Consider the following 54,026-nt stretch of genomic DNA (forward strand, 5'->3'; position numbering starts at 1 on the left):
AAGGCCTCGACAACTCATTCACTCTGGTCCCTGGATCAAGCTATAACTTGAACAGGAAGCAGAGGTTTGAAGCGGATAATTGCTTTAACGTTAGTCCTGCTCAAGGTTACATGCAGGAAAATGGGTGCACAGTTCTTCTACCAGAACACACTGAACATCAGTGTTAGCACATTGGTATCATCACGGCTGCTTAAAAGAATTTCCGTACTCCCAAGTTCATTTTCTTTGTTCAAAAGGTGGTCCTTGAGAGTACTTAAAAAGATTTATGCATCACTCACCTGTAGGGCTCGACCTTTGGTCTCAATGGGGAGAGTAAATGCAGAAACGGCACATACAACACAGACAGATGAGAAAAGACACAGGGCCCCCAGCAATGACGTACTCATGAGAACCTGCAAGCCACAGAAAGACTTAATTGTGCCCAATCACTTCTAAACCGATCCTTATGTCAAAGCAGAAATAAGGATTCACCAAACATAAATGAAGACCCTTTATAGTCATTCTCCAATGTGTGCTGTTGCAGGCATGCTGTGGGATTCCTCCAAGAGCTGAATCAATATTATGCACCAGCCAGCTGCACCCACCCCTTGGGCACCTCCAGAGCAAACCAGGGTCCCACCCCTCTCACATACCAACTCAGCTTGCTTAACCTCTAACCCTCTCATTCATTCAGTAATCCCTCTGCCAAACACCCATGCTTCCCTCTTCTTTTATTTGGGATGGGGGGGGGGCAAGCATCCATTTTGCCTCAATTCATTTTTCTTTTTTTTAAGAAGCTAACGTTTTTTGTTTTTTGAGAGAGAGAAAAAAACATCGATTTGTTGTTCCTCTTATTCATGCATCCATTGGTTGATTCTTGTATGTGCCCTGACCAGAGAGCAAACCTTCAACCTCAGTGTATCAGGATGACTCTAACCTGAGCGACCCAGCCAGGGCATTTTCCCTCTTCAATTCTGTCAGGATGAACCAGGAGAAAGTTTTTTTGGAGGAGTTAAAACCTCAGGGTCTCCGAAAAAAATAATGTGTCTTGTTCATTATGCTTCACTTCATGTGTGACAAAACTATTTGGTGACAATTCTTCCACAGTAAGGATGGATTTCTGCCCCTCTACACATCGTTTGGCCTGGATCCTCTCGCCCTGATAATGGCAAGTTCAGACACTCCATCTCACATGTCAGTTTCTGCAGTACCGGGGCCAAAGTTAGCCACAAGCCAAGCGCCTGATAGTTGTCAATTAATCTCACAAAAATGAGCTAAAGTATGGAAGAGCAAGGCTTCTCGAGTCAGAATATTGCAATTTGAAGAGGCCTAGAAACACTCCCGTCTAGTCCAAGCTCCTTACTTTACAGATGAGCTGAGAGTCAGAGCTGAGTGACCACTTGTCCGAAGTCGCTACAGATTCCCAGCACAGCATGGCGCTGTTACCACTTACGTTTCCCTAAAGATACACGGTGTACAGTTTGAGAGCCCATCCTTTGCATAAGGTCTGCTGCCTTCCGGAACAGTAAGTGATTCCATTTGGCGTGCAACAGAACCCATGACATCAGCCTCATTAACTATTCTGTAATTGATCTAGCCAAGTAATAGGTGCCATTTCTGATTTTACCTCCCAAATGAAAATACATACAATTTTCCCAAAACAGGAGTTTGTATAAATATATATGTGTATATATGTATATATTCACCTCTTGTATAAGGCTGGGAAACCAGGCTCAGAAAGGGTGTAGAAACCAAGAGACCAAGCAGCCTGAATCACAGCCAAATCATGCCATAGTTAGGCATGTGTCTAATTCTGCCATCACTGCCCCTTTTATTATTGAAATCAAAATTCTCACCACCAACAAATGAGTTTTAAGCTAACCCCACCTCACATCCTTTGCACCAGATTCAAAGTCCTAGCTGGTGTTGGGACCCTGATGGGTGAGTGTAGCCCATAAACTGCTCACCAGCCAGGACCAGGGAGAACAACTGCTTTGTCTTCTCGGCTTCCCTAGAGGGTACAGGGCAGAACTCCAGTAGCCCAGTGGGTGTTACTGGATATTCTTTCAATTTCTTTCTAAGTTAACCAAAATCAATTTCTGTTTGCAAGCAAAATTTCTACGTAATACCTGGTTATTAAAATCATCTGGGAAGTTCGTTAAAATTTAGGTTTCCAGGCCCTTCAGATTCCCTGTATCAAAAAGAAAGCTCCAATAATCTCACTTTAAAAATCAGCCCAGACTGGGGACAAAGAGGACATTGCCTAATAAAGATTTCAGTCCAGCAAGACAACAATACCAAAGGTTTATACACCAAACAGAAGAGCCTCAAAATGCCCATATACAGGGGGAGACCTCAGTACCCCTCTCTCGACAATTGGTAGAACTAGATACAAGATAAGCAGGGGTAAATTTTAAAAAACAAAACAAAACTATGGCACCATCAGCCACCAGAATTTAATGATAACACACCACCCAACAACAGCAGAATATACATTCTTGTCTAGTTTTGGAAGTTACCAAAATAGACCATATTCTGGGCCATAAAAGGAACCTCAAAATACTTTAAAGAATTAAAATTATAGAATGGGTTCTTTGACTAAAATGGTATCAAGCTATATAAATAACAAAGATAAAAGCAAAATCTCCAGAAGCATTTTAAACTGGGTCAAAGAAATCTTAAAAAAAAAAAAAAGAAACCTTTAATGTAATAAAAATACAACATTAAATTTATAGGACACAGCTAATAGGATCAAAAATAAAATACTTAGGAATAAACAAGAAATGTATAAGACATGAAAATTCTATTAAGGGACATGAAAAATTGAGTCAGTCTCTTTAGTTCTTAGATGGAAAAATGCAGTATTTTTTAATATCATAATTCTCACCAAAGTAATTATAATTTTAATGGTTTCTCTAAATCCCAGCAGGATTTTTAAAATCAATTTCAGAGAAAATTTTCTTGTATCTGAAGTTAATTTGAAAGAATTAAAGTAAGAAAAGTCAGGAAACCTCGGAAAATGTGTGGGGGTGGGAGAGTCCAAGGGAGGCTATTAGCCTAGGAGGCATTAAACAAAGTTCCAGTCATTAGCAGTGGGTTTGGTGCCAAACAGATCCAAGTATTTGTGAAAATCTGGTTCATTATAACAGGGGCACGGTAGATCAACTGCCAGACAAAAAGATGACTGATAGCCTGGGAACAACCAGTGAGACCTTGTTTCGTCACTTCTTAAAGCTGGATCCTTACCTCAGGCCTTACGCATAAATTAGAGGCAACACTGAAAGCCTTTGAACTTGTGGTGTTTTACAACTATGGATAAACAAGCGATGAGGGCCAGTATGCATGACACAAAACATGAATGAAAATAATTGGTAAATTGACTACAAAATTTTAAGTTTTGTATGCCAAAAAAATACAGTAAAATCAAAAAGCAGACCACAAACAATAATAAATATCTGTATTATAGTAATGAATGGCTAATGTCCTGTAAAAACATTGCAAATCACACAAATGGATAATAAAAGATGCCTGACCTTGCTGAAAGTGGACAAATTGCAAATTAGGATGATATAAGTTATTTGGCACCATATCAAAAAAGGTTTAAAAGAAAAGATTACTATCCTTGTTGGTGACAATGGAAGGAAACAGGGATGCTTGTTTAAGAATGTGTGAATATGTTATATCGGGGAGTGTATGAATTTTTCAAAAATAAAGACAATTTGACAAAATCCATCATCATTTAAAACGTAGACATTTTTTTGGCCTAAAAATTATTCAATGGAGTTTTTGTACAAAATTCTGCTTTTCCCTTAAACATTCCAGTCACTCTCACATCTCTGCCCTACTGTAGAGGCCCTACCTAACCACCTGTTATGGCAGACCGCCCTCATCACTGTCTCCTTTCCCTGTTTTACATGTTTGCATAGCATTGCTCATATCTGACATGTAAACTGTCCTAGGTCCATTCTCCACTAGACTAACTTCAGAGAATCTGGAACATAAAAGCTCAATGACTGTTGAATGGCTAATAACAGTTGTACATGTACAAAGGTGTAGTATGCGTGCTGTTCAGTGTCCCACTGTAAAACTGTAGAGAAATGACATAGAAGCAACTTACTCATAAACAAGATAATGACCATGACACATGCACATAATGGAGATCTATGCAGCTCCTTAAAAAATGAGGTTGACCTACATGTACTGACATAAAAAGATTAATGAGAAAAGGCAGTTGCAATATATATATGTGTGTGTATATATATACACACACACATAGATGTGTGGGTGGATAGCAGTGGGTGTGTGTTAGACACAGGCTTGTCTACATATATACTCACAGATGTCAATACACAATGGAAAGAGGAGTCTGGCTCCATTTGATGGAAGAGGCGTGGGTTTGGGAGATACATCACGAGTTTAATTTTAGACATGCTGAATTTAAGGTGATTTGGGGACATTCCAGTGGCAATGTTGAAGAGGCGATTGGATGTATACATCCTGGAGTTCAGAAGAAAGGCCTAGATTAGAGTTATAAATTTGGGAGTTGTGAGCATATAGATGGTAATTAAAATCCATAATAGGTGAAATAACCTAAGTGGAGAGTGAAGTATGAAAAGATGAGGATCTAATATTGAGCAAAATGAATCCTCAACAAAAGCAAAGTAGAAGACAGTACACCACAAAGATTGAGAAGGAAGAGCCAAAGATGCAGGAAGAAAACCATGGGCCAGGGCAGAGAGCAAGGGCATGGCCATCCGTCCTTACAGAGGGAGAGGTCACATGAGATGGGGGACTAAAGAGACATTTGGATATAGAGATGTGTGGGTCACCGGAGACCTTATCAGGAGTCGTTTTGGTAGAGTAGGGATAGGGCTGCAGCCAGGCTGGAGAGGGTGAAGGTGTGAGTGGAGGGAAGGAATTGAGAACAGTGAGAAGGAACCCTCTTAAGTAGTTCACCTTTTGTAAGCTATGAAACCTTAAAATGCTAGCTGGAAGGATTCCACATGGAGAAATAAAAATCACAGGATACAATTATAAACCTGAAAAACTCAAGAGACTCAAATGAAAAACCATCCAGAAAGAGCTAGCTCTTTAAAAGTCAATAGACAAAACTCAATAACCTCTCTAAATACAAATAACTTGTTACAATGTTAGACTAGAACTTATAATGAAAGAAAATCTATTTGCAATAACGATGAGAAGCCATAAAATGCCTAAGAATAGACAAGATGTGCAGGACCTATTTGAAGAAAATGATAAAATCCCAGCAAGGGGTGCAAAGGAACATTGAACAAATGGAAACACACACCTTTATCTTAGGAAGACAACACTAAAAAAAAAAAAAAAAAAAAGTCAAGTTTTCCTATATTAACTGATACATTTAACTAAACAATCAAAATCTTAATAGGATTTGGGCAGACAAGGGAGGCAGCATATAAATGATTCTAGACCATATCTGAGAAGAGCAATGAGGGGCTTTAACAGCTATTTTTGAAATTGTACCATAAATTTCATCTAACAAGTCATATGACAATGACAATACCAATACCAGACAGATTAATGGACTAAAATAGGCCAAATATAGACCAAGTAATTATGGGAATATGAGCAAACACATTTCTAATTGATAAGTACAAACTGGGTTAAAAATAAATATTGAAGGGACAACTAAACTGACTCTTCAATACTCCGATGGCCTTGAAGAGGACATGTCAGGGGATTCTGGGTCAGAATCTGAGATGCATTCACTTTGTGAAATAGGGTTAAGTTGTACACTTATGATTTTGATACTTTAATAATGTATGTTATGCTTCAATAAGTTTATACACCCTCTCCCCCAAAAGGTGGACACAGAAGGACTAGAAAGAGATATGGATTTTCATAATCCTAATCATAAAATCCAGAAATTATAAAGAAAAATATTGATAAATTTAAGTGTATAAGAACTTAGTTTCTGTACCAAAAAAGGAGAACATAAACAAAAATGAAAGGCAATTGGAAAGTTAGGGATAATATTTGCAACATGACAGAAAAATAGTTAAAGTCCTTTATGTACTGAGTTGGCCAAAAAGTCCATTTAGTTTTTTCCATAAAATAAGAGACACGTTTTTTACTTTCACCAATAACATTATTGATTTGGATATTTTGAGTATGTCGGCTGTCTCCCACTATTGGCTTCTAGTGGGGAGAGGCCAGGGTGCTGCTAAACATCTTCCAATGCATAAGACAGCCCCACAGCAAAAAAACTATTTGGCCAAAATGTCAATAATACAAGAAACTTCACAGACCACTTTTCACACGTTTGATCAATCACAGCACCTTCTCCATACACAGCATTTTTGTTTTTGTTTTTTTGCATTTCAATTGTTTTACCTTTCTTAAAATAATAAAGCATAATACATCAAATATGTTGTGTATCTTCTTCCAGCTTCAATATTAAAATGGCTGTACAAAAATTCACCAATTTTAATTTTTTTTTAAGATTTTATTTATTTTTAGAGAGGGAGAGAAACATCAATGTGTGGCTGCCTCTCGGGCACCCTCAACTGGGCACCTGGCCTGCAATCCAGGCATGTGCCCTGACTGTGAATCGAATTGGCCAACCCTTTGGTTCGCAGGCCAGAGCACAATCCACTGAGCCACACCAGCCAGGGCTTCTTTTTTTTTTTTTTTTTTTTTTTAATGCATGCTAATATGACAGCTGTCACAATATAATCTAAAATTGTTTCGAATGAAGTTAAAGACAATTAAGCACTACTAGAGCCATCGTACCAGGAAAAACAAAACAAACTTTTTGGCCAACCCAATATATGAAGGATTCTCAATGTTTTACAGACCAAATTGAAGAACAGGCAAGGACCTGAATGGGAAAGCTAAAAAACTATGAACTACCCAATTAAAATATGAAAAGAACAATTCACAATTCTATTTATTCCTAATCAAAGAAATACTAGTTATAATAATAAAGAGATACCACTTAAGGACAGTGAGATTGGCAAAGACTGACAAAATCAGTTGGCAAATATGTGAAATAGTGGGGCTCTCAGACATTGGTGCAACCTCCCCAAAGAGACTTCTAGCATAATGTATCAAATGGAAAACGAGCAGACCCTCTCTGACCTACCAATCCAATTTCTAGGAAATTTACCCAGAGGAAATAATTGCATAGCTAGATAAATATGTGAGCATAAAGATGCCCATTACTGTTGTTTATAATAAGAAAAATCTGAAATAGTCTAGACATTCAACAATATGAAATTGATAAAGGAACTGAAATGTAACTTTTGGAGAATATATACACCAAAACATTTTTCAGCATGAAAAGGCCTGGTTTTTTATATTTATTGACATGAAAAAAAAAATGCCTTTTGCACAGAAAACTATAGAAAGTATATGAAGGTTCTGGATCAAGATGGTGACATCGGAGGATCCTGAACTCCCCTCCTCCCATGGATACACTGAATCTACAGTGACACACTGCAACAATTTCCTCTGAAAGAAACCCAAAAACTAGCTGAACGACTCCTCCACATCAGGCAAAAAGAGGAAAAAAACCACATCCAAATGTGCAGGCAAGAGACAGACTCAAATACGGAGAACAAGCTGAGGGTCGCAGGTGACGGGTTAGGGGGCTGGGTGAAAATGGTGAAGAGATCGAAAAGCACAAATTGGTCATTAGAAAGCAGTCATGGGGATGTAAAGTACAGCATAGAGAATATGGTCAATAACATTGTAATAACTGTACGATGCAAGGTGAGTGCCAGACTTATTGGGGGGAATCACATTGTAAGTTATATAAATGTCTAACCACTGTGCTGTACACCTGAAAGTACAAAATAATGCTGAATGTCAACTGTAATTGAAAAAAGAAAAAAGCTGAGAAAGAAGAAAAATGCAAACAAAAATGTAAAGGAGAGGCTGAGATACAGTCTAGTCATAAACTCCACTCCTGGTGCAGCAACCCCCCACTGGGAAGGAACTCCCAATTCCAAGTTCCTTCCTGAGGAGCTAAGGGTTTGAACCTCACATCTGGCACTGCAGCTATTAAGACTTCCACCCGAAAGACAACCCTCAAAAGAACACCTAGCTTTGAAAGCCACCAGGGCTTGTGTCCACAAGACCCACAAGACTATATCAAACTGAGAAACTGCTCGTAAAGGACTCGTGGATTCACCTGCATACCCCTCCAGGACCCAGTAGAGAAGGAGTCCACTGCAATACATCCAGTCTTATCTGTAAGAGAGGCTTGTTTGCTTATCTTAAAGCGCCATCCTGGGTGGAGGGGGACACATCTAATTTAACACACATTGAGGAGCCCCCTGAAATACTCTCCGAAGAGAGAGGCCGGTGGGTGCCATCTTGACACACTCCCTCCGGTGCCCCAGTTTTGGGGGCTGCCACCCAGGGGACAGACCCCTCTTGACCACCTGGTTCTGGTGGCCAGCAGGTTTATGGTCACGGGTCCCATAGGACTGTTAACAATTCAAAACAGTTCTTAACTAGCTACCTGCCCTCCGTGACCAGGGTACAGTGCAGAGACAACAGACAGAAATGCACCTGCAGTCTTTCTGTGAAAGAGGTCTGTTAGCTTAGCTTCATACCTGTGGCCGGAGGGCCAGCCTTCTATTTCAACATACACATAGGGGTTGACTACAATTCTCTCCAAAGACAGTGAAGGCTGGCAGATCCCATCTTTGCCTTCTCTCTCTGGCCCACACCAAAAGTAGCAAAAACTGTACAACAATTTGTTAATGGATACACAAGATAAAAAGCTATAGATTGTGACATGGTAGAGAGTAAAAATGTGAGACTTCAGAATGAGTTTGAGCTTAAGTTGTTATTAACATAAAATAGGCTGTTGTATCTATGTCTTCTGTAAGCCTCAAGTAACCACAAAGCAAAAACCTACAGTACCTACGCAAAAGATAAAGGGATCCAAGCAGAGGACTACAGAAAATCATCAAACCACAAAGGCAGAGCAAGAGAAGAAGAAAGCAACAAAAGAACAAAGCCAGGAAACAAGAAAATGGCAATAAGTACATACCTGTTAATAATTACTTTAAATACTAAAGGACTAAATTCTCCAATCAAAAGACAGTGGCTGAATGCATAAAACAAGACCCATCTATATCTTGCCTACAAGAGACTCACTTCAGATGTAAGGACACACAGAGACTGAAAGTGAAGGAATAGAAAAAGATACCCCATGTAAATGGAAGTCCAAAGAAAGCTGGGTAGCTATACTTTTATCAGACAAATAGCCTTTAAGACAAAGGTAAATAAGAGACCAAGAAGGTCATTACAAATACATGATAAAGGGTTCAAACCAACAAGAGAATATAACCTTTGTAAATATTTATGTACCCACCATAAGAGCACCTAAATGTACAAAGCAAATATTAACAAAATTAAAAGGAGAAATAGACAAAAAATGCAATAATGTGGAACATTAGTACCCCACTTTCACCAATGAATAAGTCATCGAGACAAAAAATCAATAAGGAAACATTAGCCTTTAAAGACACATTAGATCACATGTAATTAATAGGTATAGAACATTCCATCCAAACACATTCTCTTCAAGCACACCCGGAAAATGTGCCAGGATAGATCATGTTAGGTCAGAAAAAAAATAAGTCTTAATAAATTTAAGAAGACTAGAGTCATATCAAGCATCTTTTCTGATCATAGTGGTATGAAACTAGAAGTCCATTCCAAGAAGAAAACTGGGAAAATTCACAAATTGTGTGGAGGAGATTAGACAATGTGCTACTGAGCAACCAATGGATCAAGGGGAAAATCAAAGGAAAAAAATTTTTTTAAATCTTGAGCCAAATGAAATTGAAATAAAACATACAGAAACTTATGGATGCAGCAAAAGCAGTTCAAGAGGGATGTTCATAATGATAAATATCTACATGAAGAAACAAGATCAAATAAACAACAAAACTTTACACCACAAAGAACTAGAAAAAGAATAAATGAAGCCCAAAGTTAGTAGAAGGAAGAAAATAAACAGCAGAGTGAAAGTAAATGAAATAGAGACTAATGTCCTCTCACCACTGTACACTCTTGGCTCCTCTGCTGAATCACAGCAAAGGATACCATCAGCAAAACGAAAAAGCAACCTACGAAATGGGAGGAACTATTTGTAAATCATATCTGATAAGGGTTTGATACCCAAAATATACATAAAGAACTTATACAATTCAACAGAAAACAAGTAATTCATTTAAAAGCGGGCAGATAATCTGAATAGGCATTTTCCAAAGAAGAGATACCATGAACAGGTCCATGAAAAGATGCTCAACATCAGGAAATGAAAATCAGAAACAATGAGATGTCACCTCACACCTGTTAGAATGGCTATTATCAAAAAGACAAGATAACAAACATTGGCAAGGATGTGAAGAAAGGGAACCCTTGTTCACTGTTGATGGAAATATAAATTGGTGCAGCTAATATGGAAAACAATAGATTCCTCAAAAAATTAAAAATAGAGCTACCATGTGATCCAGCAATTACACTTCTGAATTTTTATCCAAAGGAACCAAAAACATTAACTCGAAAAGATACCTGCACTCCTGTGTTCATTACAGCATTATTTACAATAGCCAAGACATGGAAAAAGCTTAAGTGTCCACCAAAGGATGAATGGATAAAGAAAATATGGTATCCATATATAATGAATATTCATAAAAGAGAATGAAATTCTGGCCCTTGAAAAAGCATGGATGGATCTTGAGGGCACTATGCTATGGGAAAGAAGCCAGACAGAGAAAGACAAATACTATATGATCACACTGATCTGTGGAATCTAAAAAAAATAAGAAACAGTCCTGACTGGTGTGGCTCAATGGATTGGACCTCAATCTGCAAACCAAAAAGATGCCGATTCGATTCCCAGTCAGGGCACATGCCTGGGTTGCAGGCCAGGTCCCCAGCTGGGGGCGTGTGAGAAGCAGCTGATCAATGTTTCTCTCTCATATTGATCTTTCTCTCCCTCTCTCTCTCCTCCCTCCCCCTCTCTAAAATAAATAAGTAAAATCTGTATAAAGAAAAAATCTCAACTCAGAGAACAGACTGGTGGTTACAAGAGGTGCAGGGGGTGAGTGTGTGCAAGGGACAAAATGGGTGAAGGGGGGCAAAGGATACAAATTTCCAGTTATAAAATAAATAAGTTTTGGGGACATAACATACAGCACAATTAATATAGTTAATAATACCATATTGCGTGTTTGAAAATCGCTAAGATAGCAAATCTTAGAAATTCGCATCCTAAGAAAAACACATAGCAATGAATGGTGATGGATGTTAACTTGACTTATTATGGTGACTATTTTGTAATACAGCCATATACTGAATCATTACATTGCATATTTCAAACTAATATAATGTTATATGTCAATTATATCTCAGTTTAAAAAGTTCATGAACTATGATCACACTGGGTAAATGTATATGCATATGTATATATACACATATTTAAATATATTGAAAGAGCTTCATTAAAATAGTTACATGTTATCTCTAGTAAAATAGTAAGTAGTGAAATTTTAATTTTAGTTTTAATTTTTTGTTGTCAGGATGGAAGAAAAAAATCACATGTGCTCAGAATTGCCTTTGGAAATCTCTTAAATCACTAAAAATACAATGAACACAAACATATTTATGAACCACACTTGAAACTGAAAAAGACTCTCTCCTTGACCAAACTCTAGCTCCTCGGAGCCTCTTCTCGCCTAGGCCTCAACCCTGCTCTATAAAGACTTGGACAAACACTGGCCTAGTTTCTAACAGCTCAAGGCCACACCCCTAGGATACCCAGCACCCCCTTAAAGTGCCTACCTGCAATAACTCAGGCTGCCACAAGAATTTACTGCTCATTCCAGTCAACACCTGAAAATAGGCCCGTGTCTGGGTTTCACATGGGCCCAGCTCCCTTTCCACTTTTTGCAACTTTTTACTTCCCTGACTGCCCAACCTTACTCGTCCTACTTCCTCGTTGTCCCTTTAAAGCACCCAGTCACTTATGTATAAATCAAAGTTAAATTCAGTTCACACCAGACTCTTTTCTCTAATTGAAATAGCTACTACTAATCAAAATTTGTCGTTACTGTTACCACTTTAACTAGTTTCCAGGTTTGTGTATCTTTAACACTGTATAGTTTCTCTTATGAAAATATAAAATGGGTATATTTTTCATTCCTGTTAACATGTGAAGCTCTATATATCACCTTATGCATTGACTGATTGGGTTTTCGTGCTTCAGAAGAGGATAGGTATTTGACAGAGCAAGAAAATCATTGCTCAGCTGGAGTTTTTAGAGACTCTTGATAGATAAAGTTTTGTCTTTCATCCTTATCTATGGTAAGTTTTTTTCTGTGCAGAAATTTAAAATTTTTATGTAATCTTTTCCTATATTGTAATACTATACGAGAAAGGGTTTTCTAGAATTCTGCGGTTTCCCTTTTCCTGTGAATAGTACATAGCAATGTGAAATAGAGTTCAATGATAAGTTGTTCCGTCTTTGTCCTGTCCCCCACCTCCCCGCCAATTCACTCCATACATAAGCAACCATAGGACTCTGTTAAAACGCAAAACTGACTGTGTCACTCGCCTGCTTAACACCCTAGAATTATTTCCCACTACTCCTAAGAAAAAATTCCACAGTCCTCAGTACGTTGTAAGGGACATTCTCCCCTGCACGTGTCTCCATGTGGCTCACCACAGCTACTTCCTCTTCCTAGAACACAACAAAACCTGCCCCACCTCCTCCAGGTCCTTGTCCCAGCTGCCATCCTACTTGAAATGCTATCCCTCCTTTACAAGCTGCCAGCTCCTCATCCTTCGTGTCTCAACTCCAGAGAAGCCTTTTCTAAAAGCCCTCTCACCCTTCTTGGTATGATGTTACCTCCAAAGCACTCATCACAATCTGAAATATCTTAATTATCTGCCCAACCTGAACGCAAGTCTCTTAAGAGCAGAGAGCTTGTGGTGGATGACAACATGCTTTCCCCAAAGAAAAGGCCCTGATAGCAGCATTTGCCAGCGTCCATGGTATAACTACTACCAACCTGCTAATTTCAAGCTACAATGTGACATCAACAAGCCTACAATATGATATCAACAAATAAATAGGACTAGAACAATGCCAGGCATAGAGTAAGCATGCAGTAAAATGCTGCTTGAATGTTGAATTGAGATAAAATAATTCTCGGTTCTATTCTATCAATTATAGGTTGTAGCTAGTTGAGTCCTTTGTGGTGGTCTAACTGCCAAACTGTGTTAAGAGGGTATCTAGAATCTGTAGACGATCACTCCAAAAATAACTTGTCCAATGAGTCACCAAAACAGGTTCTTCAATGAAGGAATTCTACTGCCTCCTAATGGAGAGTCTCTGTGTATCCAGCTTCTTTTTGAATCCTGAGAGGCTCTGTGATTTCAGGTAGGAGGAGCAGAGAGCGGCTCAAGAGAGAGCCAAGAGCTCCTGAAATCTGCAGGATGGGCCAGAGAAGAGCTAGTTCAGGCTGCATTTGGTAGAGTTTGAACTCTAAGGGGTGATGAGATTGTGGGGATGATACTGGAGAGCCGGGACAACTGTCATGCCTTTGGTGAGAACAGAAGTGAGGCAGGCAATGAGGATTTTTTTTTAAGTTTTGCTGGGAGTTCCGAATGGACTTCCCACTGTACCCCTTTAAGAGGCTTTTGTAAAGATTGGATATGTTTCCAAAGCTTTTATTGGATGCTGGACTGTGTTTCTCTTGATGTGGCACGAAGTTAAGCCTGGCCACAAGAAAACAATCTTACTTGTGTTACCCAGATCTTGTAGTCCCCACAGCTACGTGGCCGGGACTGCATGGGCCTACAGTGCAAACCTGGAGTGAAGTTCAAAACCACATACATGCAGGAAGGACCTTAATCACCTCTCATAGTACCAGCAGGCCCAACGTCGCTGAACCTAGACATGCCCAGCTAAGGCACCTGACTTCTTGCCATCCCCCAGAATAAGTGGGAAGGCAGTCGCCGATCTAAAGGTAAAGGCCCTGTACTGGTCTCATTTGTACTTGTTGAGGCTTTAATACATCTGTAGCAGAATCCCCCCTTTTCTGTTTTCTTGGATTATATACCCACAACTATTATTTCTATATCATTAAAGTTTCAAACACTTGAAACATTCATTTCAAAGAGATTTTTAAATTAAATTTATAAAAATAGGCATTAAGTGTGTGAACATTTTACTAATATGTAAATGTTTAATAGACTGTTTTAGGGAAGGCAAAAGAAGGAGAAAGAAGAGGAGGAGGAAATGATGGAGGAAGAGCAAAAGAAGGGGAAGAAGGGAAGGGGAAGGAAGAGGAGGAGGAGAAGGGAACTAAGTGAAATTACAATAGAAGCTAATCTCCCAGCTGGTATCTTCCCTGTTGACGGTTTGACGGTGGTGCCTCTCAGAGGGTGGGACAGTGACCAATCAGCTCAGATTCACTCAGGGTACTTGTCAAAAATACAGGTGATGGTCCCATATACAGTATCAATCTTTGGGTAGAGTCATGAATCTTCACATTATTAGTTCCCCTGGTAATTCTCACATCATATTATCAAGTTCCCCTGGTAATTCTGACATGCACTGAAGTTGGAGGACTATGTCCAAGAGAAGGCTGACCGGTTAGCCCAGGAGTAACACCAAACCCTATTGTCTAAAGCAGCTCACCCCACCCCAAACCCAGGCAGATATCCTAGGAACAAGCAAAACTTCCCAGATTCTAAACCTCCCATTCCCAACCTGCTAAGAAAAGCAAAGCATCTCAATTGCCTAGTGATTGATAGAACTTATTTATATTATACACACACACACACACACACACACACACACATAAACTTAAATTTTTATCACAAAAATACTTTTGACTAGCATTTGGCCTTGTTTGTTATGGATCATCGTTACTATTCCCTAACATTTACTGAGTGCTTGCGATGTGTCAAATGTTGGACTAAGTGCTTTTACATCTTTTAATCTTATTTAATTCTCAGAACAAACCTATATAGTGGGTGCTATTATTTGTCTTCATTTTCTAAATGAAGGATGCATAGAAAGATGAGTGGACTAACTGAAAAGAGTTCAGAATTCCTCAGTTCCAAGACACGAGCAGAACAGAGCTTTATGGCCCCAGGAGACCTGGGCCCAGTTGGGGGTCATTTCTGATCCAGAAACCCACCAAATGCAGTGTAGCCTCTGGATAAATACCCACAGATACCCAGAGAAAATGTTTCAACAGACTCGGTTCCTAACTGAACCTTGGAAAATGAACTATGCCCTGGTCAGCTCATCCAGAAACAGGAGTAGTAGCCTACTGCTGTCTTTCACCATTCCGTCCTTTTCTGAAAATGGTGGAAAAGTATAAAAGAACTTTGAAAAGCAAAATCACAAGACAAAAGCTTCCCACATTTTTCCTTAAGACAGATAGGCAAAACACTCCCAACACAGTAAAAAGTTAGTGGTAACAACCTCTGATAAGTTATAGGAAATACATGTTACAGTCTGCTCAGCCCATGTCAACACCCTTTGTCTGAAAACCACATCTCTGTTTTGGGTTCTGCACCCAATTACAATGTGCAGTGTATGGCAGGAGTTGGGGGTTTCCCCTGCACCACCAAGCACCTCAATTCTGACACCACCTGGAGGCAGATCAGACCCCAGAGCTGAGGTCTCAGTCCCACAAGACTGCCCCCACTTCAGCCACAGTCCCAGCTCTGCTTATTACCTGCACATCCGACCAACTGGCTGTAAATCAAGAGGTTCCCATGACCCCCTCTTTGGGTTCGACTCATGTGCTAGAGCAGCTCATGTGACTCAGGAAACCTGTTCACTGACTAGACTGTCTATTTATAATAAAGGGTATTAGAAGACATGACTCAAAAGCCAGATAAAGAAATACATAGGGCGAGATCTCAAACAAAGGGACTTCTGTCCTTGTGGCACTGGGCCCAGCACAGTGGTTCACAAAAGCAACCTGGTTCCCTAGCCTGGAAGCTCTCCAAACCTTCCCTTGATGTGACACTGTGGGGTTTCTATAGAAGCCTCATTACACAGGCCATTGGTGAGGGATTCAACCCACAGCCCCTCTCCCCTCCACAGAGGTCAGTCCCCACCCCTCTAATCACGTCATTGGTCCTTCTGGCAACCAGTCCCCATCCTTAGGTGCAGTCCACAGGTGACCTCGTTCACCTCACAAGACGTCTTTGGGGGTCTCACCACTTAGGAAACCGCACAGGTTTTAGGAGCTCTGTGCCAGGCGAAGACCAAATACATCTTTCTTATAAAAGCACAATATCACAAATCCCCAAATCCCCATCAGCCTCCTTTGTGCATAAGCCTGACTCTTGGCCATAACTGATTTAGCTCAAGGAAGAACAATTAACCAGACCTGGCCAATGAGTGTCACTTTCTAGGAAGGCAGAGAACGCAGCACTGTCTTCCGGATCTAAGGATAGACTCGTATGTTTAGGGTTTGTGGGGAGGCCACATACACAGGCAATCATGGCACACTCTGAATGCTCAGAGAGGCGCAGGAGTGACCACAGGTCCCAGACAGACCTGAGGAGGACAGGGCCTAGTTTCCCGTCAGCGCCCATGGCCTGGGTCAGGCTCTCCTGGGGCCAGCCTCACTCCTGCTTTTATTCATTTATTTATTTATTTTGGTCTGTCACAGGCAGCTCAGATGGATTCCCTTTCTTATACCCAAAAGAGAAGGACCAGAGGGGGACCGGCCATTTAGCCCTCTGAGTCACTGTGACCGTGCAGGTCGCCATATCTGCCTCTGTTTTCCTCCTGAAACAATATTCATCCATGGGTCCAGGGCAGCCCTGGATTTTATCCCAGCCTCTGTCTGATTTGCCAGAGCCTGGGACTTCCCCTGCCCAAGGCCACCTCCCTGCACAGTTGTGCTCTATTATTCAATTGCACCCCTGGACCAAGGTCAAGGTTAGAGCCCATTTTCATTCAACTACTCAACCACCTGTGTCATCCATTCCTCTGCATCCTCCCCCAACACCACCCAACAAAATCCAAAACCTGTTCGCAGTTGCAATACCTGCTATTGACTGATCGGAAGCCTGGACGCAGTAATTTAGCTTCTTTCTCTATCCAATTTCACCAAACTATGGAAAACGGCACCTCAAGAAAACTCACTAAGTAAACAGAGATCTGGGGTTACACCCTTAACCTGAAGGGACCCATCTCCCGCAGACCCCGCCTCCCTGCAGAGATGCCTGGGTGTACCTGGGATATGAATGGTGCCACCATTGCTCCAATGCGACACAGGGAGCCACTGGTCCCCATCCCCAAAGCACGGATGGTGGTGGGGTACACCTGGAGGGAGGGGCATAAAGCGTCAGTGAGTTCAGGCCTCTTGTCTGCCCTCCCCTCCCAAGGTCAGGCTCTGGCCCATAACAGATGGGTGGGCAAAGGTAGGGAAATTACCAGCCAGCATTACCTAAAAGGTAAACCATGAGTGAGGATACATAAGTGATAATGATTCAGGGAATCCTTAAATAAAGATGCAGTGAAAAGAACTGAGCAGAGTGCCGGCTACATGCTACCTGCATCCCCATGTTCTCACTGCAAACCTACCTTCTTCCGGCAACTTTCTTATGTTTATAGTAAAAACGCAGTAACCTGAACTTCATTAATTCATAATTCTAATAGGAACTGGTAAATGTGTAATATGCAAATGTTATTTAATAAATGAGATGATAGGCAAAATACATGAAACAGTGGTTTTTCAAAACTCTGGACAATTTTCTCTCAATGCTATACAATACCAAAAAAAAAAAAAAATGTTTTTCATTTCACTAAAACAAGGTAGGCAGTCCCTTTACAAAACCATATCTTGTTAAAAGCCACCACCACCTGCCCAATGCAAAAGCAAGATGCTCTCCTGCCTTGGCAGCCCTGCTGTGTTTCAGGGGAAGGTTGGGGCGCAGACGTGCGGGGGCTTGCTTGCTTTCTAGAAGTGAGGCTGCTGACTACCTGAAAACGTGGATTCAGACCCACGGTGATGTTCTCTCCTCTACATCATAACAATAAAGTCTTCTGTTTGTAGTTTGGCAATTTGGGGAAAAGGAATAACAGATGGCTTTTTAAATGAGTATCAGGAAAAAAAAAAAGACTTAGGAATGATCTTTAAATGAAAACATTCCAAAATATTAAATTGAATTATTTCCAAATATAGCTTTAGAAGCAAATCATATTACACCCTGATTTTTAGGTTCATAAATTCACAAGGTAATTTTAGGAGATGTTGTTAATGGAACTAAATGAAGTGTTATGTATATGTCAAATATGGCATAATTTTCTCTTTTTATGGGGGCGTGGTATTTCTCTGTGGCTTTAATGTTTTTGCCATGTCACGTGCGTAATCTGAACAGCCTTCTACATTTCCGGAAATGGAAACAACCTCAGTTTTATTGGTGCCAACAGCACTGCTTTCTCCAGCTCAGTTAATGACAAAACCAGTTATAATACTAAGTTTCCTATATAGACAAGGTTTATTTTGAGGAGTATTAGCTCTTTAAAAGTGAGGGTTTATGGGAAGATCCTCTAGCTCCCCTGGGTAGTCCCTTGCATAGAGTAGATATATCCATTCAGTAAATTAAAAAAGAATAAATTACTGTTATATTTTGATTTAAGCTACATGCACCAAATAACAGATGAAGGGTGTGTGATCTTTCAAAGAAATAAAGCTGAAAAGTACATTCTAACTTCAAAGAGGGAGCGAAATCAGGAGTTTTGCATTTTAACAGCAACAGGCAGTTACGGCCCCTATTCTGGGAGGAAGCATCGTGCCAGGACAGTGGGTTGTTTTTCGTATGCATGCTGTCTAGAGAGAAAGGGACAGGTCTTCTCTTCTCAGATGCTGGCTTTCACCAGACTCCATGGGGCAGGGGAAACTCCATATCAAATAAAGTTTCTGGGATCATTTTAATGGGATATTTTTAGAAAATCGTCACAAGTCAACAGACGCCAGTGTTGCATTATCTATGCATGGACACCCTCTCTAAGTAGCTTGTCTTGCACCCTGGATGGAACCAAACCCCTTCCCAAAACGAACCTCAGCGGTGTAAATGTAGATGGTGTTGAAGTTGGCTGCCACCAGAGCCCTCAGCATGAAGAGGAAGCCAATGAGGCCAGCACTAGGGAACAGAAAGCGAGAGAAGTTACCGAAGACAACATGGAGGGCCTTCCATGGCCACGGCTAAGGGCGTTACAGATGCTAACACACACCCACAGACTACCAGCTGCTTCTCAGCTGGCCTGAGTGTGGGGTCCTAAAGCAAGGACCTGACTTGAACCTTCAGTCCTACTCCCCGTCCTCTCCTCTCCCCAAAGTGTGCCATTCCAGTCTGGCCTCCACCCCCCAAAAAGTGGTGCAGACAGTTTGCAGAATCAGTGATTCATATTAATTATATTATAACTCAGGCCATTCTAGGGTTGCAAATTAAGAGTGAACTTAATTTTCACACCACAGGTTACGTCTTTTATATACATATACACATGCATAGAGTTCTATATGCATATAGTAATATATATACATATAATGTATCACTAAACTCTCTTGAAAATGGTCAGGATAATTTGATTAACATCTAGAGTCCCATTTCTCCAGGAAGCTTTGCATAAAGATTTTAAACATCTTAGTGGGCGAAGTGAGTATACCCATACTGATACCCACATCCTGTCATAGCTGAAGAGGGGCCAGGTCTGTGGGAAGAAGGAGGTACCAGGGTAGACGCCAGACAAGATCATTCTAGACAAACAAGCAGCCCATTCTCAACTCTCCTGGTGAAAGGACTTGACCCTGACCCCCAACGTACACTATGGAATAGAAGACCCCATCTTAACAACCACTGGACAAAACTCAATTATGTTGAAGCAACCAGAGAGAAGATACCTTGAAGTGCAAATATTGAGGAGAAGGAAGAATAAAGCGGTGCATCCCATGGTGATAGAAAGGCTCAGCCGTCTGCCCAGGAAATTAATGCCCAGGATATTTAGAGGATTCACTAGAAAGCAAACGACAAAGACAATTTCTGGAACCTTGAAAGCAAGCGGCATTTATCAACACTGGATTCCTCCTTGTCATTTCAGAAAGAAGCAATTCCACCCAACCCGCGTGCGTCTTCCAGCCTAGATCTGGCCATGTTGTCATCAACTTCATGACTCTTTTGACATACTTTTCCCACGTGGTCCAAGAATGACAAGCATTGGTGTATATAAAGGATATTTCATGCCCAGGACGCTTATCATGTACACTGCCTACTTGCTAGACCTCTATTTTGTTGCATACTGTTCCCAATCAAATTCAAGGTGCCATTGAATTCTAAGTACCATTATTAAGTCGACTAAAACAGAAACAGTACTGCAGATTAAAATCTAACAGATCCTTGTAAGACACATCCCAATTTCAGAGATAGTCAAATGTGGAGAAAAAAAAATGCATCTTAGATGGGTAGAATTTAGCATTTCAAAGCTCTGCTCCTCCAGACTTACCCCTCCCCACCTCAATCCACCCAGGAGGCTATCAGTAGGATTTGGGGGATTGTTCAGTCCCCCCAGGCAGGAACCAAGTCTCTGAAGGGTCACACTTCTCCCCTCTGAGGTTCTAAGTTGCCTGTCTCCCCCCCCCCCCCGTACCCCCCCCCCCCGCGCCGGCCAAAACAGAGAGGGGCCAATATGTAGAGATACTTACAAGCAATTTCACCAATGGTGCTGATGATCATGGTTCGATAGTCAGAGGGGGCAAACATGTGGCAGTGGCAGGGGCTAAGGCTCTCCTCTGAGACCCCTGCACTCGCCACCACTGCGGCCTCAGACTCGGACCTCGACCCACAGACCAGGTCGCGCTCCAGCAGCTCAGCGCTCGCCAGGATGACCCCGTAGTAGGCGAAAGAAATGCCCAGCCTGGAGGTGAGAAACGATGGCTGTGAGGAAAAGCTGGTGCCACCAAGAACTGCAGGGAGAAGTGGGAGTGTTTCTGGGGGAAGGCAGAGCGAGGGGAGGGGCGGGGGAAGAAAGCCAGGCTCACGGATCTGGGGCTGGGTGGGAGCGGGTTGCTGGAGGACACCCCGTGGGAAACAAAGTTGCAACAGCAGGAGTGGCCAGGTGGGCAGGGAGGACCCCACAGGCCCAGTGAAGGAGTCTGAAGTGTGGATTCATTTTCTGTCGCTGCAGACACAAGTTAGCGCAAACACTGGCTGAAAACCACGCACACGTAGTATCCCGCAGTTCTGGAGGTCAGAAGTCCAGTGGGTCTGGCTGACGTCTCTGCTCTGAATCTCAGAGGCAGAAAGGAAAGGGCAGGCAGGTGTCACGCGCCTTTCTGGGGGGAAGAACCTCATTTCCGAGCTCACCTGGAAGGTTGGCAGAATTCAGGCCCGGGTGGCCGTAGAGCTCATCTCCGTTCCCTGGCTAGCTGTTGACCAGTTGTTCCCAGCTTCTCTGGGCTTCCCTGGTTCCTTGTCCTTAAAGCCAGCAGCGTGGGGCCCAGTCCTTCTCATGCTTTGAATCTCTCTGGGCTTTTCTCTCTCTTTCTGCCTCTTTTTGTTTTCTCCTCTCCAGCACGGATTCCAGCTGGGGAAAGTTCTCTACTTTTAAGGACTCAAGTGATTCGATGGGGCTCACCTGCCGAATCCAGAATCCTCCTCCTGTTCTAAGGCCCATGATCTCACTTCCAGCTACACAGTCCCTTCCCATCAGCATCCAAATGAGTGTTCATTGAATTACCTGGAGCGGGGGCATCTTGGGGTCACTGTAGGACTGCCTATCATGAAGGGTCTTCAGCAGGCCATGAGGAGCCACGAAAGGTTTCTGTTTTTGCTTTATATTTTATTCCTGTTCTTTAGTAAATATATTGGTTGAAATATAAAAATAACATACAGAGAAGTTCCTATACCAAAGTCAAGAAAAAAATATCTTCCTTGCTGAAACAACCCCACCACCACCACCACCGCCGTGACCCTCTCAGTTTTGCAGGAATGGCTCTAAAACCCAGCTGTAAAAGCTATTCGGGGACAATCGGAGGTGATACATGTGTCCTGGGTATCAGGAATTATTAATGTGATGATTGTTTATCTCGTCAGTGCGATTATAGGATTGGAGTCATCTAAGAAAATGTCCTCAAGTAGTTAAGACTTTTTTTTTATCTTCACCCGAGGACATGCTTATTGATTCTACACTAGATTTTAGCCAAAAGGCTGAGCAGCAATTTGCTTATTGATTCTAGAGAGAGGGAGAAGGAGGGAGAGAAATATCCATGTGAGAGAGAGAAGCATCAATCAGTTGCCTCTCATCCGCGCCCCAGTTGGCGACAGAACCCACGAGGCAGGCATGTGCCCTGACCAGAAATTGAATCCTTCAGTTTGTGGGAAAATGTCTAGCCAACTGAGCCACACCAGCCGGGCAAGTAGTTGAGACACTTAATGAAGTATCTGGGGATGAAGCGTCACGAAGCCTGAGGCTTGCTTGAAAACACGGCAGCACAGGAAGAAGGCAGCTGAACAAGCAGGAGTGAGTATCGACGACTGTCACATCCGGGTGACGAGCGAAGCAGAGGTCACCCTGGAATCCTCTTCACTTATATGTGTTTTTGGAAATTTTCATAATAAAATATTTTAAAAGAAAACAATCAAAATATCTCCCCTTGTTATTACAGTAGCTTTAATTTGGTTAATTTCTGAATATTGAGGGTTTTAAAAATTAAAAAGTCTCAAGGGGAGACATGCCAATCTATCAATAATGATTACATTCTAAAGAAGGCAGATAGACAACCACTTTCCTGAATTCAAACACTGCAGGTTAGTTTTGCCTATTTTCTATCTTTATATAAATGGAATCACATAATATGTATTATGTGTGTCTGGCTTCCTTTGCTCATTATTGCCTTTGTAAGATCTAGCTATGTTGAGTGTTAACTACTAGTTTTCTCATCTTTGTTACTGTATACTATTCCACCTCTGAATATAACACAATTTATCCATTATACTATCAATGGACGTGTGGGTTGTTGCCAGTTTGGGGCTCTTGCAAATAATGCTATGACATTCATGTAAATGTCTTTTGGTAAATGTATGTATGCATTTCTGTTGGGTATAAACCCAGGAGGGGAATTGCTGAACCATAGAATATGCGTATTTTCAAGTGTAATAGATATATCTCCAAAAAGTTTTCCAAAGTAGTTGCACTAACTTGAACTCCAATGAGCAATGTATACAAGTTCCAGTTACTTTGCATCCTTCCCAACACTTGCTACGGCCAGTCTTTAATTTTAGCCATTTAGGTGGATTTCTAATGGTGAACAGCAGATGATGCTCAGATGAAAAATGAAGAACTGTTTGCAGACGATTAGGATTCTTTTCTTTCTCTCCATTTTTAAAAATTGTTATTTTATATATTTCTTGGGTTGGTGGTATTAGTAGAAAGAAAAGAGATTGCGGGGGTCTTTCTTGTGTTTTTCTCCCCAACAGCATCCAGAATGGATTTACTTTAGTAGGCTTTCTCCAAATGCTTGCTTTTTAAAATTTATATTGAAATAACTACATCCTTACCATATGACCCAGATCTGTAATGTGGTCCGTAAGTATTTAGCATCCAATAGGTCTGCAAACCTTCCTCTTTTTTCCTGGGGTCATGAAAACAGGGAGACAAAATAGGTTTAGTGGGTTAAGGACAAGTAAAGATGCCTCTAATATTTTAGATATTCAATATTAATTAAATATTTTAAAACAAGGACAACTTGGGATGCGGGGGCTGAGATAACCACTGGGCTCCCACGAGTACACCTCACCCAAGCCCATAATCATTTTTAACACTTCCATCCCAGCCCATCGGTGTCTGCACACTTGGGCAAGTACCCGAACTCAATGAGTTTGTGATTCTGACCCTTTCACTTGTCCTCACCGCACCCGCGCTGGCGAGGGGAGTGATGGGACATAGGGGGATACGTGGAAACAGTTGTGAAACTGATGGGAGATTCTTTTAATATTAACACCAAAATTTAAAAACCTAACATTTAAAGAGTGGAGGCTTTGTAAGAAAAAAAATGCCATAAATGTGAAGAGGATAGATGCCCAATTTATTTTTGTGTCTGTAGGATCATTAGCAAAATTTCTTATCCACAGTCAGTACCTCAGATAAAAATAAATAAGGGTGAGTTCTCTGTTATTGACAGTAATGGATGTTATGTAAAATTAGGAAAATTTAGCCCTGGCTGGTGTGGCTCAGTGGATTGAGCATTAGCCTGCGAACCAAAAAAAGGTGGTTGGTTCAACTCCCTTTCAGAGCACATGCCAGGTCCCAGGTTGAGAGCATATGAGAGGCAACCAATCAATGTTTCTCTCACATACTGATGTTTCTCTCCCTTTCTCCCTCCCTTCCCCTCTCTCTAAAATAAATAAATAAAATCTTTTTTTTTTTAAGATGTTTCTTGCCGTTCCCCAGAGAAATGTTTTCTTCAACGGGTTCACAAGGAATTCTATTAACCTGGGAGCCATTTAGCAACCAAAATATTACCATGTACTATTGAAAAGAAGTTTATGAAGCTATGAAAAATATCTCAGCAGACAGTTGCAAAAATAAATGAGCCACACAGCACAGAAAATTAAAAGAGATGAACCAGTAGAAAAGTAATAATTTTTAAAATTCCATTTACAAAAGAATTTTTTAAACAGAATATAAATAGGAATGAATTTTACAAGAGATATGCAAGATTTATCCGTCGTCGGCAGCCGTCCGTCTCGAGAGACGATGGTGTAGCTTCTTAAGAGTCTATCTGCACCGCCGAGAATGGCTGTGCAGTCCGACTCGGGAGTGACACGGCATCTGTCTCCTCCCGTGTTGAATCGACATCTTGCGATGACGCTGGAGTGTCCTCTCCAGTGAAGCTGAAGCTACAGAGCCTGGGCAGGGTGATATGGAGGGTCTGCTGTTGCCCATGCAGCAGACCCCCCCTCTCTTCGCAGCTGAAGGGTCCAAGGGAAAGACGGAGTCAATACAGCTTGGCTTCAGGTGCGCCGCAGGAGTTGCCGGTGTTGACTACAACGTCAAACCGCCTTAGGGACTCCGGCTCCGGATTTTCTGTCGGGGTTTACTCCCTTAGCCTTTCCCCTGAAGAGGTATGCCGCAAGGCAGCAAAGGTTTTTTGGAGTCAGAGTTTTCCTTCTCTGATGTGCCCTGACTGGAAGATCGAACCAGCGACACTTAGCTCGCAGGCCAACGCTCAATCCACTGAGCCAAACCAGCTATAAAATTCTGCTGGAATACAAAAGGCTTGAATAAATGGGGAAATATACTTGTATCTGAACAGGAATACTCAATATTATAATATTCACTGTTCTCTCTATATTAACCTATAATTTTGACAAAGTCCCAATTAAATTTTCATTTTAATTTGGGGGGAGGGAAGGGGATTGTGAGAATATCTTGACAAAGTGACTTCAAAGTGGTCCTAGGAAAAGAGGACTGAAAACATCGCTTGGAAAGTTCTGAAAAAGAACTTTGGCGGGGGGTACCTGCCCTACAAGACATGAAGAATGTGTTGCGAAATGCTGTAATTAAACCATGTCATATATTGGACGAACAATGAACCCGGGTCCTTTCTCCAGCAACAGGAAATCCCTTCTTTGTTATGTAAGTTCTCATATATATTTGAACCTACAACTGTATCATTAGAACAGAACAGAAAATTCAAAAATAGATTTCAATATATATAAAGGATGGTTTGTGCAATAAAAACATATGAATACAGCCCTGGCTGGTGTGGCTCAATGGATTGAGCTCTGGCCTGCAAAACAAAGGGTCAACAGTTCGATTCCCAGTCAGGGCACATGCCTGGGTTGCAGGCCAGGTCCCCAGTTGGGGGCACACTAGAGGCAACCACACATTGATATTTCTCTCTTTCTCCTTCCCTTGCCCTCTCTCTAAAAATAATAAATAAAATATTTTTTTAAAAACATTGAGTAGAACTGGTGAGCCACGTGGATGTGACAGAGGTAGATCGGTATCATGGTCCTTACATCCAATTACACCCAGTCAAAGCCAACACTTCAATGTAGCCCAACAGAAAGGAGAGGGATACAAGAATGTTGCTGTAAAATAATAAGTTAGAAACCAATAAAAAAGACAGTAGTAAAAACACTAACAAATCTAAATACTGGCCTAAATACTGGCTTAGATACTGACTTAAAAAATAATGTCTAATTCAGGGAAACTTATGAACAAAGTGAAACTAAAATACCGGACAACAATGATTTGGAAGACAAGACTGACTGGAGCAGATCAAAATCAGCATTTTTTTAAGGTCCTTATATTGATCAGAAGGCAGATAAAGATACCAAATAACATTAGATATCCTAGGTGTACTTATCCAATATCGAATAAAAGAAATAAAGGACATAAATTCCAAGCCAGTAGAAGGAAACATGGATTGGGGGGAGGGGGGAGGTTTGGCAAATTAAATCAATCCCACAGGAAAAAGGAAGAAGAAAGCAAACATGGTTAAGAGGAAATATAAAATAAAATGACAGAAGTCAGTCCAAATAAGTCAGTAATTATAACAGATGTAAATGGACTGAACTTATTAGTAACAGACACAATATCAGACTGAGTGCAAACAAAGAAGCATCATCTATATATTTACAAGAAAGACATTTAAAGCCCAGCAATACAGAAAGGTTGTCATAAAGGGCTGGAAAAAGACATACCAGAAAAATATTAACCAAAGCCACTTTGGATATGTTAATATGAGAGAAAACAGAATCTAAAGCCCAAAGCAATTTAGCAATAAAGGAATACTTTGAAAAATAAGATTCATCCACACATAAAAATAAGTCAATCACATACTAGGATGCAACAAAATAGCCCCAAAATACATGCAGTAGAGTGTCTCACCTGTTAAGCAGAAACAAAGCCATCATCTTATTGAAAAACTCTTAAGCAGGCAAAAGCTAGACCAAGTATCATATATTTATATGGCGCAATTAACAATATATAACAATATATATACTCAATGAGAACATACATTTTTTTCCTGTTAGGGACAAGAAAGACAGTTATTTTGTTTTATTTTTGTATCCCAAGAGCTAGCATAATGCCTGTCATATAATAGGCTTTCATAAATTTTTGTAGACTAAGTGAATAAAGGCAGATCAATCATATCTTCCCATCATCCCTAGAATGCTAAGTCTCAGCTCTACCCCAGACCATCCCCATTCCTAAGGCGGGTGCTCTCTCTCTGCTTTAGTAATGCACACACAGTAGATTAATACCTGTTAATAACTACTCTTCAAATGGTACCTCAGGATTTTTTTTCATTAACTTAACTCATTGTTTTTAAGCACACACAAAACATTAATAAAAAGTCGCTATGTAGAGAACCAAAGGAAAGTCTCAATAAATCCCAAATAACTAATAACACCCTCTGAACAAAAAATGCAATTAAGTTAGAAACAAAAAAAGATTGTTAACAGATAACTCATTGGTTAAAGAGAAACCTGTAACAGTTACAAAATAGAAATAAAAATAAAATTACATGGTAACAAAACTTGCTGAATGCAGCTAAATGGCTTATTAAAATTTAAAAAGACTGAAAATAAATAAGCTAAGTACCGAACGTGGAAAACTAGAAGACAGGAGAACATAAAAAGTCAAGGAAGAAAACAGAATAAAGAGAAGTTAACTAGACCACCAAGAAATCAATAAAGAGAATACAACTAAAAATAATCTTGTTCTTTGAAGTTTAATAATATAGACAAATCTCTACTAAGAGTGAGAAAAAAGAAAAGGCACAAATAAGTATTGAAAGTGAAAAAAAAAACCTCACAGAGATATTTTTTTGAAACTCACAAGAGAACACTAGGAACAATTTATATCAATAAATTTGAAAACCTAGATGAATCAGGTGATTTTCTAGAGTATGAGGTCTGTCCAGAAAGTATCCATCCATGTGCTATGAAAAAGACACTTATTGAAGAAGATACAAGACACAAGAAACACCTCAATCCCCTTCAAAGTAGGCACCTTGGGACCTCACACAGTTCTCCCAATCACCATCATCTGCCCAATCATATTTTCCTGAATCACATTGTTGGTTTGAAATCTCTTCACTCTCAAAGGTGATTTTAGCTTTGGGAAAAGTCAGAAGTCACATGGCACCAAATCTGAGTCACCTGGATGATTTGATGTTTCACCTAAAACTCTGCATGAGACATGAGGCATGAGCGGGTGTGCTGTCATGATGAAGCTGCCGATCACCAGTTGCCCATAGCTTGCTCCTTCTGAATCATCTGAATAGTTTCCATGGAGGAATGTTCAAGCTTCACAAAAAATATGATGCACATTCATTGCTCTACTCACTCAGTCACTTTGAACCCGATGGCCACACAGCACACGTGCTCACTAAATGGTGTTTAGCATCCCCACTGACTAGTACAGTGAAGTCATCATTGTTCACGCATGCGCGTTCCAGTCCACTCCCCTTGGCTGCCAGGTTACATCGATGTCACACAAACCATTCTTGTTATATTAACAATGGCTGGACTTCTTCTGGACAGACCTCATATATGCATTAACCAAACTGACTCAGTAAAAAGTATTAAACATAAGTAGACTCTAATCCTTATGTAAATTTAAAATATAATAGTTTTTAAACTCCTTCTGTGCTTGCTTCAGCAGCACTTACACTAACATTGGAATGACACAGAGAAGATTAGCATGACCCCTGTGCAAGGATGACATGCAAATTCATGAGGCATTCCATTTTTTTTTTTATTCTCCTTCTAACACCCCCACCGCTCACCTCAGAATAAACATTAGGTGTAAACTGCCTCATCGGCAAGTTTTAGCAAATATTCAAAGAGTTCGTTCCTATCTTGCAGATGCCACTGCTGAGATGCGGACAGGTGGGGTGGGTGGCGCCGCTAAGCTCTGCCAGGCCTGTGCCTGGCCCGCCTGCACGGGGGAAGTGGGTACCTGGGCTAGTGAGTGAAATGAACACAATGGACCCTGATAGTCCTGGAAGCGTTAGAATTTAAATGCCAAATTTTGTTTTTTAAAAATCATTTAATGAAGTTTATAACTTTGCTATCAAAAAAAGACAAGGCCAGTACAAGAAAATTATATTATAAAACAATCTCTCACCTGTAAACAATGATGCTAATCCTGTGACCAGCTCTGCAAGGTAGGTGTTATTATGCCCATGTTCTTTTTTTTTTAAATTAATTAATTAATTTGTTTATTTATTTTATTTTTAGAGAGAGGGGAAAGGAGAAAGAGGGGGAGAGAAACATCACTCTGTGGTTGCCTCTCACTCACGCCTCCAACTGAGGACCTGATGTGCAACCAAGTCATGTGCGCTGGCTGGGAATTGAATGCCCATGTTCTTTTTTATTCTTTTTAAAATTTATTTTTTAGAGCGAGGGGAAGGGGGGTTGAAAGAGACAGAAACATCGATGTGCAAGAGATACATCGATTGGTTGCCTCTCGGACGCCTCCAGCTGGGGACCTGGTCCACAACCCAGGCATGTGCTCTGACCAGGAGTTGAACCAATGACCTTTTGGTTCACAGGCCAGTGCTCAATCCACTGAGCCACACCAGCCAGGGCTGCCCATTTTATTGATGAGGAAAGTGAAGGTAAGTGTCTGACCAGGACTCCCTGGTAGAGCTGGACCTAGTGCCATCTACTCTGCCCTTGTCCCTTGTCCCTCCAGGAGCAGCATGAGAGAGCTAAGGCCCCCTTCCCTCTAGCCTTCCACAACTACGGAGATTTCTGGGAGGCCCCCACGGGGGTAGGGAAGGTGGGGGTGGGGCGAGAAGACCTCCCTTCTGGCCACTCACCAGGACAGGCTCCACCAGCTTCCCCTCCGGCATGACCGAGCGGTTCATCTTGGCAATGTGCTGCAGCGTGGCCAGGGCAGCCTGCGTGTTCCCAGTGGAGACATTGAACCGAGCAGATTCGGGAATAAACTGCGCACAGATGACAAAGGACATCAGAGTTGCAGCCGCAGTGGACCCCAGGGGTACGGCTATTAACGCTCCATACTAACGCAGCGCCCCAGTTTCCAGCGACAGAAAAGGGTGTGGCCAGTGTACAGGCACACAATACGACAGGAGTGCTCCTGCACCCCAGGTTGCCTTGGGACAAAAAAGGCCACATACTCCTCATCAGTCTCATCCTGGATGACGCAGGCTGACACTGAGCTTCATACCAATTCCGCTCAAGTACTTGTTAATACGATGAAATTCTTGCATCCAATGAGTAAAATATCTACTGTCCCAAGGCCCCAGGGTCCCTCCACTGCTTTGCCACCCTACTCCTTTGCAGGAGTCCCAGGGTCTCCCCACAATGCAGCAACCTAAAGGACAACCGCAGCTGGCGCCTCCAGCGCCCACGGGGTGAAGGAATCGGTCCTGATGGCGGAGGCCCTTACCGCGCTGAGTGCTGAGTATTTCCAACAGCACTGAGGCTGGGACCTGCGGAATCAGCGTGGCCTGCTCCCTGCCCCTCACGCCTCACACCGGTCAAGGCCCGTTGGCCTCCGCCCGCAGCACCCCACTCCCCATTCCCACAGCCAGCAGGCAGTTGAGGTCCTCCTGGGATTATCCTGCCTCCTTCCTTCTTTTTTTTCTTTTAATCTAGTTTTTAAAGATTTTATTTATTTTTAGAGAGAGGGAAAGGGAGTGCAAAAGAGCGGGAGAGAAACACGCAAGAGAAACCCTGATCAGTAGCCTCTCACACGCCCCCAGCTGGGGACCTGGCCACAACCCCAGCGTGAGCCCTGACTGGGAATCAAGCAGGTGACCCTTTGGTTCGCAGGCCGGTGCTCAATCCACTGAGCCACACCAGCCAGGGCCTCCTGATGCTTTCTGACTGCTGTTCTGCCCTCTCCTGCCGGGCCTCCACCCAGCCCTGGGCCAGTGTCCCAGCGCATAGCCCCTCTCACACCTCCCAGGTCCCCTGGCCTGCAAGGGCCTCCCGAACCCGGACACAGGCCCATCTTCCCAGCCTCCCACCAGCACCCCTCACCCTAGGAACCCAGCCTCCCTGCTCTCCCCAAGGCCAATTCTGCACAATCACCCCTTCGGACAGGCCTGGCACATGAGCCCTGCCAAAATGGCCTCCCCACACACGCTGATCGAGATGGGCACTTAAATAAAGGAAAGAGGTAGGCGTGGGGCCAGAAGGCCACTGGGGCAGCTGCAGGGAAGGATAGGGGAGCCCCGCAAGCCCCCTCACCTTGAAGGCCAAGATGAGGATGATGCCGGGAATGGAGGCGATGCGGATGAGCCAGCGCCAGCCGATGGTGGGGATGACCACAGACGCCAGGCCGATGATGAGCAGGGAGCCAGCCAGCCAGAACACCTGGGCGAGAATGGACAGTGAAATCCCACCTCTGCGACGTGCTCCACCTGTCCTCTCTCAGGAGCTGCCCCGTCCAGCCTGTTCCCCCCGGAAGAGGGTGTCTGACTGGAGTTTGGATCTACTCAGGACCTGCATGAATGAGGGAAGTCACTTCACTTTCCTGCAGCTTCGGTGTCTTGTCTGTGAGTGGGAGACTCAGCTAGACGGGGGTCAATAATGTCACCACAGTTTTAAACATCTGGGACACTGACTTCTGTTTTCTTGAATAAATACTGCATTGGTTCGTAACTAAGGTACAAAGAACGCTGTAAAAAGACTTCCTCCTCCTCATTCCCTGCCATCCAGTTTCCCTTCTCAGAAGGAACCAGCATTCATTTTCTTACACCCTTCTAAAGCGGTTCTAAGCTCATACGGATATAAGATTATGTTTTCTCTTTTTTTGTAAATGGTAACCTAGTAAAATAAGGCTTTACACTTTGCACTTCACACTAAAAAATATAACTTGGAAATCGTTTTATATCAATCAGTAACATGGCGGCCAGTTACAACCAGGCCCCACTGGCGGGAAACGAGGACGATCCTGAGTGAACATTATCTCCCCTCTGCTGGATGGAGAGTAAATGATTCCACCCCACGGAGAGGATAATTTTGTAAAAGATCCTTGGGGGGACTCCTCAGGGGCGACTATTTCATCCCCAAGGAATTCTATTACAAAAACAAACAAACAAACAAGATTGTTTAAGGAAGTGATAAAAGCTACAAAAAAAGAGGCATGTAATGGAACGTGACTTGAGTGACCAGGAACGACCTTTCTGAAGGTCAATAAACCACCGCAGTAGACTAGGTAGCAGGTGACGTGGCAGTGAAAAGGACTGTGTAGTGAAATGACAGAAAAAAAATTGGTTTTTTAACTTTTGGATATGGCACACCTTTTGGAGGTAAAAGGGAGTATTTGCTATCACCCGAACGTAAATAAGAGTCCTCAGAGGAAGATAAAAAGATTAGGTCTGTGAATGTTGTATTTAAGGAACCTGTAGGATATTCAAGTCGCTATCAGGCAATTGGCCACCTGGGGCTGAAGTTCAAGGGGGTATCATTGGTTGTGGGTAAAAATTTGGGGAGTCCTAGGCACACAGACAGCTAAAAACATTGGAGTAAATGAGATGACCCAAGGAGACCTGAATAACAAGACACGCAAGGAGAGTACATAACCAGGAAGCAAGCTAAGGAATGGGTGGGCGGGTGCAAGAGAAAATGTCCACAGATGACCTGGAGCCAGACCATACCAATTAAGTAAAGTTAAGTGCAAAACCCAACCCCTAAGTATTAAAAGTGTGTGCGTCCATTCTAACAAAGAATCAGAGGAAGAAATCTGCAAGGAATGTGAAGGGTTATTCAGTGTCTGTTAGGTTCTAATTGTTTGTTGTTGTTATTTTCATTGCCTACATTTGGTATCAGAAAAGTTCAAAGTAAACCTAAAAGCAATATCCTACTACTTCATTTCTTGCCAAATATACAACGCCTCAGTGGGAAGGGTTGTCTTTTTCTCGGGACCTCTGAAAGGTCAGCGCTTTGGCATAATGATGGCATCAAAGATGGCACAAGGGCACCCAGAGTGACGGAGCTTCTGGATGCAAAACCTCTAATTAGTGGCCGGCAGGGCCTAAGGAGGGCGTGGGAGCATCCCGACCTTCTCACCTGGGCACATGGCTCATCAGGGAGCTGGTGGTATGACATGTTCCCACAGGGACGGATCAGTTACAGACGGCAGACACCGGTATCCTTGGCAGGGAGGTGAGAGACCCTAATAGGGGGGTAGGGCGTGGGTAACCATGTCCCTCCATAGAGAAAGTTCAACCCAGATGCATCCCTGGGCTTCTGCCATTCCGGCAAAACCAGCCATTGCAATGTTCCCTGGTTACTGAGGACGGGGTCGCTAGGTTGTAAATGCTGCTGGGGTGACCAAAGACCTGGCTCAGAAGACCCTGGAAGTGGACGTCTGGTGTCAAGATTTCCTAATGTTCGCTGGCTGGTACCAAGCAATAGGCAGCGTGCTAACCATGGACCTCATATTCTCTGGGCTCAGAGGACTGGGTAGAAGTCCTGTTCTGCCTTACCTGAGACAAGGGGAGCATGTAGCCTCGATATTTCGTAGGCAAAAATTCAGTCTTTATGATTAGCCTGAAACAGGAAGGGGAGAAAACATAATGTTGGTTTTATAAAACCAAATAACTTCTTTTAACAATCACAATTTTCCTTGTCACAGAGAAAGAATTAGAAATCGTGGACATTCCCCATTGTGAAACGGTACGAAATATGTATGTTGGTCTCTGCCTTGGCTCCTGCTAATATTTGGTCTTTGACTCTGCTCTCCTGACACCCAACTCCTAAAACCCCTGGGTTTTCCTGGATGACAGTGATGTTGGGTGCCACCCGGTGAGGCCAAAGGTAGACCTCAACCCGATCCAGGTCCCTGTCACTGAACAAGAAGGAAGTCAGGAACGTGACAAAAGATTCAGCAAAGTGCAGTACATTTATTAAAGCAATAGTATGCACCTGAAAAACGAGAAAGGGCGACTCGGAGGACAAGAAGCAGGTGTGATGTCTGTGTGGGAGGTTTTTATTAAACGTGGGCCAAGGGGCAGATAGGGAGGTCCTCTGCTTCTGATGCTGGTGGGGTGACCACCTACCTGGCTCAGCCTTGTCTCTCCTGTCCAGATAACCATTTCTTGTTGGTTCTCCCAATCACAGGAAATTGTGGCGGGGTGAGTGGGAACAGAGTGTCTGTGATGCTCCAGCCAAGATGGGGAAAGGAAGGGGTAGAGCCTGAGGCCTTTGTTCCCTATCTTAACTTTCCTGCCTCCATAGGACCAGCTTTGGTTCTAATGAGGTAACTCTCGGTGGGCTCCCCCATGGGTGCTGGACACTAGGAAGACTAAACCATGATTAGAAACCCGGAACGTTCATTCCTACCCCCATCCTCCAGGGAGAGAAGAGGGGCTGGAAAATGAGTTCATACATAATCCATCCTGCTTACGTGGCGAGGCCTCCATGAAATCTCTAAAGTGTGGCGCTCAAAGAGCTTCAGGTTGGTGAGCACATGCATCCGTGTGCGGGGAGGGCGGCGCACCCCAACTCCACACGACCAGGAGCCCCTAGGCTTAGGACCCCTCTGAACCTTGCCCTGTATCTCTTCACCTAGCAGTCCGTTTGGACCCTTTGTAACAAATAATCCTTCTGCAATAGTAATTACCCTGTTTTCCTGGGTTCTGTCAGCCACTCGAGCAAATTCTCAAACCCGAGAAGGGGTCTGTGGGAACCCCTGATGTGCAGCCAAATCAGACAGAAGTAGTGCATAAGTGGAAGACCGACTACTTGCATGTGGTGTGTGAAGTCGGGGGGGGGGGGGCGGGGCTGTCCTGTGGAACCAGGCCTTTTACTTGTGGGAACTGCGCTCACTCTGGTTCGGGTCAGAACCGAATTGTAGGGCATCCAGCTGGTGCCAGGGCATTGGTTGGTGTGGGGGGAAAAAATCCACACAGCTGGTGTCAGAAGTGACGTATTGTCAGAAATAATGAGTGCAAGTGTCAAAGGAAAACGGAAGAGAGTTCTTCCTAGACAATCATAAATCCAAATGTAATTGCTACAGCTGTTAAAAATAATATACTCTGGCTGGTGTGGCTCATTGGATTGAGTGCCGGCCTGAGAACCAAAGGGTCACAGGTTTGATTCCCAGTCAGGGCACATGCCAGGGTTGTGGGCTAGGTCCCGAGTTGGGGCGTGTGAAAGGCAACCACACACATGTGCCTTCCCTCTCTTTCTCCTTCTCTTCCCCTCTCTTTAAAAATAAAAACATAAAATCTTTAGTAATAATAATAATATAAATGGGGCCACCTCAAAATGGATTTGGAACTCCATCCTGGAAAAACAGCCTTGCGCAGCTTACTTTTCAAACTTCTGGAATGTTAAAAGTGGGCAGAATGACCTTTGGACCTGTGCCCAAAGCAGCACTGAATTTCAAACAACTATTTGCAGAGATAAGAGAAAAGGAGAAAGTTGAAGTCATTCTTTAGAATTAGTCACTGTACTAGCTATCTGCACCTATAGACATTCCTTCCTTAGCTTATCTGCAGCCATAGAAATTCCTTCCTTCCAGTCATGTAATCATTCCCCTTACCTTTCTCATAAATAGCCCTTGCTTTTACCTCCTAATTGGAACACTGGGTTTTTGCCTGAATCAGTGTCTCCAGATACCTGTTCTCTTGGATTAAATAAACGTTTGTGGCCGCTTACTGTGGTTTTTTATTTGTAGGTTAACATAGCTAATATCCACGTAAGAAAACAAGAAGTAAACTTAAAAGTGCTCTTCTGCTTACATTTTTATTCCCGATGTTATATGAACACTCATATTCCCAACATTATAGGAAGTCGAAGTTATTTATTCCCAGTTATTTCTTACCATCTGGCCAAGAGAAATGTCGGAAATGTTTTTCCAGGTCTGATTTTCTTTTCTAAAATATACTTGGGAAATGAACATGCAACCAAGAGCAGGCAGTTTCCTCAACTAACGATGGCCGCCAAGGTACGGGTTTCTAATTACGTGCATATTAATTCTGTGAACAGAAGAACAGAGGACTGCCTCTTCCACCAGGTTTCTGATTGTTCTTCTCTGCTGCAGCCATTAGCGAGGGTCTGGGGTCTTAAACCTGCGTATTCGTCGGGCTACCCTCTGAGGGAAGTTCTAAAATTCTACCTAACTTGACTCCTCCAGGGCTCCAAAGCACAGACTGATGTTTCAGTTACACCCCAGGGAAGAACAATTCTTTCCCCAACACATTAAGGTAGCAATTAGGTGCTTTGACAGCTCCTCATATATTCTAAGGGAGCTTGCTCCAAGGTGCCCAGGAGAGAATAGCCAGAGGGGCCCTGTTAATTTAGGGTTGGCTCCCAAACTGCTGGAAATTTAGCATCATCTCCTTCTCACCCACACACAAGATACTGCACACTCGTCCAGGGCCATATTCCAATACATCACACCCTGCTTTGCAAACTCATTTGACACAGTCTTCAATTATAGGGCAATGGCACTTTTAAATGGTTATTCCTGAGTGTTACCGGTGCTTATGGTCAAACTAAACTCTTCCAACAAATTTTCAAGAAATGAATAGGTTGTGTTTGGGTGGACATTTTCAGTGCCGACCTCATAGGGCACTTTTTGTTTAGCATTTAATCTAACAAAATAGTATTTTTCTAAAAAATACTGAGTACTCTTAGGAACAGAAAAGTTTCTACACACTCAATCCAGCAGTCTGTTAGCTTGACCATCAAACATTGTCTTGATGGGCCAATAGCAACTAGAGGAATAAGCAGCCATCACTTTAAAAAAATAAAAATAAAACACTCAGCCTTGGCTGGTGTGGCTCAGTGGATTGAGAACCAGCCTGCGAGCCAAAAGGTCACCAGTTCGATTCCCAGTCAGGGCACATGCCCGGGTTGTGGGCCCTGTCCCCAGTTGGGGGCATGCAAGAGGCAACCGATCATTTCTCTCCCTCTCTTTCTTCCTGCTTTCCCCTCTCTCTAAAATAAATAAATAAAATCTTTTTAATCAAAGCTCAAAAATAATTAACACAAGTGAAGTCCATACATTGGCGACTTATTGAGGCTGTTAACTACTGTGTCTGTGTAAGGGCATGTGAGTGAATAGATGTCTCCCCGGGGGTCCTCTCAGTAAAGTCTTTACCCTTGCGCATGGCCAGACACGCCACAGCCCACCATCATCCGCAGGAAGACAAACCAGATGTACGAGGGAGAGAACGAGGTCAGCAAGGAGAAGTAGGCTCCCCACAGGAACGAGATGAACAAAATCTGAAGCGACAAAAAGAATTGTATTAAAGGGATCTGCCTCCATAGGAGAGAGGGGCAAAAACCTAACTTCCGAAGGTGATTTTTCATTTGCACCCAGATGTTTGTTTCTCTGGGGGGCTCACTGATCTCTCACAATCAAACCATACAGTCCACGGCATTCTGTGGCCTGAAAGCCCAGACATTCTGTGGATGGGAGAACCTCTGAGCCTGCAGGGAATTTTTATGAGTTTATTCCAGGCAAACTGACGACACGCGCTGGGGAGCAACATCTCAAACGTTCTGGAGAAGTACCGCTTTGCGGCTCCTTTTATACACGTGGCATGAAGGAGGGACCGTAAGGAAGATTACACGGGGAAAGGGAGGCTGCGAAATCTCTGTGGCTGGATTACGGGCTAGTTCTGAGCTCACGGAGAAGGGCTCCGCCTCCACCTCTGCCTCCCAGGGATCTACAAGAGAGGATTCCTCTGGTATTTCAACAGTGTGCTAACCTAGATGCACAAGGTCAATGGCGGGGCTTGCTTAAAGCAAAGCTAAACCTTTCACTAAAGAAGCACAGGTCTGGGCCGTGACTGCCCGCGTGACCTGCCCAGTAAGGAATTTAGGATCTGATCAGCCTGTGAGGTCACTTTCACTCACTGGATTTATCAGATTTATGAGATCTGCTTTTTCACCCATGATTCTGAGTTTAGACCTTTTTTTGTGTTGTTGTTTTTCAATTATAGTTGTCCCACTTTTCCCCCCATTGCTCCCCACCCCCTCGCCACCCAGCCCACCCCTTCTCCCACAGTCAACCCCACCCCATTGTCCATGTCCAAGGGTCATTTATACTAGTTCCTGGACTGGACCCTTCCCTTACCCCCCTTCTCTCCCTCTCCCTGGACCGTTTTTTTTGAAATTCCCCAACTGCCTTGAGAAGCAGAAACGCGCCCTCCCTGCTCACAAGGGTGCCAGGAGCACAGGAGGGGCTGTGTTGGAATGGGTATCAGGGGAAAAATTAAGATATTTGCTTTTTCTCTGATTGTAGGAATACAAATTTAGAGTAGAAAATACGAAAGGGAAAAAAGCAAAAACGAAAATACTGCTTAAGTCACCCTCGATTCTCCAGCCCAGAGATAATACTGTTAACATGATTGTACCCTACTCCCCTGGTTTGTAAGGGAAGACGTATTTTTAATGGCTGTAAAATATCCCATTGACAAAATGTACTATAACACATTTAATATAATGCCTAAGCCTTTCCCCTATTATTGTACACTGAGGTGATTTCACATATTCTATTAAAGTGAGCTGTGACGATGGGTGTGCATAAATCTCTGTGGCTTGCTGAGGATCTAAACAGGCTAGAATTCTGGAATGTAATTGTCAGATGAGGAGGATGGGTATTCTTACGGTCAGAGAAACTATGCTAATAGTCTCTGAGGCCATCTATACACTTGCAGATCTCTTTAAGAAAAGTACCTTATGAATTTGATGTTTGAAATGTATCTGATAAGACCTCAGGTCTCTGAGTTTGTAAGGCCACCCCACAGGCCTCCCCCGAGCTGGTCCGGTTTAGTATGTGGCTCCTTTTCATCCACGGAGTCAACGATCACAGAAAACAGTGACTGTTCATTCAATGTTCACGTAAAAATGCATCTCAGACAGTTAAGAAGCAATTTAACATTTCCAGATCCAACCATATCTTTCCTATACATCCTTTCCAGGGCCACCACAGTGACCCAAACTTATCTTTGTCACACATTCCTTCCACCTGATGTAAAAATGTCAGTCACTGAAATAAAACTAATTGAAACTTCTGACATGCCAGGTGTACTTTTGCTTATTTTTCTGCTTATATGAGCGCCACTCATTTCTCCAAAGTTGGAGCACCGTTTCAGGCTTCTGGAAGCTTTGCTTTTGGGCTATAACCCCTCGATAAGGCCCAAATAATATTCTTTCTTAAATTTACAGAGATTCACTTTTCTTTGACACTGCAATTTTGCTTTTGATAACTCCCGTGATTGAATGCTTTTTAAGGTTTCTTAGCCATTTGTACTTCTTTTGCCAATGCCTTTTTGTGCTCCTTACATTTTTTGTGATACTTGTGTTTTCGTATAATTTCTGAGTCTACAATATTTATTTCATGTATGTCAAAACAGACAGCCCATTCTATTAACGTTTTCCTTTGGGGTTTCTCTGAGTGTACGCTTAGTGAGGCCTTCCCCATGAGAAAACAGACAAGAAGGGAGACCTGGGTTTGTACTCAGAAGACAGGCTTGGTTGATGTTTCATCTCAGTAGGTGCGTGACTGTGAGCAAGTGGCTCAGTTTCCAGGTTAACTAATGGGAAGCTGCCATGTTTCCGTGTGCAAGTTCCCACGTTCCCATACGTGCCAACGATGCACCTCCATCAACTCCATACCTGGACTGTGGGGACCAAGAACGGGACGTGCACCTCGGGAAAGACGAGGAAGCAAGAAGGTGGGCCTGGAATTCAGGCACGTGATGTCGGAACAGGGCGTTTCTATACTTTCCATCTTGGATATTGATAGAGAAATATCTACTAAATAACATCGCAAATCATCTTCCGAGGCCAGCCTACCTTCCAACGGCCGTATCTGTCAGCCAGGAGGCCAAAGAGGATGCTGAAGACCATGTAGCCGAAAAACACCATCTGGGGGCAGGGGGAGAAAAGATTATCCTCTAAGCAGAATCGTTATAACCTGCTAGTTTACTGCATTAAGCACCCATCATCCTAATTACAGGTGGACCAGGACCGCGCACGGGGTGGAAGTGAAGAGCTGACTTTCACAAAGATCCGCCCAGATTCCTGTTTAAAGTGTTCAGGGCCTGGGAGACTGATCTCCCACCTGGAAACACTGCCGCCAGGTGGAAGCAGGCGAGAAGAACAGGTAGCTGCTTTCCCTCCGCTCCCAGACGACGGCCTTGGCCCTACTCGGCTCAAGTGTGTCATTGTGAATTTCCATTTTAAGAACTTAAAAACTGCATTCATGCTCTGATTCCACACACGAGGTGAGACTTCTAGAATCAGTCTTCTTTATATTATTACAGAACAGCACAGATTTTAAACAAATACCAAAACCAATCATTCATGTAGAAACATTTTTTAAATCCAATACAAACCTACCTCTTTTTCCTTACTTGTTCTCACAACGACGCGTCCTACCCTGAGAAAACTCAGGAACTTGGATGTGATACCAGCATTTTAACTCAGGCTGAGCTGTAATCTAATGTCTATGCCTTTAGGTGACTTATTGTTCTGCCTTCAGCGGCTCTGAGCTTTACTTGCTTTGCCTTCTAAAAACATCCCTGACTGATTGCTTCCAGGCTCATCAAAGGAAAGGTGGCAGCTTGCATTTCCATCACTTTTTTGATGAAGAAGATCTGTTTCTCTCTGCTGCCTGCTTTGCTTCCCCCTTATCTCTCTTCCTTACTCTTAATAAGGAAGATACACAGGCGCATTTCTTCTAAAGGGAACTATAGGAAAAAATCATATCTATTCTTGAATGACAAAAACCTTGTGTTTCCTCTGGGCACTATTTTTTCTGGAATAGAGATGAAGAAATAGCATTTTCTAAATGCCAGTCCCGGGATACCTGCTTGACCATAACGGACTCCAGTCAGTCCTCTGCAAAAGAGTAAAAAAAATAAAAATAAAAGGAAATGGGATACATTTTACATAAATTTAAACTTATGAAATATGAGGGATTTTTTTTTATTCTGGAATAATTTTATCTCTGATGGCTGGTATTGTTACCGAGCAAAAGAGGGTTCTTTCACGTGGAGCCTTGGTGTAAAACCCAACAACTAGCATTGAGGAAAACGGGTCTTTATTTACAGCATCCAACCTGGGGAGGGCAGTAAGCACTTCAGCTCAGAGCCCTGTTCTCCCACGGGACCCAGTACTTCCCTTGCTCCCCAAAAGGCTAGAAGCCAAAATCATGCCCAGAAGTTCCCCATCCCTTATCTGTCAGCTGTCTCCTTCAGGATCTGGGGTACGATGTCATCAGCCTCCATATAATAGTTCAAGAAAGCATGTGCCATGTTGCACTGGATCATGCCTGGTTCTCTCTCTGCCCTTCCAAAGCCTCATGGTTCTCTCCTGCCTCCTTACAAACCGCCCTGATCCCCTCTTCCTTCTAAAACCACATGGTTCTCTCCCTGCAAATGGCTGCCGCCTTATTTTTAAATCCCTGACTGCAGCCTGTGACGCAGTGGGCAGGGTGACCAATTGAGGCCATTCGTAGAATTTTACACAGGCCCTGTAATCTTTTCATCACCATTCTATGGTCAAAGCCCCTCCCATCTCCTTGGGGACCCTGCCCTGTCACAGTATTACTGTGCCCTTTTTTTGAGAGATAATGGTTGTTGAGAGGTAAACGCGGCTCACCTCAGATACTGAGTTGAATGGCAGTCTGACAACTATGGAATTAGAGAAACCACATCCATTCAACTGGTAGGAGAGACAGAGATGCAGAATGAATTGGTCCCACACCCAGTGTGGTGGGTAAAAATTCCAGAGGGATATCTCAGGAGTCAGGAGCCCCAGCCCCACACCAGGCCCCCCCAGCTCAGGGTTCCAGTGCCGGGAAGATAAGTCTCCATAACTACTGGCTGCAAAAACCAGCGGGGACTGAGTCAGTGGAAGAAACTGCTGGAGTCCCAAGCAGTTCCTCTTAAAGAACCCACACAGGGACTTACTCAGACTCACTCCCTCTGAGCTCCAGCACAGGGGTAGCAGCTTGAAAAGCACCAGTGGCATCCAGGAAGGAACTGGAGTGTCTGGCATCAAGGCAAGAGCTGGGGAACAGCTTTCTCCCAGACAGAAAGGCAGGGAGAGGCCACTGACCCTTTTCTGAACCCTCCCCACACAGGGCCAGAGAATGAGCAGGCAGGTGCCATATTTGAAACTCCATCAATCTGGCTAACACTGTTCCCCCCAACCCCCTGCCCTGGAGATCCCCTGAGGCTCCATCCCACGCAACTCACAGTTAACAGTGGCTTTTCCATATGAATGACTGATATTGGCTCATACTTCACAACTTCCTAAATCCTCTCTATCAAGCAACAGCCAGTCTCAGTGAGCCCCCAGGCCCTGTACCTCTTGCTAAGTGGCCCCAGGCCTGGCACTAGCAGCAGCCAGCCTAGATTCACAGCTTGGAGCCTACATTCACAGCTTGGCTTCACCTGGGACTCTCCAAGCCCAGCACAAGTAGCAGCCCTCTCAGAATGCTTTATAGCTCAGGCAGGGTGGTCCCGGGCAGCACACAGGTGGGGGCTGACCTTGCCCTGCATCACCTGGGAAAACTCAGAGCCTGAACACCCACGGGACAGCTACAGACCATGTTGGAGCACCAACCCCTGCCCCTGCACAGCTGGTCCTCCACAGAGATCAGAGGTTAGTGGTCAGTGGTCATAGCCAGACCTTGCAGCTGACTGGCCTGGGTAAACCCCTCCCATTGACCTGCCAAAAGCAACCAAGGCCCAACTACAAGAGAAGGGTACACTCAGCCCACACGAAGGGTACACCTTGAGTACACAGCTTGGGTGATAGGAGAGGCTGTGCCATTGGGCCCTACAGGACACCTACTACATTAGGCCACACCACCAAGACGGGTAGTCAAAGCAGCTCTGCCTACTACACAGGAACAAACACAGGGAGGCTGCCAAAATGAAGGACAAACAAGCATGGCCTAAATGAAAGAACAATAGGCAAACTTCCTAGGATGAAATAGTTTTGTTTATTGAGATGCTGTGTTGTGTTAATAGACTAAATTGCAGCTAGATGAAACTAATCAGCTGGTTCATTAAAGTGAAGAACATAGTCAAATAGGATTAAATTTAAATTTTACTCTTCTCTCCCATAGTGGCAGATCTTTTTTCTCTCTCGTTTTCTTTCCATTCGATGTAAAGAAATTACTTTCCAAGCGTTCCTATAAAGCTCATCTGGATCATTAACCTTGACTTAAAGCCTATGTGAACCCTAAAGCTTATGAACTCTAAGCCTGTTTGGGAGATCAAAGGGACACGCGATACTAACTACTCACGCCTTCCCTCCCTCCCTCCCTTTGAAGGGTTTGCTCTTTTCTGAAGGTACTTAGGAACTTGTTTCTTAGTATAAAAACGACCATTCTGCTTCTGACTTATGCACATACGAAGTTCTGTTTCATCAGCACTAACTCTCTTAGTCACAAAATATGCGGCACATAATCCACCCACAGTCCTTAAGGTTACTCAGCGAACAGCTGTCAGGCCAGGCTGTCCAGAAGGCGGAGCTGGGGTCGGAGGATGAAAAGCCTGAGCAATGGGGAAGTGTTGTCTCCTTGATGATCAGCCTGGGCCCCTCCCAGTAGCGAGGTTGTGATCAGCGGATGGTCACCAAAGTTGACAGGACTCACAGCAAGAATGGAAATGACAGAGACTAAAGGACAGGAGGAGGTGAGGAGCTCGAAGCAGGAAACAGTCACATCTAGGTGAGATCAGGTACCTAGAGGAAAACCTTCAGGGCAGTGACCCACCTACCAAGGAAGTCATGTCTCTGCTGCCATGAAGGAGCCTCTTCAGGTGCCATTAGGAACAACATAATTGCAACCAGGGAAATGTCAGCTGTAAATACAGAAACTGCGCCACGTAACAGAATTTCCTGGGAATGGCAGATGCAGCCTTCTCCAGGGTTCTCAGGACTGAAGGCGGGCATAACTACAAACCACGTCAGTGTGGAGAGTTTATAATTACACAACACATCACAGCTATTACCTTGAAGGTCCAAGGACTGACAAGCAATACTTTCTAAATTGCAACTGTATTTGGTAGGTAGAAGAAACCAAAAAACAGCTGAGTCACTTAATTATAAGCCCAGGTACAATCTTTGGTTATTTTCTTTTATACCTCGTCTCTTTCCTAAAAGTATTAGAAAGAACTTTAAAAAACAAAGCACTAAAGGAGTTAGGGAAACAATTAATAGGAGAGAAATTTTAAAGAAAGAAATGACGCTAAGAGAATACGGGCAACAAAGGGGAGAATATGTCACTCCAAATGTGCCACTTGGGCATGTGGATTATTTTGAGGTGAAGGCAATCAAGACCGGGCAGACAAAAAGAAAAAAGTAAAAGCTTTTACCTCTCCCTTGACTACTTAAAAGAATTTAGATCATGGGCCTGGCCCAGAAAGACAGCTGTTATCAGAGATAACTTTTATATGAACACCCTATCGGTATGGCAACACAAGCATCTAATTACCAAACAACTGTTCTTCCCACCCCCTCCCCTTGGAAGCCCCGGCCTCACCCCATTCCTTAGCTGAGTACATGGTATGTGTACAAGCTTCAAGTGCCCAACTTACCGTTGGGTCCCAAATGGGGGGGGGGAGGGGCTCCCATATGTACAAAATTAACTTTGTCTTTCTCCTGTTCATAGGTCTTATATTAATCTGATTATTACACTTGCCAAAACACCTAGGAAAATGGAAGGTTTTTCTGCCCCCACAGAAGATTTGTACATTTGCTGCTGTGATTGAACATAAAATTGGGCCATAGATTTCCTGAGCTCCAAGATACAGAAATAAACAAAACTGGGCATGTAATATACATGACCTGAGAGGAGAAGTCGGATCAGTTCCTGGTGCCCAACACCGATGAGACTTCCCAGGTAAAATGTGGGGGAGGCAGAGAGGGAGAGGTAGCAACATGCCCTTACCTGCCGCCTTCCATGGTGAGGGCTCCTCTCTGCCCATAAGCCCCTGAAGGCGAAGCTGGGGGAACTTCTGGCGTTCTCCAGGGCCAGTTTCAGACGCTAACTCTCACTCTGTCACAGAGCCTTGCCTCCCTCAAGGCCTCTGCCATCTACCTACGTCCCAGGTACGTCCGCTGTCAGTGAGGACATCGACACATGCCTCATAGTACTTCTCTCTATAAAGTCCCGCCTTCACGAAGTCAGCTTCAATACCCAAGAAAACCAGCTCGCCCCTCCTCACTTTGTCTTTCTTTGACCACCTCTGCCAATATTACCTGCTAAATACTTGCAGAACACACCCTCTCACCTCCACAGAGGCTGCCGCTCCACCACCACCACCACAGCATCCTAACTGACCCACCCTCCAGCCGTATCTCCTCACCCCAGGACATGTTTATTGGTCTCAGAGAGAGGGGAAGAGAGGGAGAGAAAGGGAGAGAAGCATCCATGTGAGGGAGAGACATCATCCGGTCGCCTCTCATAAGCGTCGCAACCAGGGCCCGAACCTGCAACCTTTCAGTCTCTGGGGCGACAATCCAACCAACTGAGCCACACTGGCCAGGGCTGACAATGTTCCCCTTTAACCCCCTTCAGTGGCTCCCCATCATCCACGGTGTGGCTTCCAACATTTTTATGCATGAAGAGCCTCTTATAAAATATTTTTTAAAAGATTTAATAGAGCTCTGCATGACAGAAGGTGTACTTTAATATTCATTTAATGGGGAACACATAATGACTGGGAGGTCAATAATGCATTTATGTGAAATTGATTTTTGTTATGCAAAACAGTATTTTGGAAACCTGTCATACATTGTGTCAACCACTTTTTGCTTGGAGGGCTTGTCTACTTTGGCCCAAGTTGGGCTCAGTGACCTGCCATGGTCTCCAGACTGGAGTCTGTGCACAGACGCTAAGATGCTTCTAGTCCCCACCTGTCTCTACGCGCTTGGCCCCCACAGCTCCCTCCTCCTCACTTTCTATTTAAGCAATGTGGAAATGCTTGTTTTCCCTCCAACACACATGCGCATACATGTGCACACATGCACACACAGGGTCTGCTGGCAATTAATTGGCACTTACTAAGTGTCTGGTGAAAGAATGATAGGTTATACCCTTAATTCCACTTTGCAGGCAAATCTGGTGTGCAATTCATAAGGCTATTCAGACGGGCTTTGGGAAACGTTGAATGTGTAACAAAAGCAATTTAGTGAGGGTGACTTGGTGATTGGTTAAGTCACTTTTGTCACACTGACTAGCCTCTTAGTAATCTGAACTAATAGTTAATAGTTAAAGTATAGCTAACTCAAGGCTTAAGAGTTATTCTGATTTGGATTTATTTCTTTGGGGTTTTTGCTAGGAGCTGGAAAATAAGCAAGTCAAACTTACGCTCTCTCGGGGAAAAGAAAAAGCAGAGAAAGGCCTCATGCTAGTTCGGGCCTGCAAACTCATGAGCTTTGGGAGCCAACAGACCAAGTCATGGGGGAGGGGTAAACTGGCTCCTGAACACGTGGGATGGGGAAGAGGAGCGGAAACCCTGGTCCTCAGTTGGCTCATGTGCAGCACAGGAAGCAGGTACTCACCGTGGTCACTAATGCCACCTGCCAATTCTCCAGTTGCCATTCACAGCGGATGACAGGAGACACAACCGCTATTAACATGATCTCCATGGCCTCGGCGACCTTAGGAAGAAGGGAAAATACCATGTCTAAGTACTAGCTTGCCATCATTGCGTCCCACGCCTGCCTGTCCATCATCTTTCTAGTACTCTTACCTACGTTCCAGTCCCATGAGGCCCTGAAACCCTGCCCCCAAAGCCTATGAACAAGAGTTTGTACAGCCGTGGCCAGCGGGGCACGCCCATCACTGTCCACACAGCTGTTCTGATGAAAAGATCCTGGTCCACAAAGCAGATCAGCCAAAATCCAAGGCAGGGATTCGGCTACCACATCCAAACAAGCACTCCTCTTTTCTTTGGTGTGTGGGGGATGGAAGTGGGGGTCCTGGGAGACAGTCCTTCCTAGCTCATGGGAAGAATTGAAGCAGCCTATAAACACTAAAAATTGAAGATGACCAGAAGCCATTTCACAACAACATCAAGTGTAAAGGTACAGTAGCCATGGATACGAACTAGAGATGGGTTACCTATAGAGAGGTGATACAGTGGAAAGGAGACACATGGCATTGTCTTTCTAATACAGACAATAACTAACAGATGCACTTCTGTTCTGGGTGGTTTGGTTAATACAGGGAAATTTGAAATATGAAATTTGGTTATTTTCTCTTGCTAATCTGTCTCATGTCTATGTAATAGACCAGCCAGAAGAGCCTTGAGGGTCGAGGAAAGTTTGTTCCTCCTCTACACCTTCCTCGGTGCCCTCAAAGGATCTGAAAATCTATCATTGCAACAGCTGTCCCAAGTGATTCTTATGCACAAAAACGTCTGAGAATTATGTTTCTAATTTAACTTAGAATAATACCATAATTTTCTTCTCTCTCCCCAGTACCTCAAGTTAAACCTTTTTTTTAAACATGGGTATTGAAGTCCCAGAACATAGAACACAAATATTCATTTGCTCATAACCTAGCATATGCCAAAGACAGATGAAAATTCTTTTTGGATTGTTCACTTCACAAAGTTCTCACTTCATTCACACTCTGCCCTGAGCTTGGAGGTCGGGGGAACACTCTGTCCCACAATGAAACAGCTCTGGAGACTCAAACTTTTGTCTCCAAGCAGCACTTACCCCAGTGCTTCCCATGATCAGAAACAGGGCAATGTGGAAACGTCCGAATCCAATGGTCTCCACAGCATCTTCCACGGTGAACGTCTTTGGCTCTAAAAAGGAAAGGCAAAGAGAAAATGAAACCAGAAAAGTCGGTATTCATGCTGCCTGTCGCTACCAGAACCAATAAGTAGTGACAACGATTGAACCTTTATGGGCGCTTTATTCAGATGGCTGGCGATCTGAGAAGATGCAGGTTATGTGCCCTCAAAAACTGTCTTAGCATCCCATCGCAAGCTGACCTTATTACAGGGAGAAGGACAAGGTAGGTAAGGGATTTGGAAAAAGTTTAATTGGATAAGAGTTGCAGTCCAGAGTGGATTTTCCTGGTACTTCTTTATCTGTTGATCAGCAATTCTTTATCTGCATCATGGGCATTCCTGCCCTGGAACACAGTGGCTCAGATACCATCTCCATTGCTGGCAGATGCCCTGGGGCACAAAGGCTGAATTGCTTGTCCGACTTCCTGGAGTCACAAAGGTCATGCATTCCAGTTCCTGGAATAACAGCTGTCCACATGGATCAATCACTTAAGCCTATCAACTATGACTGAAGCTAAAATCTTTCACTTTTGAGTTCCCCTATCAAAAAGAACAGCCTCTGTGGGTAGGAAATGTGTGTGGACTATTGCTCACCCCAGCGGATGTTGGAAAACCAATTCATTGTTATAAAAACTAGTAAATATAGACCCTGGCTGATGTGGCTCAGTGGGTTGAGTGCCAGCCTGCAAACCGAAGGGTTACAGGTTCGATTCCCGGTCAGGGCACACACCTGGGTTGCAGGCTGGGTACCTGACTGGGGGCGTGCAAGAGGCAACCAATTGATGTATCTCTCACACATCAATGTTTTCCCCTTTCTCCCTTCCTCCCCCCATCTCTAAAAATAAATAAATAAAATCTTTTTTTAAAAAAAACTAGTAAATACAAGAAAAGGAATAGAATTAGCAGCAGTTTGAGAGTCAGTGACTTTGAGATCATCTTACGTTTCGGCTGTGGGTCTGGGGTCCCCAGGCTCAGTTTCCGAAGGCTAATGATGGTGACCGGCTCCACCCGCTTGCTGACCATCTTCTAAACGGTTCAAATTTCCCACACAGCTTCCCTGGTGGAAGCAGGAGAGGGAAGAAAGAAGGAAATATAACTGAGTACATACTTTTCTTTAGTCTTTGCAGAAAGTCTGTGAAGTAGGTTTTATAATTTATCACTATTTTACATATTATGAACCTGAAACCCAAGGAGCACTTCTTATTCTCCATTTTATATTTAACCCTAAAAATGGTTCTTAATCCTCAAAATCAAAAGAAAAATAAGCCAAAGAAAGCGGAGGATCAAGTTAGTAAAACATTTTCCAAGTGACTTTAAGACACAGTAATTTAACTCTACACCCCTAAGTGGGATACCCAGAAATACTATTCTGTGCTCAGTGATTATATTGTCACAAATAATATTGTTATCATTATTTTGAGACTAGCACATCGGGTAGGTTCATTTTACTATGCTCTGCTTTCGAAGATGTGCAACATTTTTCAAAATAAATAGTTCAAAAAGTGAGGTTCAGAGATTCTTAAATAACCCTTCCAATGTCAGACTACCAGTCAGTAGCAGGCCCAACTCAGGCAGGAAGAACATCAAGGTCTTTAATGTTGGCTAAGTGCCAGCCCTGCATTTTGTTTGCAAGGGCTCCTGCAGGGACTTTGAAGGACTGTCTGACATGCTTCTTACCCTAAGGACTTTTTAATCTAGTTGGAGGCGCCAATGATACACATAAAAACAACTACACTGCAATGTAGATATTATTCGTTTTCTTAGAATGCTGTCACAGTGACAGATAGGTCAATAATTCTCAGAAATAAGTCCACAAAATCCCTTTTCTTAAGAGACACCGTGAAAAGTTATTATTTTCACAGAATGGAAAAAGCAAAAATAATTGGTCTCTCAGCCCATCCAGAAGCCTGAAAGACATGAATACAGACTGTTCTAGAACGACCACTCTTTCCCTCTAGACATTGTCCAAACACCCTTTGGAGAGGTGTTCTTTATCTGGTAACTTTTTCAATAAAGTGGGTAGCAGAAAAATCACCTTCGATTGATTATAAAGAGGACATGCCCTAACCAGAGTGGCTTAGTTGGTTGAGCATCGACCTGCAAAGTGAAAGATTGCTGGTTTGATTCCCAGTCAGGGCACGTGCCTGGGTTGTGGGCCAGGTCCTGGGTTGGGGGCGTGTGAGACAGGTGACCAATTGATGCTTCTCTCACACATCGAGGTTTCTCTCCCTCTTTTTCTCCCTCCCATCCCCTCTCTCTAAGATAAATAAATAAAATCTTTTTTAAAAAAAGAGGACCTCAGTACACACTAAAAATTGACTCTGAGTATCATGTTTCTAGGTGGGAAGACGAACTACAGATTTATTGCAATCAAAATATGAAAACAAGACCATTCAAAGAATTAAATAATGGTGATGTTTACATGACTTTGTACTAAAAACCACTGAATTAGCCCTGGCCAGGTGTCTCAGTTGGTTGGAGCATCGTCCCGTACACCAAAAGGTTGCAGGTTCGTTTGTTGGTCAGGGAACTACCTGGGTTGTGGGATCAATCCCTGGTCAGGGTGCGTATGGGAAGTAACTGATCGGTGTTCCTCTCACGTCAATGTTTCTCTCTCTCTCTCTCTCTAAAAATCAATAAAAACATATCCTTGGATTAGGATTAAAAAATAAAAATAAAAATCATTGAATTATACACTATAAAATGGTGACTTCTATTGTATGCAAATGATATCAATTTTCTTTTCTTGAAAATAGTAATGCAAATTGTGGCGGCAGCGTTAAAAACCAAAGTGACTCTCGCCGTTTCATGTTCGAGAATAAAACACTTTAGCTGGGTGGGGAAATATTTTTTTAGCCCCAGTGAGTTCATCTTAAGTTCAGTTACAACAACATGCTTAAGAGTAAATTCAATCTTCACTCAACACGTCATCTCTTCTACTGATCACATTTCATGACTTCTCATAACATGTAAACATGTTTTACAATTTTAACATTCACAAAGGCTTACGTTTGAGAGGAGTAATAGCACAGTGTGCAGTAAGTCTCCTTGCTCTTTGTATTGAGTGGCAAGAAAAGAAACCCAGGCCCTGGCTGGTGTGGCCCAGTGGACTGAGCGCCGGCCTGCGAACCAAAGGGTTGCCGGTTTGATTCTCAGGCATGCAACATGCCTGGGTTTGCGGGCCAGGTCCCCACTTGGGGGTGTGTGAGAAGCAACCACATATTTATGTTTCTCTCCCTCTCTTGCGTCCTCCCTTCCTTTCTCTCTGAAAATAAATAAAATCTTTAAAAAAAAAAAGAAACCCAGGAAATCTGCCACTTACTAATGAGGAGAGCAAGTTTTAATTTGATGTGTGTTTTAACATATGGGTTATCAATATCCTATATACTTCTCTTATCAGCATGGAGAAGTGATTTATTCAGACGGTCTGACAAAAGGTGTTACATCCAAGCCCTGACCGGTGTGGCTCAATTGGTTGGAGCATCATTCTGTAAACGGAAAAGTCGCGGATTTGATTCCCAGTCAGGGCACACGCCTACGTTGCAAGTTTGGTCCCTAGTCAGGGCGCATATGAGAGGCAACCCATCAATGTTTCTCTCTCTTGATCCATTCCCCTCCCTTCCCCTCTCTAAAATCAATGAGTGTGTCATTGGGTGAAGATTTAAAATAAAATAAAATGGTGCTACTTCTAAGACAATGGCATCACAGTTCTCTTAATTAAAGCTGATCTCATAAAATAAAATAAAATAAAGCTGATTCCATAAAGGGAGATTCACAGTTGTGACTTCATATTTTCTTTTTTTTTTTTAAATCTTTTGGTTATTTTGTTCTTATTTGTTTTTTTTCTTTATTTTCTTAAAGATTTTATTTATTTATTTTTAAAGAGAGGCAAAGGGAGGGAGGGAGGGAGGAATAGGAAGAGAAATATCAATGTGTGGTTGCCTCTAAAGCGACCCCAACTGGGGACCCAGTCCGCAACCCAAGCACGTGCTCTGCCAGGGAACCAAACCAGCGATCCTTCTGGTTCTCAGGCCAGCACTCAATCTACTGAGCCACACCAGCCAGGGCTTCTTTTATTCTTTTCGCTAGTAAATGTTTGTAGTAATATAAACCACAAATTACAAGAAAAATGAAGAATCCTAATTAATAGGCAAACTATATAAACAGGCAATTCACAAAAGGATATATAAATTATAAACAAAACTGGAAAACTGTTTACCTTCCATAATAGCTGACAAAATTATAGGAACAAAAGCCTGTAGGTATCATTTCGTAACTACTAAACTGACAAACACAGGAAGGAAAGAAGGAAGGAAGGAAGGAAGGAAGGAAGGAAGGAAGGAAGGACGGACGGAAGGAAGGAAGGAAGGACGGAAGGAAGGAAGGAAGGAAAGAAGGAAGGAAGGAAGAAGGAAGGAAGGAAGGAAGGAAGGAAGGAAGGAAGTAGCCACTGTGTTTTTGAGATTGAACGGGTTCCATTTCTTCACTTGAAAATAAAAATAAACCAGCTACCCGTGGGAGAAAGAGCTCGTCGCCTTCCCAATAACAAGTCTCCCCCTGTACCTGGCTGATGGGGTGGCCACTGCAGGGCAGGTGGAGGTTGTTGGAGGTGGCGGGGCGGGGTGGTGGGGACGCTTCCGAGAAAGCCCTTTTCACCCCCTGCCCCTAGTCTTCCTGCCTTTTCCCAGGTCACGGTGACACGGCGTCTGACACCTCAGCAGTCACCCTGGGGCGTGATGTACACGTGCAGGAGGAAAGGTGGCGACTGGGCGCTACATGGGGCGGAGCGCAGCGAGACGGGCCTGGGACCCAGTGCGGCGCATCTCCGCCCACAGCCTGGGTCTCCTTAGCTTCTACGTGGGAAAGAAACGAAAGCTCTCCCTTGTCTAAGACGCTTTTATCTCTGGCCTGTTCCCTTCCTTTTTAGTAGGAGAAGGAACAAAAAGCCCTGTAACTAACCGGCTGTGATTAATTGTAAACACCCCTGCACTCAGACTAGCCACTTGTGTGCAGTTCTTAACTGATAAACGGCCTCGGGTGTGTAATGAGGATTCAATGAGACGCTGTTTGCATAACGTGGCAGAGCGCCCACGGCAACGTGAGCACTCACAGGGAGTAGGCATTGTGTCTCCCCTCCGAAGGAAGGTATCAGCTGAGCTTCTAAGATTTCACCGCCGCCACCAATCAAATACGCCCAGGGTACGCGCTCCGTGAGCTGCGGGCTAGCAAATGCCGACTTCTGCAAAGGCATTCATAGCTAACATTCTAGAACACCCTGGGCTCACACCAAAAACCACCCAAATGGGGGGAAAAAAAGCAACAAAAAACCAGTTATTTGTTTTCTGAAATAGACTGGTCTTATTTCAAGGGCAAACTTAAGCGGGGTTAAGAACCCCTCCCAGGTGCTACGTGCCTATTGGAAAGTAAGGCCTCAAAACCGCTCCAACCAGTCACCTCCTCTTACTTATGAAAAGCACAACAAAATGGATAATTTTCACGAAAAACACCCCTGTTGTTTTATATTGCTTCGCATGTATAATTAGCATATTTTAGAGAAAGAAAACCTTCCACGCCTCAGTTTCGACGGGCCTATTTGATGCAGAGGTGAGGTGGGGTGGAGGAGAGGGTGGCAGTGATGGGCAACTCACAACCTCTACTCAGGGAGCCAACCGGCCCCTGCCCAGCCACCAACACAATGTCACCAATCATGCCATTGATCTAACATCCAGCCCTTGAAGATGGTGAAGGCCCCGAGGGTTCCCAGTGTCAGGGGAGGTCGCAAAGGGACAGAAGAAGCAAAGGTGCAAGTCACCTGCAACAGAGAAAGTTGTCGTTTCTGCCCTCTGAGGTCCTGCAGAACCATCAACAGCAGGATTCCTTCAGTTGGGGCATATTGGTGGGGGTGCAGCGTGTAGACAGGTCACCAGGATTTGGGGATTTATGTCGGTGCATCGTTAAAGGGGCTTACATTCCAGACCATTCAGAGGGCACACTCGAGACACTAACTCAAAGTTAACAGGCACGGAAAGTATTTGCTTAGCGTTTTCTAGAGTTTTAGCCAAACGTCTCATAAGGAAATGTTTTCATAAAGAGGACAAAATGTTTCATCGAGATGGAGATGAGGAATGTTACTGAGACAGTTTATCATCTCAACTTTGAAATGAAATGTCAGAAAAGTGGAGTTGGCATCTTCTATTCTTTGGCTTCCTAAGTCCCTCT

At 43.3% G+C, this 54,026-nt stretch overlaps 1 protein-coding gene and 1 non-coding gene across 2 annotated transcripts; one reads left to right on the top strand and one right to left on the bottom strand.

Annotated features, from left to right (window-relative positions):
• Positions 1 to 216: 216 nt before the first annotated feature.
• Positions 217 to 48,851, bottom strand: SVOPL (SVOP like). The gene is given in 15 exon segments (XM_090286813.1): positions 217 to 249; positions 252 to 392; positions 17,258 to 17,347; positions 19,089 to 19,170; positions 19,929 to 20,040; positions 20,727 to 20,938; positions 23,581 to 23,654; positions 29,865 to 29,993; positions 31,264 to 31,389; positions 33,507 to 33,570; positions 37,130 to 37,254; positions 39,835 to 39,906; positions 46,564 to 46,662; positions 47,728 to 47,819; positions 48,749 to 48,851. Coding segments are annotated over 15 exon segments (1,533 nt in total). The 5' UTR covers positions 48,831 to 48,851.
• LOC150002196 (U6 spliceosomal RNA) lies at positions 28,687 to 28,793 on the top strand. Its single transcript, XR_016513258.1, has one exon. It is a non-coding gene; the product is annotated as a U6 spliceosomal RNA (small nuclear RNA).
• Positions 48,852 to 54,026: the final 5,175 nt, after the last annotated feature.

Source organism: Furipterus horrens, unplaced genomic scaffold, assembly GCF_987537825.1.
Source record: "Furipterus horrens unplaced genomic scaffold, mFurHor1.1.pri manual_scaffold_9, whole genome shotgun sequence".
NCBI lineage: Eukaryota > Metazoa > Chordata > Mammalia > Chiroptera > Furipteridae > Furipterus > Furipterus horrens.